Raw genomic sequence first — 72,089 nt, 5'->3', positions numbered from 1 at the left:
AAGGAGAACTTTCTAACTCTGGGTTCATCCCCAGATGAAAGAACTCGTCAGAGACTATGATGAAGAAGACTGGTTCATGGAAACTGGAGATAAGAGGCTGAATCAAGGCATGTCAGCATAAATAAGTTAATACTGCTTAACTATAGTGGACAAAATACATCAAAGCCTGAGAAAACGAGTGAATAGAAACAGAAACTTTTAAAAAGTCAAGAATTACAAACAGTGACTGTGGAGACCACTATCGATTTTGAAGGGATCAGACTTTGTACCAGAGAACGTGTGAGCCGCTGTGAGCGCCATCTACACTTGCAGATAGTTGGGAACTGGGTGACATTTCCAGGTTCCGTGCTCTGCTCTGTCATCTGCTAATTTCATGACTTAGATAAGTGATATGACCTTGCTATTTCCTTAACTTCAAAATGCAGAAATTGAGATGATCTTTCTGTGACTTCACATCTTATGATAAATAGTGGGACCAATACCTCAGCATTTCCCCCAGTACAACCAGAGCTGTGCTGGTGTTAGAGACAATGATGGGAAGAAGACTGAGAAAAGGGGAAGATAATGAAGAGGGATAAATGCTTGTGACAATCCCAGACATTATGGGATCATTGAGAAATGGTTCATTTTATTGGCTGTTTGAAGGTACAAACTGCACACTGTAGTAACACTTTCTCAGCATTTATTGAGATATGTTATTTATTTTTTTAGTAAAACTAATAAGACAAAGTGTGATTTTTCAGAACAGGCATTTCCATTGATTGGAACCTGTAGCTTCGATGTTGGTCACTGTTGATCAGTCAAAGTAAGGGGTTAGAAGTTATCAACAACTCGTGAAAATGCATACCAACAGCTTTCAGAGTTATGTAAATTTCCATATTTCTAAATAATAGGTTCACCTCCATTTGCCAATGCATTTATTTCCTTATCTATTTTTAATTGTAGTGAGACCACTTAACATGAGTTCTAGCCTCTCAACAAATTCTAAGTGCACAGTAGAGCGTGGGTTAATTATAGGCACAGTGTGGTACACTACTCTCTAGAACTTGTTCATCTTGTCTGAGGACACTTTACACCCAGGTAACAGCAAGCCTTCTTTCTGCCTTCCTCTAGCCCCTGGCAACCACCATTCCGGTTTCTGCTTCTATGGGTTTGACTTTTTTAGATACTTCCTACATGTGGAACGATGCAGTGTTTGTCCTTCTGTGACTGGCTTCTTTCACTTAGCAAAGCGTCCTCTAGGTTTACCCTTATTGCCATAAATGGCAAGATTACCTTTTTATAAGAAGAAAACTATTCCATTGTAAAAAATTCCATTGTCTCCATATCTCACATTCTATTTATTCATTTATCCTTTGATGGACATTTAGATTTTTTTGTGTATTTCATACTTTGGCTAGTATAAACTATGTTCCCATAAACATGGGAGCCCAGAAACTTCTTTGGGAACCTGATTTCAATTATTTTGAATATATACCCAGAAGTGGGATTACTGGGAAACTGGACATTCACATTCAAAAATAATAAAAGTGGACCCTTGGCTAACTTACACAAAAATCAACTCCAAATGGGCTGAGGAAGAACATGTAAGACCTGAAACTGAAAAACTATTAGAAGAAAATGGGAAAAGCTTCATGACTCTGGTGTAGGCAATTATTTCTTGGATGTGATACCGAATGTAGAAGCAACAAAGCAAAAACCGACAAGTAAATTACATCAAATTGAAAAGTTTCTGTCCAGGAAGGAAAATAATCAACAGTGAAAAGACAACCAATGGAATGTAAGAAAATATTTGTAAAACATTTATCTGATAAAGGAAAATTTCCAAAATATAGGAGGAACTCCTACAACTCAACTTAAAAAAAGAAAAAAAGAAACCCACAAACAATCTGATTAAAACTTGGACAAAGAGTCTGTACAGTCATTTCTGAAAAGGAGACAAGCAAATAGCCAACAAGTTACAAAAAGATGGTCAATGTCACTCTTCATCAAGGAAATGCAAATCAAAACCACAATGAAATACCACCTCATTCTTGTTAGGATGATAATTGTAAAAGAAACAAAAGAAGTATTGGAGGATTGAGAACACTTGTACACACTACTGGCTGGAATGTACATTGGTGCAACCATTATGGAAAACGGTAGGGATGTTCCTCAAAAAATTAAAAACAGAACTACTTTATGAGTGTCAGTGCATTTTAGATCATGCAAAGAGAGTGACATTTCTTCCCATATATCAGAAATCGTCAGCAGTGTGTGTGTGTGTGTGTTGATTTACCAATACAGAACATATCACTGACAAGTGAGCATCGTGCGGAAGACACTATTTCTCTCTCTCACACACACGTGTGTATATGTGCATGTACACGTATACGTGGTTTCCATTATAGATGGAAGGAAAACAAAACCACTAAACTAAGAATTAAGTGACCTGGTTCTCACAACATCATTATTAGTTGTATCAAGTATGTGTATTCAGACCACTCATACAGAATAGACTTTATTAAATTCTCTTTTGGTGGGGCAACTGGGTGGCTCAGTGTGTTAGACCTCTGCCTTTGGCTCAGGCCGTGATCTCAGCGTCCTGGGATCGAGCCCTACATCGGGCTCTTTATTCAGCAGGGAACCTGCTTCCCCCTCTCTCTCTGCCTGCATTCTGCTTACTTGTGATCTCTCTCTCTCTCTCTGTGTCAAATAAATAAAATCTTAAAAAAATTCTCCTTTGGTATTACATGATTGGTTTCTATTAAGAAATTTAAAAATATAACCCTGTGAATCTCACTATTATGTTTATTATAAGGATGTTCCTGAAGCTAATTTTCATCATATTATATACAACTTATCCTACGAAGACCCAGGGGACATACTAGTTTCCTATAATTATTTTTTAAAGATTTTATTCATTTATTTGACAGATATCACAAGTAGGCAGAGAGGCAGGGTTTTGGGATCGAACCCCATGTCAGGCTCCCAAGCTCAGTGGGAAGTCTGCTTGAGATTCTTTCTCTCTCTGTCCCTACACTCCTGCCCCACAATAAATAAATAAACAAGTCTTTAAAAAATAAATATAGACTCCTAAGCAGGAAGTTGGAAGACTTTAAAATATGTCAATACTGGGCTGCCTGGGTGGCTCAGTGGGTTAAAGCCTCTGCCTTCGGCTCAGGTCATGATCTCAGGGTCCTGGGATCATGCCCCACATCAGGCTCTCTGCTCAGTAGGGAGCCTGCTTCCTCCTCTCTCTCTACCTGCCTCTCTGCCTACTTGTGATCTCTGTCTGTCAAATAAATAAATAAAATCTTTTAAAAAATAAATAAAATATGTCAATACTGTTTTCTATTTATGACATCTTTGAGATTGGTGGGAAGGGGTGAGGGTCAGAGTTTTCAGGAGAACGGAGAGTTTTTATTTGCCGCTATATAGAATAAAGGGAGAGGTGATTAAGGAACCATAGGATGACCTGGTAACTTTTCAGTCCTCAGTGGAGGTTGACAACTTTAAAGTTTTAGTGGTAGAGTATGCAAGAAAAAGTCTCTCTTGAAAAGCTCTTATGTAGGTGGGAGGAGATTTGGAGTTAGATTCCACTGAGACTGGTGTTTCTCCATGACATCTTTGGTAGAAGAAGACATCTTTGGTAGAAGAAGACAAGACAGGGAGGGAGGGAGGGAGGGAGGGAGCCGAAGATGCTGCAGCAGCATCACCCAGTCTGACGGCTCAATCTGGAGGAGAACGCTGACGGATATGAACAGAGGATGATGTGGACAGGCTTAAGGCATGAAGGAAAAATAAAAAGACATTAAAAAAGGAAAAATAAATGGTTCTGAGCACATAACCAGCTCTAAACCCATTATTTCACAAAGGGAGTAAGTCTAGTGTATGAGAGTTGGAATCAGAGCAGTGAAAGCAGGCAGCTGAAACCTTTGGTCCTTTGGGTTCCAGGACACAATTACAGTGTGTGTGTGGAGGCTACCCCACACCAACAAGCAGTTCAGGTGTCTGAGAATTCACCTCAATTCTGACACTATGTGGAGACAGAATCAGATTCCACAGGTCAAGGGCTCATTCCCACAAGCCTGCCTCCACTTCAGGTGCCAGTACACTCTCACGTGATCACCTGTACTCTGACTGATGGGCTATAAACCAGAAATTCCCACAACCCTTCCTTAGGTTCAACTAATTTGCTAGAGTGGCTTGCACAGATTACTAGTTCATCACAAAGGATATTAAAAGATGGGAATCAACAGCCACACGCAGAAGAAGGAAGGATGAGGCCCCAACAAAGGAGCTTCTCTCCCCGTGGAGTTTTCGACCTGGTACAGTAGCACATGGAAGGGTCCTGGCTTCTCGACCTGGAAGCTTTCTGAACCCCATTCTATTTGGACATTTATGGACACTTCATTACATAGGCATGATAGATGAAACCACCGGCCATTGCTAACCGATTCTGCTGCACTCACTCTCCCTTTCCCAGGAATCGGTTCCACCCTTCTCTCTTCTACCCACCTGTTTGTTGACCTGACCAACCGTCCATCCTTGGTATTTTCCAGTATCACCTCATTGATACAGGCGTCCTCCCTCCCCCTTCCCCCCCACTGTCGTGGGAGGGGGCTTGTTATGATTACTGAGACAATCACCTTTAGGGCCCTGAAGGATTTCAGGAACTGGGGACAAAGAGACAAATATTAGAACAAGAGGAGCTCCCATTGCTCTTACCTCTCAGAGAATTCCCAAGTTCTGGGGAGCTGTGAGCCAGGAACCCTGGGAGAAAACCAAATACATGTAGAGATATATTCTGGTCATCTGAGTAAGTAAACTGAGAAAAAATAGACTCTAAATAATGTCCTCAAAGCTAGGATGGATCACAGGCTGAGATTGAAGTCCGAAAGTATCAGATCGAACCTGAACTTTTTCTTATTTCACAATCCTTAGACTGTTCACTCTACAAAAGCTACAGAAAATACCTGAATAGCCTTATACTTCACAAGACAGCTGTTCCTAAGAGTACATTCCCAGTTTAATTAGCAATATATATCTATATACATGCATATATATGTATGTGTGTATATATATAGCAAAGTGAAGCAGTGCTGGTTTTGCAATATTCTCCGTTTAGGCGATGATACATTCGGTATAATTTCCACCCAGGCTCAGTCACAGAGATTAATGTTGTTACTAAGGACACTGGGGAAAAGACCCCATATGATGAACAATTTTACTAACTGAAAATGATTTACATTATAATTTACTTTTTACATTTGAACAAATGAATCAAATTGCCAGTTTGACACTTATTAGCCTAGTATCAGTTTCTTGAGTTTTTAAAATTTTTTAAAAATTTTTAAAAGTTTTTTAAAGATTTTTATTTATCTATTGGACAGAGAGAGAGACAGCAAGAGAGGGAACACAAGCAGGGCAAGTGGGAGAAGGGGACGCAGGCTCCCCACTGAGCAGGGAGAGTGATGCTGGGCTGGATCCCAGGACCATGGGATCATGACCGAAGGCAGATGCTTGAGCCACCCAGGCACCCAGAGTTTGGTTTATTTTACTTATTTATACTATTTTTTTTTCATTTTCTTTTATCTTACTCTTTTTTAGTGCTTTTTAATTCATTTTTATTTAAACTCAATGAATTTAACATATAGTATTATTAGTTTCAGAGGTGAAGTTCAGGGATTCATCAGTTGTTTTATTCTATTTTGTTTCATTGTGGTAAGAACCTGTAGCAGGTTTTAAGTGTACAGTAGATAACTGTGAACTGTGAGCAGGATGCTGCATGCCAGGGACCTGGAATTTATTCTTCTGACATAACTGAGACTCTGCCCATTGGAGAGCAACTCCTCTTTCCTCTTCTCAGCCCCTGGCAACCAATTCTACCCTTAGTTTCTATGCGCTTGGCTGTTGTTGATACCTCATATAAGTGGAATCGTGCGGTGTTTGTCTTTTGGTCACTGACTTATTTCACTGAACCCTGCGGGTTCACCCATACTGATACAGACGGCAGGACTTCCTTTGACAGGTATCCAGGTGTCTGCACTCTGCTGGCTTCTGTTAGTGCCTAGAACTAGATCCTCTGGAGCCCCCTTATAGCTGGATTGTTGGGACCCCTGTCTAAGGAATTCCCCTCTAGGACTAAGCACAGGTGTGGGATTTTTCACCTGTTTACTCTTCGCTGAACCAGGAGGAGGCGCTGTGGAGACCAGCTGTGTGCTCAGTGTGACAGCTGCCCTTGCCACTGACCTGGGGGCAGCTGGAGTATGCTGGGGCTCAGTCCTGTTAGCACTCAGACAGATGGGAGAAGCTAGCCTTTTGGGCAACCCCAGAAAAGCTGGGACACTGGGCATGTGGTACAATCTTTCCCTCCTCAAGAAGATGCTGGGGGCTGGGGTTCATCTCCTTCTCACCGTGCGCTGAGATGGGGACCAGAGTGTGAGAACTGTCTGCAAAGGGGGAGGGGGACAATGTGCCACCCCAAAATATGCCACTTTGTATACGATTGTTTGGAGTTTTTTGTTTGTTTTTTTAAAGATTTAATTAATTAATTGAGTAATTTGTTTATTAATTTATTTGACAGAGAGACAGAGAGAGCACAAGCCAGCAGAATGGCAGGCAGAGGTAGAGGGAGAAGCAGACTCCCCCGCGGAGCAGGCAGCCTGACTTGGGGCTCCATCCCAGGACCCTAAGATCATGACCTGAGCTGAAAGCAGAATTTAACTGACTGAGCCACCCAGGCGCTCCTTATTTTGATGATTTTGAACTAAAGTGGTTAAGTGCAAGAAGAACACTCTGGCTTCTTTTGTCCTTCTGAAAGCAGAAAACAAATTCCCTACGGGAACGGTACCCTCTTGTACCAGGAGGAAGAGAGACATCCTTATCACCAGAGATAGGGAATTTAGGGCTGAGAAGGCTGTGCAAACAAATCTTGTTCCTTCTTCATTAATTTACTACCCCAAGCCTAAACCCCTTTGTCTTGTCAATTCTCTACAAATTTATTGTCTCCTTGTCTAAAACACATGAAAGCTGCCTCTTTTGGTTACTTCCTTGAGTCTCATATTTCTATGAACTCTTGTCCGCATGAAATTAAATGTGATTTTTTCCTGTTAATCCGTTATGCTAATTTAATTATTATGCCAGCCAAGGAAACATAGAGGAGAAGAAGGGAAAAGCTTTCCTCCCCTACACTTGCATGCTAGTTCAAACCATCACCTGGCTCTGGACAGTCCCTTGCGGGAATGAGGGTATGGCAGCCCGCACAGCTCTCCAGGCAGGCAAGACAGAAGCTTCTCTTGGGAAAAAGCTAGAAAATCTGCAGCACTAAGTCAGTGCTCCTCTGTGACTCCTCAGGGCTTAGCTGGGCACTGAAGTTCCTTTCTCAGTTCCCTATAGCATGGTCGGTGGTGGTGATGGGTGCTCACACTTGCCCAGGAATCGGGGTGTTTCAACTAGATCCTGGATTTCTCACAAAGAGAACTGGTTTGTGTGTGTTGCTGCTAAACCCCAGTGTGTGGGGGGAAGGGAGGTAAGGAGAATCAGTTGAAGGCTTCCTATTCCAGTGTCCTGCTGAAGTCACTGTCACATAATTTGGACAAAATCAAGAAAATAGTATTTTCTTGAAATAGTTTGAGAAACCTACTGAGGATGTTATATTTATGTAGAGAATATGTACGAAGCACCTTCGTTCTTACTTAATCCCCTGGGAATAAATATACCTGTGTGAGAATTGTGACCATTGCTTAAAAGAAATAGAAAATAAGGAGTGGAAGGAAGTAGAATGGGAAAAGAGAAATCACAAAGGACTGAGGTCTTCACTCATGGAACTGAATCAATTTTGTAAATCCTGATCCACGATCTGTCCCTGCATGATCCTAAATTAATAAATTTATAATCATTATGATTATATATGATTATAAAATTATAATCATAATGGTGGTCTTTAACATTTTAAGTATTTTTTTCTTCTTGAACATTGTGCCTACCACCAGCACCAATCTACAGTCAACCAACTCTACCTCAAAGAGGAAAGAGGAAGAGTTCTGTGAGCTGCTAAAGGCTGTCCTGAACCTCACTTCTAGTCATTAAAAACTCAACACAATCTCTTCTTTGGGTTATTACTTGAATGGCATTTTTAAAGGTATGATTCACTTTGTGTCACTGCTTTTTATTTTCGAGGAAACCCTGATGACTGACAATTAAAAAAATGAGACTTGGTGTTCCGTGTCATGTATTTTTGTAATGATAGGATAAATTGTAAGTACATCATAAATAAATAAATAATCTTTGTATTTTCCAGAGGGGCAGTGAATTCATGCTTCCTCATAATGTCCTCTGAAAGTTACATGACTGAACAGACCCATGGTTCCAAAAGGCGAGGGGGTGGGGGAAATAAGGATGGGGATGAAGGAGTGCGCCCAGCCGGATGAGCCCTGGTTGATTACGGAAGTACTGAATCACTGTATTATACACCTGAAACTGATGTAATACTGTCTTTCAGTTATATGGGAATTAAAATTTAAAAATAAAAGAAAAACAAAAGTAAGACTTACAGACTCTTGGATGCTTTAGCCTGGTTTTCATCCCAGTAGGTTCCAGGCCAGCAGGTGCCTCAATCTCTTCCCTGGTAGAGTGAGGTCATGCCCATCTAGGCAAAAGAGGAAAATCAGATCAGCCACCACGGCTAAGAGAGAACTGCGACACTACCTTCACAGTGGCCCGTGGGGTACCCAGGGAGAGAACCCACTGCATGAGACTTAGTCCATTATTTATGTGGGTTTTGTAGGTCCATCTCAGGTCTGCCGTTTGAACTAGTTTCACATTTTGACACTGAACATTTAAAGGCAGCTGCTAATCCCCCTTTAAGGCATTCATTTCTTAAAACAAACATTTCTAGTTCATTTTACCATCGGATCATACATCATCATCACCTCGGTGTGTCCAGACCACAATTTCATTGGTGGTTCTCTAAGTGTTGATTTTGGCACCTAGATGCAACAACAGTTACTGAACTCTAAGTTTGGTGGCATTTAGGTCAAGTGGTTGACTTACACCGGCAGTGAGCTAAAAACCCAGAGGTGTCTTACTTAAACTCCCTGCCATGAAGCCAGATTTACCCTTTACTGCCTGCTTCTACTCATGCCCAGTTGGACAGGATGATGTGCAAACCATCTGAAACCAGCAGTGTGCCTCCTTAAAAGTGTTACCCAAACAGAAGAAGGGTTTAATGAATCAGATTTTAAAGGACTTACAACCAAGTGAAAGGAACAAAAGAAACCATTAGTCTACGCATGGGAGAGAAGTACAGTTCTTCTGTAAAGAAGTCATGTATATTTTCATGAGTTCCAGGAAGCCATTCTACCTCTCTCATATCCCAAATAAACCGATCTTCATCAATGTAATTCTAAACATGAAAACTATTAGAAGGTTTTTATATGATAAGATACAACGCAAAACGTATTCTATCTTTTAAAATTAATGTTTGCAATGAATTGACTTTTGGGAATCCATGAAAGTATTTAATTTCTTAGACCAAATAACATGTATGCAAGCTAGGAATTCAAGGTAGAAATTTTATTACAAGTTTCTATTGTCATGTTTAAAATAAAAATTGCATAGATTTTGCTTATCTCACATATGTAAATAAATATAACACTAAATATTAATAATATAAACAGTATAATAATTATATAAAAATAATATATGAAGTATAATAATACAAATATATTAAATATTTAGATATAATTTATTTTTATTTTCTTTTTAATTTTTAAGAAGTTTTATTTATTTATTTGACAGAGAGAGAGAGTGCACAAGCAGACTGAGTAGCAGGCAAAGGGAGAGGGAGAATCAGGTTCCCCACTGAGCTAGAAGCCTGACTCAGCGTTCAATCCCAGGACCCTGGGATCATGACCTGAGCTGAAGGCAGACACCTAACCATACAAGCCACTCAGATGCCAAAAAATATTCAGGTAAAATTTAAATCAGAGAGCATTACTAATGAAATGGCATGGGATATGATTTTTCTTCATTTCAGTTTAATATTAATAAAAACTCTGCCAGAAATTTTATATGCAAACAAACCTCCAAATCATACACATTAATTTACTTATTGCTTGAAAACCCTTCAGCATAAATAATCTAAGGTTTCTGCTGATGAACTCTTGATGACTATAAAGATGGTTCTAATTGGATAATAAAAGAGAGATACAATGGTACCAAGTAGCATAACTGAAAAGTAGAGGTTTTCTCTTTTTTAAAAGTGCAGTTCAAAAAGGAACCTCCAAAGCCTTGCATTTCTCGGCTTTATAAAATAACTATCCTTGAAAATCAACAACTGTAAACTTTCTCATAAGCTTCTTCTTATAAACAAAGTTTTGATTTCATGGTTTAAAAATAGTGCATTCTTCATTATGGCTAATTTGAAGGACATGGGATGGGGGGAAAAGGAAGGAAGGAAGGAGGGAAAGAAGAGGGAGGGAAGAGAAGGTGGGAGGGAGAAAGGAAGGAAGGAAGGAAGGAAAAGAGAGAGAGAGAGAGAAAGAACCAGGAAGAACGAAAGGAGAAACAAAGAGGGGGCAGAAGGTAGGAAGGAAGGAAGGGAGGGGAAAGAAAGAGAAAGAGAGAGAGGAAGGAAGGAAGGAAGGAAGGAAGGAAGGAAGGAAGAGAGAGAGAGAGAAAGAACCAGAAAGGAAGGAAGGAGATGCAAAGGGGAGGAGGAAGGTAGGAAGGAAGGAAGGAAAAGAGAGAGAGAGAGAGAGAGAAAGGAAGGAAGGAAGGGGGAGGAAAGGAAAGGAGGAAAGAAGGAAGGAAAGAAAGAAGGAAGGAAAAAGAAAACAAGTTCCCATAATTCCCATCCAACAATTCTTAGTAGCATTTGGGTGTTCCTGATTCCATGGATGCGTTGTCCACCAGTACATAGTGGCACTTGTGCGGACATGCAGGCGAGTATGGGAACTTGGCAGCGTTTCTCCTCACCCACTGCTCAGTGCCTGGGGACCAGGGAGGGTGCTCTGCCTTAGGGAAGATCAGTGCCTCTGCCATAACGGTAACATATTCTAGCTGAAAACAAGAAAAGTAAAATTGCTCCAGAAAAAGGTGCTAACTTGGAAAAAAGTTAGAAAGGCGATATACAGATAAGAGAAGATTTTATGTCCTGGGACCGGCTGTCACTTTTAAAGGAGGAAGTAGTATCTTATTAGGGCATCCTGACCATTTCTTAATTAGAAAATCATGCTCTGGAGTTCGTGAGCTTCTGACTAGTTAACCTTTGTTAAATCCTCAGGGCACCATGTACTTGAAGATAATGTTTTGTTTTGTTTACATACGAAAGGCAGATATATCTGAAATAAATATCTGTACTTGCGGATGCCAAACCTAGTTATACAGTGTATGTAAGTGATTTGCAGAGACCTGCTGGAACAAATAAGAAAGTTGAGTAAGGTCACAAGGGTGAAATAAATGAGTATTCGACCCATAAACAATCAGAAAACAAGATATAATTTCATTTATATTAGCATCACACAATGTTACACATTTTAGACTAAATGTAATGGACTAAGTACAAGACCTCTCCCGAAATCAACAGAATATTTTTACACAGAGATCATAGGCGGGTCGGCAAGCCTCAGTACGGATTGGTTGTCACTTGTCTACAAATTAATAGGCAGATTCAAGGCAATCACAGTGAAAAACAGCAACAGGTTTGTACAGAAATTGGCAAGTTTATTCCTAAATTTATACAGAAATTCAAATGACCTAAAATAGTGAAAGCAATTAAAAAAAAAAACAAATGTAGAGAATTTAAATATCCTGATTTGAAGACTTGTGAAGATTCCAGAAATCAGAAAGTGGTGCCCCGACTTACAGAAAGACGCAGATCAATGAAACAGATTACTGATTGAATAAATAAATTCACAGCATAGGGTAATTTTCATCAAGGAAAGAAAAGTCTTTTCAAAAAAATGGTGGGAGTTCAAATCAAGGCAAAATTGTTTCTAGACTAAAATATAAATGGTAGCTCTATTTTCAACTTTCTGAGGAACCTCCATATGGTTTTCCAGAGCGGCTGCTCCAGCTTGCACTCCAGCCGACAGTGGAGGAGGACTCCCCTTTCTCCCCATCCTCTCCGACATCTGTCCTTTCCTGACTGGCTCACTGTAGCCCTTCTTACTGGTGTGAGGTGGTCATCTCATTGTGGTTTTGATTTGTATTTCCCTGATCCTGAGTGATGTGTAGTATTTTTCTTTTCATACATCTGTTGGCCATCTGGATGTCATATTGGGCAAAATGTTTGTTCCTGTCTTCTGCCCATTTTTTGATTGGATTATTTGTTCTTTGGGTGTTGAGTTTGACATGTTCTTTATAAATTTTGGATACTAGCCCTTTATCTGATTTTTCATTTGCACATACCTTCTCCCATTCTGTCCCAGTGGTTTCCTTTGTTGTGCAAAAGCTTTTTTATCTGGATGAAGTCCCAGTGGTTCAGGTTTGCCTTTCCTTCCCTGCCTTTGGAGACGTGTCTAGAAAGAAGTTGCTGCAGTCGAGGTCACCGAGGTTGCTGCCTGTGTTCTGCTCCAGGATTGGGATGGATTCCTGTCTCCCATTTAGGGCTTTCATCCATTTTGAGTCATTTTTGTGTCTGCTGAAAGGAAATGGTCCAGTTTCATTCTTCTGCATGTGGCTGTCCAATTTTTCCAATACCATTTGTCAGAGAGACTATCTTTCTTTCCATTGGATAATCTTTCCTGCTTTGTTGAAGATTAGTTGACCTATTAATTATTATTATAATTATTATTTAATATTTTATTTATGTATTAGAGAGAGAGAACATGAGTGGTGGGAAGGAGAAGCAGACTTCCCGCTGAGCAGGGAGCCCAACTCGGAACTCAGTCCCAGGACCCTGGGATCATGACCTGAGTAGGAGGCTGATGCTCAACAGACCGGGCCACCCAGGTGCCCCACTGTTACATTTTTTGAATAGTTTCTCTATCCACAAAGGGTGTCCAATGGACTGAGAACCACAAAGGAAGGATGGGTTTTTGTCCACGGATATTTCTGAATCGTACTCATGAGACCGGCAGCGCTCACACTGGCTGAGAAGAGTCCAGGCAGCGTGCCCCTGGTGAAATTTTCAGCTCCACTCTGGTGCCCAGAACCAGCCCAGTGTGGGCCGGGAGGTGCCTGGGAGAGCCCATCCTTCACCTGACGGATATCCCTGGCCTAGAGTCCCGTAGACAAATTTTCCAAGGCTCTGTCTGTGGCTGAGGTTGTATCTTTATGGCTGGTGCAGGCTGGCGAGCTCATCAAGACACATGAGCAGTTAATGGATGAATATACAGATGATTCTGGCTTTGTTATCTTGTGAAATCCATGTCAGTTTGCATTTAGCGTTATAAACTATACTTCTTTGGCTGGTTTTAAAATTTTGTATCTATTACCTGAAAATTGCTTTCTTTTTTTCAAACACTTAAGACTTTTAGGAGAATATAACTATGTTATGGTGTATCTTGATTTTACACAGTAATCTTCCATTAAAAATATTTGAAATGATAGAATAGTAATTAGTGATGCCTGCACTGTGCCTAAATTTCATCTAATTCCTCTCCAAAACTAAAACAATGTCTTTGCTCCTAAGAGTGGAATGAGGCTTCAGATGTCATCAAAGAAACATACGTGTTGTTTTTAAATTTTTAGGTTAATTTTACTATGGCAGGTTACTCCTTTCTGTTAAAGAGAGTATCTGAAGTTTTGGGTACTTATTTTTTCCCCAACATATAAGGCCAGTATACAACAAACAAACAAACAAACTCCACACACACACACACACACACACACACACACACACACACAAATAAAATCCCCAGATCTTGGAACTGATAAAGATCTTGGAGAAAGTACCTGTGACCCAACACTCTGCACACAGACCCAGGCTGAGTTCTTCACAAGGGATTGAGTTCCCTGAGCTATGAATTCCATCCACGTTCACACAGAATATAGGAGACAGAACAGGAGGAGGAGGCAGGCTTTGAGGATGAACAGACAATCCAATGGTAAATAGAGAATCCATTCTCTCTCAGTTGTGTGTGTGTGATATGAATGCCAATGATCGTTCTCCCGAGTTACAGAATATTCACTTGTCTGGAAAGGAGAGTCTGAGATAACTCGAGGAATACTGGAGCTATTATAGTCTTGATGCCAAAATAAAATAGCAAAGAGAAAAGAACACGATAGGTTCAAGGCCTTTGGGAAATGATTGTGTTCATCAGATTTCATCTTCTCACAGCCTGGCACCTGTCTTTTCCTTCTAACGAATTCATCAGCTGAGAGAAGCTGTCTTGCAGGACATGCAAGTCATCCAGCAAGAAAGGATGAGGATCTAGCGTTTTCCACATGCAAGTGTTTCAGATTCAAAGTAGCTTTTGGTCTCTTGTACTGAGTGAGCAGATGGCTTGTCTTGATGACGTGCAAAAGTAAAAAGGATACAGTGGGTGCTGAAGAGCTGAGCTGCAGTCCTTTTCTAGCATTTCCAGATCCCTTGAGATCCTTGGGAGTATTTCCAGATATTATCAGCCTCTTCAAGCTCTTTTACGTTCAAGATGGCATGTTTTTAAGTAATCTCTATGCCCAATGTGGGGCTTGAACTCATGACTCCCAGATCAAGAGGCACATGCTATACCCACTGAGCCAGCCAGGCACCCCTCAAGATGGCATTCTAGAATAACAGTGCTTTTAAATACTAAAATCTGTTTTGTCCTTCATGCCTCTGTGCATTTATTTTTCATCACACAATTTTCCAAGTTGAGATCAAATTCTCAGGGCTTTCACTGAAGACCTTTGACAGCAGAAGGGCCTTGCCAGAGTTTGTGGGGCCCACACAAAGCAGATCATAGTCTGGTCATGCAGGTGGTGGTCCCTTGCTCAAAGTGCTCTAAAACACTGATAATCCCTGTACAGAAACACTCAGTTATCTGGAGATCAGACACCTGGCAGTCTAAAGCATTGGGAGCAGCTCACAGTAAGGAAAAGGAGCATCTCTGGCTCCCAGTGAGTCAATCGTTTTTATCATAAAATTTTTATTATTTAATACTTTGTTAATGTATTACTTTATTATGTTTTAATGTAGTTTATCACTTATGTTATCATAATTCTTATAAATATGTATAATTACATACATACTATAAGCATGATATATCGATTATATAATTTCATACATATTAATGTTTATACATTGAATGATATGTAGGTGATTATAATTATTATTGATCATTATTGTAATTATTATGTATAGTACTAATCATAGTTGTTATGGAATATAGTTTCTCTATCCATAGAAGGTGTTCAGTTGTCTGAAGACAGCTTAGGAGAGGGATTCCAGTCTACAGAACATTCTAAATCTGCCAAGAAACCAGGCAGGGCTGGACCCACAAGCTCTGCAGAGGCCCTCCTGGAAAGCCAAGCCACATCTCTGCAGCGATCGGCCCCAGATAGCTTTTCTTGTTCTTGCTCCCAACTTAGCACACACACCCCCGGACTTGAGACCACGAGGGAAACAGATATGATCCTCGAATATGGTCTATGACATAGAACAGTCCTGTTCTGTCAGCTCCCGTCCTGCTCCCCCACCCCAACAACCTGTCATCGGACCTTCCCCTTTCACCACCCAGAAGCTTTCCTGCTCCTCTGCCTGCCTTTGACTTGATTCTCTGCCAAATGCAGGGGATGGAGATGCCCCCCGACTCACTGTCCTGCTGTCAGTAAGTAGTTCCCGTTCTGTCGTGGGTGATGTTTCTTTACCTCAGGATTCTCTCTCCCTCTCCCTTACCCTCTGTACCTTCCTCTATTCAAGAGCTCACACACGCAGTCTCTCTCAAATAAATAAATCCAGGACCCCTGGGTGGCTCAGTCAGGTAAGCATGTGCCTTCGGCTCAGGTCATGATCGTGGGGTCCCAGGATCAGACAGAGTTCCACATCGGGTCCCCTGCTTAGCAGGAGAGTCTGCTTCTCCCTCTCCCTCTGCCTGCTGCTCCCGCTGCATATGCTCTCTCTCCCTCTCTTAAATAAATACATAAATAAAATCTTTAAGAAAAATAAAAATTCACATGAAACTTCCAAGTTGTATTGTGGTTCTAAATCAGGACCCTAGGTCAGAAAGTAGCCAACTGAAAACAGTCATTGGCACTTATTGTGACTTAGGAGAGAACAGTTCTCCCTGTGGAGGCCAACCCAGACAGAGCCACGCATGCCTCCTGGAGCCCCTGCTTCAAACAGCCATGAAAACAGAGTAGTGGGCCCTGCAAGCAGCCCGTCAGAGAATCAACCGAGTGCCCTCGGGAAGATGCAGCGCAGGTATAGACACGACACAACAGGTGGACAACTATCTGCAAAACAGCAAGATGTCACAGCTGCATTAGAATTGTATTATCCCAAAGAACTGTTTAGAAGCCAGTGTTATCCAATAATACAGCCTGTAAGTGCGCAAAGGCAGAGACCGTGAATGTGGCTAAGAATCCGGAGTCTGTTAGTGGTTCCGATGAAAGAAAGACATTTGTGGATTCAGGAACTTCTGCCCTCCAGCAAAAAAAAGGGAAAAGTTTGATTTGTCATGGCATTATGAGGAGGCTGTGTCTGAAAAATCCTAACAACAACAACAATAATGCTGCCTCCTTCTGCAAGGGTCTGGTAAGTGTGGGATGGAGCACTGTCTTTCCGTGAAGGAGACAGGAAGCAAGTGTGAGAAAAGGTACATGGGTCTCACCCAGGCATCGTGGCAAAGCTATCTCTTGAGGTGCCATCCACTTCATGTTGGGAAATCTGAACTTCTAGGTCACCGCATGGTGTGCAGGTCCCACAGAATCTGGAGATTTCCTCAAATGTGCCACGTGAATCCAAGAGCCTCTTCCCTGGAGTTTGGCAGCACAGGGTTGTTTAGCAAGACCTGATATGGGCCTTTCCAAAGAGCTTGAAGAGATTTTTTTCTGGAGCTCTTTTCCAGTAGACAAGATCTCCAGGTTGCAAGATGGGATGCTTAAGGTCATCCCCTTAAATGCACTGGGAAACCACTCCTCTCCCAAAACATGGTTATTTTTAACATGAACACTTAAGCCTTTAAATATTGATTTCCATTCATTTTATTTACAAATTCCCTTTATTAATTTTCATAGCCTGAAATTCACATTGCCTGTGTGGACTGAGAAATCTAAGCCAAAATGTGAGTTTACTACATCTACTCCCATTGGAGGTACCGAGAGGAATACGTATACTCTACAGGAATATGCTTTAAAGCCAGGCATTAATATATTCCTATTGAAAAACTTTTGAGGAAATAATCAGAACCCATACAACAGTGCAGAATGTGAACCAAAGAAGAAAGTGGGGGAGGAGGAGGGGACTGGGGGCAGGGAGGGGAGGGACAACAGTGCAGAATGTGAACCAAAGAAGAAGGTGGGGGAGGAGGAGGGGACTGGGGGCAGGGAGTGGAGGGGAGGGGAGGGGTGGGAGAAGGAGAAGAAAAGCTTGCAAAGACCACATACTGCAAATTACAGGCTCTGTATATTTTCAAAAGAATGTATTGACATCAAGATGAAAGATTACCAAAAATGTCCAGACATTTGAAAGGAACCCAGGCGAAACTTCCAGAATTGACTAATGAAATAACTAAAATTACAAACTCAGCTAGAGGGCTAAGCAGATACAGAGGAATTAATTAACTAGGAGCCAGATTTGAAGGTACTCTCAACAATGCCACAAGGATTAGAACATGGAAAATGTGGAGAAAACTCTCCATGAAATTTCAAAGCGCTTAAAAGGTCCTCAAATGCACTTGCACAGCCTCCTAGATGGGAATCTCTCTTTTCTTCCTCTGTGACCTCATTTGGTATCATTTCCCCGTGACCCAGAAGCTTCATTCACTCTTGTGGAATATGCTGTGATGGTTCATTTTTTGTGTTGGCTTCGCTGGGCCACAAGGTACCCAATTGGATGAAACTTTGCTCTGGTCCTATGAGAGTGTTTCTGGATGAGACTAACACTTGAATCGGTTACTCAGTAAAACAGATTGCCACCCCAATGCTGCTGGGCCTCATCCAACTGGTTGAGCCAGAACAAAAAGGCTGAGTAAGGGAGACGCCCCTCTTTCTAACCCTCTGACTTTGAGCTGGGACATTGGTCTTCTCCTGCCTGGGCCATAACCGTGTGAGCCAGTTTCTAATAAATCCCTCTCTAGAGAGAGATTACATGGAGATGTAGGTATAAACAGTCAGTTGTTTCTCTGGAGAATGCCAACTAATACACATTCAATTCCTCCTCCTGACTTAGTTCCATTGATTTAACTCCTTCCTTTCTTTAGGAAATGAGGATCCCGGTTAGATGCCCTTTCTGACCTAAACAAATTTAGACCACACAGATCCGCAGGTCCCGCCCCAGTGAATGGAAACACCACTCTGTTGTCCAGATCGTGGATCTACATTGTCACAGCTCTGTCCTAGGGAGGCTTCGGGTAGTTTGCTATGTTCCCCCAGGGCCACGAGAAGCCCTTATTATTGCCAAGTGGGCTGCTAAGAGGCACATCCTGGGATAAATAGAGCAGAACAACAAGTGGATGAACAAAAGAGCAGACCACTTGCAAATGAAAAATGAAATGAAATGAAAAACTGAAAGAAAAATGAAATGAAAAAATGCTTTTCAACCAATTCTCATGTAAATTAGGAAATCTGAGTTGCAATTCACATAAAATCAACAATTTAATATGGCAGATGGGTGTTTTGAAATTTTTCTTAGGAAGACAGGAGACCTGCACCAGGGAGTGTTAAAATCCCTTTTAACTGATGATTAAACAAAAAATTCAAATGATTTATTTGACCAAGAAACAGTGGATCTCAATCTAAACAAATCTCAAGGGAAAAAAAAAAAAGGACTGATAGAATGAGAGTGCAGATTTAGACATTAACTAAAATTGAGTAGAGAATATATGATGGATACAGAAATATCACTGAAACCCAGTGACTTGCCACATTCCTCATGTCTAAATGTCCAGTCAAGTACTTCTACTTATGCTCAAGTCCCAGGCCATGCTGTGCTATGTGATACATCCCAGACCCATATTACCAGTCATCATGGCGGTAATTTCACTGTGGATATTAAACAGCTTCAAGATACTATTCAGGGCATTCCTCAGTATTCTTACAATCAGTTCCAAGAGTGAGTTCCACGTAAAGGATTAATGATATTCTGTCTGAGGTAAACTCCTTTGCTTGGATCAAAACACTGGTCTTGGCATTATAGGTGGAATGATGACACTTTTTATTGCTATAATCATTTTATGCTTAGTCCTCAGATGCTCACAGAAATCTTTCTGATGACTAACGGTACGACAACTTGCAAACGGATTTTGCTGCTTCTGCATTAACAAAAAGGAGGAAATGTAACCGTCCCTCAGAATGATAGACTGCTTAAAATATCACCAAGTGGTGATATTTTAATAAATAATATTTTAATAATAACAATTAAATTTATTAAAATAATATTTTAATAAATAAACGAGAAATGGTACTGGTCACGCAGCATGCTTGAGGATGACCTTGAGAAAACCTGTACTAGCAGCAGGCCTCCGGTGGAGAGGAGGATACACGTCCTTGGAGCCCAGCAGCTGGGGATGCCCTGGTCGCTCAGGGTGGAACATTGCCTGTTTCCCTTTTCCATTATCTCCCCGGCCTCATTAAAGCCTTCTGTTAGAATAATCCCTTTCTGTGCTCTTGCTCAACTATAAATTCCATGCTGCTGGGCCAGGCACACCCTACTCTGTTTACCTACAAGACTATGATCGATGTAGGACTCCCATTCCTTCTGGTTGGCCTACAAGACCCATGACTAATGTATAACCTCCTCCTTTGTTGGTTGTTATCTTGTATCTAATAAATACGGGACTGAGGAGTTTTTTGGGGTGACAGTCCTTTCAGCTGTTGTCCTGCTCCCTCTTCAGGTGACTTGTTTGCACCTCATTCTTCTCCTGAGTGCCATCAGGAAGCAGCTCCCCAAATCCCGGCAGAGGGAAGAGATGCACTGAGGGAGGCCTGGTGCTTGTGTGAAGTGGGATGTCACTCAGCGCTCAGGGAGCTGTCACACCCTCACGGCAAAGCTGTCCTCCTTTGCCCTGAGCCTCAATCTTCGATGCCAGACCCATACTCTAGGCCAGGAGTGTCTTTACATTGCCCTAGGGCTGTGAAGCAAAAAGATTCCATGGGGTCCCCAGTGGGAGAGAAGTGGCGTTTCCAATAGGGAAGGGTGAGTCTCCCCCACTTGCCCTCCCCAGGCCAGTGTTCTCCCAGGCCCATCCCCGAAACTGAAAACCTACTCCCACTCTTCAAGGGTCCGTCCTTCTAGCCCTACCCGCTCTGCTGGGCCACGGGAACCTGGAAACGATGGCGTCTGGCTTCCCATGCCAGCACCCACTCGACTCCCAACTTTTGCACACTTGACCCACAGAAGAGACTCAGGAGAGCTATGCAGAGAAACTAGAACAAGGCTTTAATGAATGAATGAACACTACCTAAAAGTTCTGGGAAGAACATGGGGAGAAGGGAGGGGAAACCTGTGGCAGCAGCAACAGTCCCGGGAGCTGTGCGGGTCTTGAGGCCAAAGGGACACGGATCTCCGTGTACTGTCCCAAGGCCGGTGGCTCCTGGGATCACACATGAGGCCTCAAGCCCTCATGTTCTTTCAAAATGGTGGGTCAGGGATTGGGAAGTTTCCCCAATGCTGGCTGGCTGGCTGGGAGCCTGGTTTTGCTCCAGGACCCGCTGGATTTGTCTCCCGTGCCACCCTATTCTTTACCGGTGTCACCTGGAAGGAAGCAACACCGGCTACTTCTCCAGGAAGCTACGGGCTCAGCCGAGCCTCCGCCTCTTGGGCCCCAAGGGAGTGGGCTGTGATGTGGAGGAAGATGGCTTGTTGCATGGTGCAGCTCGTTTGCGTCTCAAGCGCTGGGCAGGGGATGAGCTTGTCTTGGTGGCAAGGCTGCTCTGGGCCGTGCTGACCAGCGAGGTGGGTCCACTAGGAAGAGAGACCGGGACGCCCCCGCTCCCGCAGGCGGCCTTGCTGGCAGTGCTGTGGCCATCTGAGCTGGATGTCTGCTTGGTCAGGTGCCTGGGGATGTGACTGGAGGGAGGGGCACTCGGGGCTCCCGACACAGGGTGGTTCATCGTGCTGGCTCCCGCGGTCCCTGACAGGGTGTTCAGGCCCAGGCTTGCCCTGGAGCTCTGCGGGCCGCTTGGGGCGCTGCTCATTCCTGCTGTGATGCTGAGAGCCCCAAAGCTGGAGCACAGATCCGCAATATCAGCACCTCTCCCCAAACCTGGGGGCGCTGCCGAAAGCCCCACCCTGATGGGTACCGCCATTCTGCTGCCAGCTGTGGGGCGGGGCTGCTGGTTGTTGGGCCCAGCATGGGACACAACGCGGGGCACCTGGGGGGCAGCTGCCAAGCCAGGGGCAGCGGCCGCTCCAGGGGCGAGTACAGCAGGGGTGGTAGTTGAAACTGGCTGGGCACAGGCACGGGTGCCCTGGGAGGCAGATGCAGGTAAGGGAACCACATAACCCACCTGGGTGCCGCTGCCCAAGGATAGCTGGGCTAGTGCTGTGCTCAGGGCCTGGACTGGGTCTGGAACCTGAGCTGCCGGCCGTCCATGCTGGGGAGAGCTGTGAAGGGTGCTGGCTCCGGGCCACTGCCCACCCACAGCCCCGAATGCGGTCTGGGCAGTGGATCCCGGGTTGCCACTACCCCCGGGCAGTGCAGGCAGCCCTATGGGGACTGTGACTGAGGCCATGCTGTCCCTGGATGGCATCAAGGGGGCCTGGGTAGATGCACAGTTGCTCCCACTGCAGCCAGGGTGAGACCGCAAGAGGACAGGCTGCGAAGGTGGGGAGCTGTCCACGGGGGTGACCTGGGTGTCAGAGGCTGGCAGGGGAGCAGCCACTGCAGCAGACAGGGACAAGGCACTGGATGTCCAAGTTGGGCCAGAGCTGCAGGTGTCCTCTGTGTCCCCTCGAAGAGCATCTTGGATGCGCTGGAGAGCAGCTCTCTTTTCCCGGTCCAGGTCCTCAGCAGTCACTTGAAACCCCAGCTCAGGGGGTGACGGCAGCCTCAGAGGCTCCCCTCGCCTGTGTGGCAGCAGACGAACCTTGCGTTTTCGGGCTCTGGAACAGTCAGCTGGGGATGAGCAGTTCATCTGCGTGGCCTTCTGCCTGGTGGTGGTATCGGCATACTTTTCCAGCTGGTTCTTCTTCTGGCAAAGTGCAGGCACTCCGGCAGGACACACGGGGCCCTCTTGGCTGACTTTTCTGGGGGACCTCGGGGGCTGCGAGGCCTGACTTGTGGCCAGACCCCTCCTCCTCTGCCCCAGTTGGAAGCCCCTGGTGGAACTGTAGGAACTCGTGATGGCATTTCGAGTGGGGCAGGAGCTCCTATGGGAGCTGGGGGACTTCTTTTTGCATGGGTCTTCTGAGCTCTCTTCCCGGGGGAGGGCTCTCAGCAGAGGCCCAGGCCTGGGCACAAAGGATGAGAGGCCTCCGTGGACCCCTAGGGGCCTAAATGCCCCCTGTGGGGCCCCAGTTACTTCAGGGTCCCTTCTGTGAGTCTCTCGGTGGACCATCCCTTTGCCGCTATCTTTGGGGTCTCTACACACGCTCTCCCCTGTGGAGACATTGTGGACATTCCTGGGTGCTGAGGGCAACAGCCCGGTGACGACCTGCTTCTGCACCACACAGGGGGTGACCGTGTCCACGATGGACTTGCAGCAGCGGCGGCAGGACACCTGTGATCCAGCAGCTGACAGCCTCGCCATCAGCCGGCAGCCCCATCTGCAGAAGGAGGCGGGGAGCCCCAGAAGAAAGCGCAGGATCTCCAGGATCATGGAGTACTTTAGGCAAGCTGCAAGCACTGAGCATAGTTGCCAACTCGCGGGGTACTTGGAGGACCGCCTGCAAGTGGACGCCGGGGCGTGGACCGCCGGGCGAGCCCTGGGCGCCAAGAGTAGTCTGCGGCCACAGTGAGCGGGATTGGGGTGGACCAGCCCTCCTGGCAGGTGCAGACCCCACAGAGACCGGGGCTGTGGAGAGGGGCACGGCCTGCTCAAGGAGGTGCCCATAGAGCAGTCAGGTAAGGCCAGATGCTGAGGATACCAAACTAGGCTCGCAGCACTCTCCTTCAGCTGCCAAGTCGCGGCAGAAGGCCTAGAGCACAATGCAGGGCCTGTTGCCAGGACACAGCTTTGGAACCTGGAACCTGAGGAATGAGCGCACGTGCAGGAACCCCTGTGCACGCGCACAGCTTCTGTTGGGCCGCCGCCCAGTGCATGAATCAGGCCTGCAGAGGTGCCTTGTAGGGGTCGACTCCCTTGTTCCCAACCCTCAGGGGGTTCACAGATCTCTCAGGCTTGAAGGCTGAACTGAGGAAGAGGAATGGGAATGCAGTGGGTGCCAGCCATGTCAACTGGCTGGGCCCCAAGCCGTCAGGGACAGGAGCTGGTCCCACAGCCGTGCCCCTGTGGACCCGTCAGGCGGGCATTGCAGGGCTACATGCATCCTCTCTTCCCTCGGCAAGTGATCGCATTTTCTTCTTCTCTGGGTGTCAGGCCCTTTGGTTCTGGGTGACATCCCGGACAGTGGACTCACAGTGTTGTGCGACTCTGGCCTCTAGGAGACGCTCTGAAGACCTTTAGGGTTCTTTCCCCATTTTGATTAATCAAGCAACAGAGTGAATGTCCAAGTGGGCTTTCCATCTTGCCTTTTGTCCACCATTCCTGTTCCAGTGCCCATGGCCTGCCCTTGCCATGCTCTTCATATACACTTTACACACCCACGTCTGCGGTTACAGCTACAGCTCAGTCTCTCCTCTACTCTCCCTAAGATCCCATGGACTGTTTTCCATTCACAGAACTTTCCTTACTTTCTGACAGCACCAGCACCCACTGTGGAGTCTCCTTGGACAATCCCCACAAGCACAAACTGAAACCCAAAGGGCAATTGTTTCTGGTAACACCCTCTCACAGAGACCCCAGGGTCGGTCCCCTGGCGCATGTGGGTCCACACGGCAACCAGTGGTAAGCCCCCCGGTCAGCTACAGCTTCGATACTGGTGGTCTCTGCGCTTTTCTCTCTTGCTGCTGCTGCCACTCAGAACCGAATTCTCACCACTGCCTGTGGCAACTGCAAGAACTGCCAAGTTCTTGATGTCTGTCCATCCCTATCCCACTCAGAGGCACATTAAGAAGGAGGGAGTCTTCCCTGTTCCGTAGTTGGGGACACTGAGACACACAGAGGATTCACCGCCTGTCCCGGGTCACCCAGCTGATAGGCTGCTGCCACCCTGAGTCCATGCTGAGAACTGGGTCCTAGAGGCTTGCAGGCCTAGTTAGAACTCAGGCCCTGACCTTCCCTCATCCGTATAGGTCTGAGAGCTTGCTGGAGAAGGGTGGTAAGGGGGAGAAGGTGCTGAGCAGTCCCCACACTGGGACTGGGGCCTGAGCGGGGCCCGTTCCCTGTACCCTGGCCCTGACCCCAACAGCTACATTTTCAGTGTGGCCCATAGGCCAGGTGGACCCCCGTCCCCCACAGGGCCGCCTTTTGCCACTCTCCCAGGAAGTACAGCTTGAGCTTTAAGGATGCTGGCCTGAGCATGCAAGAAAGGTGGCCTGGGGGCTGAGAGACGACGCTGACTGTCCTGGACGCAGTGGCAGGTGGTTGGGAAAGATGGGGCAGCAAGCAGACAGAGAAGCAGAGAAGGGACAGCACTGCAGGAGGAGGTGGGAGGGGAGAGGAACAGAGGGGACTGACAACACACACACACACGCACACACACATACACTCACATGCACATGCACACACAGAGACACAGGGCAGGTAGGAAAGAGGGGAGGAGCAGTGACCCAGGGATACAGTAAGGCCATCTAGATCTTGCCCTTCCTCCTGGCTGCACGTCAGGACCCTAGTGGGCAGCTCACCCCCGCTGTGTCCTAATCAGTCTCTTCCTCATCTGCATAGCACTTTGGTGGGACCCTGTTCCTGCTTGCACGAGTGGGTAGCATCTACTGTCCCCTGTGTCCAGGGCTGGCCTAGTACCAGAGCTTTCATCTGCTCAGGGCCCAACCCACACCACGGGCACACAGAGAAACTTTAAGCAATGACTGCTCCCAAGGCCACAGACATGCTGCTGGGGGCTCAGGAGGCTGAAAACTTGGCCTGGGAAGAGAATTTCTTTCCCTGGGGGTTTTCTGCTGAAAACGATTCCCCCCAGGCCAGGAGCCAGCTGTTTTCTTGGATAGTCTGTGGCCATGGAGCAGCAAGAAGACCCCCTACCCCATGTGGGAAGCCTGGGAGGTGGGTTTCTGAAATCCTGAACTGTAATCCCATCGGTAATAGTCCAACAGTTTGCTTTGACCAAAGATCCTTTGTATTTGAACATGCTTTCCAATTTTTCATTAATGGGAGTCCCAACATAACACAGCTCACATATTTTTATATGTGGGTATAGATTTTTATCTATCCATAGAGAAAAATTATGAAATCCTTTGTTTTTGGAGGTACTCTCTCATACCTGAATTCATCTCTACACCCAGGGTGGGACTCAAACTCACAACCCTGAGACCAAGCATCACACACTCCACCTAATGAGCCATCTGGGCAGCTCATCATTTTGAAAGTCATTTCTAAAATTCTGCCTTAAAATTTTTTAAAGATTTTATTTACTTATTTGTCAGAGAGAGATGGAGAGCACAAGCAGGGTGGAGGGACCGAGGCAGAGGGAGGAGCAGACTCCCCTTTAAGCAGCGAGCCCAATGCAGGACTCCATTCCAGGATGCCGGCCTCATGACCTGAGAAGGCAGATGCTTAACACACTGAACCAGTCGGGTGTCCTGAAAATTCTGCTTTGAAATGTAACCTGGGCAATTATCAATTTATTTATTTTATTAGTAGTTTTATTATGAAGATGATTATTAATTTTTAATATTTTATTTGTAAATTACTTTTTTATTTTATTAATTTTATTTTTAAATTTATTTTATCATTTATTTTTATTTATTTATTTAAAATTTTTGCAATTTATTTGACACAGAGAGAGAGAGGTCACAAGTAGGCAAAGAGGCAGGCAGAGAGCAATGGCAGAGGATTAACCCCCTGAGCCACCCAGGAGCCCTGGATTCATTAACAAGTTACCTTATAATAAAAGGTCACCTTTTAGAGTACAGTCTGGAGGACAGTTTGATTTTTCGGTGGGGGAGCTGTTGGGGTCTTGGAAAATGACAGTGTCCTTAAGGAGCTCAGTCTGAAGTTGCTGTACCAGTTAACAATGGACAGGGTCCGATCGTAGAACTTAATGTTACCTCTATTATCACCTGTGACAATATAGCTGAAATGGAGAAAAACGGTTTGGGAACTAACCGTAGTAAGTACCATCTCCTGAACAGCTCATTTTGGGTCCAGCTCTGGACTCCAGGTGTTGTACAAATTTCACTTTAATACCGTCCTACGAGGCTGATTTTACATTTGTTCCACTTTACATCTGGGAAACTAAGGCTCAGAGAAGTTGAGAAATTTGACAAAGCCTGGGGTTGCCAGATTTAGCAAATAAAAAATGCAGGATGCCCAATGAAATTTGAATTTCAGTGAAACAAGCAGTAATCTTTCAGTAGAAGTATGTCCCAAATACCGCTGGGGACCGACTTACACACGGCAGCTCCATCAGGCCCGGTGGCTAGACTGTGCAGGGACCCAGGAGTACCTAATGCAAAGCACACGCTCTGTCTCGCTCTCCTCTCCCCGGCCTCTCCCATTAGCCACGTGCAGTGACGGTGGGCATTGATTGACACTCTCTGCCACGAGACCACAGAGGACACAAGAGTCTGTCCACCAGCCCTCTGAAATCACACTTGGCAAAACCACACAATCCACTGCCCTCAGAGCCATATAAAACCTTGTTTAATGGTCACAGCCAAAGGCAGTGTCCTGTGACAAAATGGCTTTTATTTCCAGTTCTCAGATCCATCCCAAATGTTTTTTTTTTTTTATAAGCTTCTGGCATAAGTCTAATCACGGGGGGGGGGCAGAATGGGGGATGAATTTCCTCTTATAGATGCAAAGTGATTAAATGCAGTTTCTGATTGATCAGCAAGGCAGGTGGGCAGAGTAATTGATGAGAACATCTTTCACTGCCCTCTGCTGGAAATAAATGGGAAAACAGGCCAAGTGTTTTCAAGATCCTTGGTGGGCTCCCTGGTCCTGGCTGGGTTTTATTTACCATGGAGAGTGGGGAGCACAGGACTGGTCTTTACTGGGCCCTAGCCCCCAACTAATTAAAGGCTGATTCACCATCAGTTGCAATTCTTCTACTGTATTTTCCACACCCCTGAGTGAGGACAATTTGCATTTCTCTTTATAAAGACATGCCAGGACCTCACCGCTCTCTGTATTAAAAGAAATGAAAAAAAAAAAAAAAAAAAGCAGGGCTTTTGGAAAGCAGTTGGCACAGGGACTCCAAACACATGTGCATGGTCCCTGTCATGAGGCAGAGTCCTCCGTCCCTTTCGGGAACTTCTCAAGCATACAGATAACAACAATTTCGTCTAGAGCTCCCCTGTGCCAGACAAGGTGCTAGAGTTTTACGTGGCTTGTCTCACAAAAATTCTCATAAAATCACTCTGAGGGAGAGTGTCGTCATGCCCATTTTGCACGTGGAAAAATGGAGGCTCAGCCAAGTTATGTCCCTTGCCCTGAGTCCTTCAGCAAGGAAGGGATATGTCTGGAATGTGAACCCCTTTCTGTCGGAGACTAAAGCCTTTAATGACACTGTATGAGCCCCCACAGCCTCTTCAGTCAGCAAACTTTATAAAGTTCTGTTGTATTTCATCTTTTCCTACTGGGTAAGTGTTGTTTTGTAATCAGAAGAAACAATATAGTTATTTATGCCATTTCCTTAAAATTAAAGTACATACTATTTAGGGTGAAAATGACTCTAATTAGTGTGGAAGGAAAAAACCAAGTTTTTGTTTCACCAACACAAAGGGGTTCTTTAAAAGTAATACATGGTCATGATTTAAAAGAAAAAAAAAAAGGCAAACCAGGGAGGAGTCAGGATGGCGGAGAAAAGTAGCCCACTGAGACAACATCAGATAGTAGAAGATCAGCAAGATAGCTTATCAAACCATCCCGAACACCTACAAGTCCAACAGGAGACTGAATAGAAGAAGAGCAACAATTCTAGAAACAGAAAATCAACCACTTTCTGAAAGGTAGGACCAGCGGAGAAGTGAAATCAAAGTGATGGGAAGATAGACCATGGCGGGGGCGGGGGGGGGGGGGGCGCTCCCAGCAAGAAGCAGGGCAATGGAGCACAAAATCAAAACTTTTAAAAGTCTGCTCCACTGAGGGACATCCCTCCAGAGGCTAAACCGGGATGAAGCCCATGCGAGGAGAGCGTGGCCTCAGGTCGCTCAGGCTCACAGAAGGATCGGGGCTGTCTGAGTGTTGCAGAGCTCATAGGTATTAGAGTGGGGAAGCCAGCTACAGAGACGGAGTCGGGGAGCGAACTCTCAACTTGGGATTACCTTATCGTGATCCGTGGCACAGGCCATTTCTCTGTGAGCAGGGACCCCATAAGATCCGGGGAGACCCCCCTGGAAGAACTCAGGGATCGGAGGGGTTCAGAGACTCCAGGCAGGGTTGTGTGCCAGAGACAGAGAAGCTTGGTCACAGTTTGGAGGCCAGGGAGATGGGAGTGACTGAGCGCTTTTCTCCGAGGGCGCACAGAGGAGTGGGGCCCCAAGCACTCTGTTCCTCTGGGCCAGAGATTGGGAGGCCGCCATTTTCATTCCTGAGCTCTGGAACTCTACAGAAAGCATTCAGGGATAGTGAACCCCAGCGGATTACGTAGCCTGGCCCCTGGTAAGGGCGATGCATTTCCGCCTTGGGCAAAGACACTTGAGAATCACTATAATATGCCCCTCCCCCAGAAGGTCAATAAGAAATCCAGCCAAGACCAAGTTCACGTACCAAGAGAACAGCGGAATTCAGAGGAGGAGAAAGCAAAGCATGGAATTCATGGCTTTCTCCCCATGATTCTTTAGTCTTGCACAGTTAATAAATTTGTTAAATTTTATTTTTTTTCCGCTAAATTTTTTTTAATTTTACCCTTTCCTCTTTTAACATTTTTAACTAGTTTCTCTTAACAATACCTTTCGTAAAAAAAAAACAAAAAACAAAAAACAAAAAACAAAAAACATTTTTTTGGAGGCTTCATTATTAAAGTCATATTTTATCCTTCATTGCATCTAACTTAATTTTTTGTTTACACATAGGGTTTTTTCTTCTAAAAAAAATTTTGGGTTACAACTTCTTCTAATAGATCAAAATACACCCTATAACTAGCACAGGGCTTTGTTATAATCTCCAGCTTCAGCAAATTGTCTCCAATTTCTTATTCTTTATTCTCCCAACCAATTTATCCTTATCAATTCCTTTTATAGAAATTAAAAAATTTTCATCTTTATAATCATATTCCATCACTTCATTGTGTTTACCATTATATATTTTTTTCATTCTTTAAAATTTTGGGAGATACTTTCTTTAGTTTCTTCTAAGAGACCAAAATACTCCCAAAATTAAGTGGGAGACCCTATTCTATTCAACAGTCTAATATATATATATATTTTTTTTCTTTATTTGTTTACTTAAAAAAATTTTTTCTGAACTTCTTTTTACCCACTTTCTTCCCCCCATGATTTGGAGTCCCTTCTGATTTGGTTAAAGCACATTTTCCTGGGGTCTTGGCCACCCTTTGAGTATTTTATTCACTCCTTCATATATTCTTATCTGGATACAATGACAAGGCAGAAAAACTCACCACAAAAAAAAAGAACAAGAGGCAGTACCGAAGTCTAGGGACCTAATCAATACGGACATTGGTAATATGTCAGATCTAGAGTTCAGAATGATGATTCTCAAGGTGCTAGCCAGGCTTGAAAAAGGCATGGAAGATATTAGAGAAGCCCGGTCTGGAGAAATAAAAGCCCTTTCTGGAGAAATAAAAAAGAACTAAAATCTAACCAAGTTGAAATTTAAAAAAGCTGTTAATGATGTACAATAAAAAAATGGAGGCTCTCACTGTTAGGATAAATGAGGCCGAAGAGAGAATGAGTGATATAGAAGACCAAATGACAGAGAAGCTGAGCAAAAGAGAGAGAAACAACTACTGGACCACAAGGGGAGAAACTGAGAGATAAGAGATACCATAAGATGAAACAACGTCAGAATAATTGGGATTCCAGAAGAAGAAAGAGAGAGGGGAGCAGAAGGTATATTGCAGAGAATTATTGCAGAGAATTTCCCTAATATGGCAAAGGGAAAAAGCATCAAAATCCAGGAGGTGCAGAGAACCCCCTCAAAATCAGTAAGAATAGGTCCACACCCTGTCATCTAATAGTAAAATTTACAAGTCTTAGCAACAAAGAGAAAATCCTTAAAGCATCACAGGACACGAAGTCTGTAACATACAATGGTAAAAATATTAGATTGGCAGCATACTTATCCACAAAGACGTGGCAGGCCAGAAAGAGCTGGCATGATATATTCAGAGTACTAAACGACAAAAACATGCAGCCAAGAATCCTATATCCAGCTAGGCTATCATTGAAAATAAAAGGAGAGATAAAAACTTTCCAGGACAAACAAAGAATTTGTAAACACCAAACCAGCTCTACAGAAAATATTGAAAGGGGTCCTCTAAGCAACGAGAGAGCCTAAAAATAGTAGACCAGAAAGGAACAGAGACAATATATAGTAATATTCACTGCAGAGGCAATACAATGGCACTAAATTCATATCTCTCAATAGTTACCCGGAATATAACGGGCTAAATGCCCAATCAAAAGACACAGGGCAGGGTATCAGAATGGATTAAAAAAAAACACCAAAACCATCAATAGGTTGTCTATGAGAAAATCATTTTAGACCCAAAGTCACCTCCAGATTGAAAGTGAGGGGTGGAAAACAATTTACCATGCTAATGTTCAAAAAAGAAAGCTGGGGTGGCAATCCTTATATCATATCAATTAGATTTTAAGCCAAAGACTATAGTAAGAGATGAGGAAGGAGATTATATCATCCTCAAAGTGTCTGTCCAGGAAGGAGATCTAACAATTTCAAATATCTATGCCCCTATCATGGGAGCAGCCAACTATATAAACCAATTAAGAACAAAATCAAAGAAACACATCAATAATAATACAATAATAGTAGGGGACTTTAACACTCCATCATTGAAATGGGCAGATGATCCAAGAAAAAGATCAACAAGGAAATAAAGGCCTTAATGACACACTGGACCAGATAGACATCACAGATATCCTTAGAACATTCCATCCCAAAGCAACAGAATACACATTCTTCTCTAGTGCACATGGAACATTCTCCAGAATAGATCACATACTGGGTCATAAATCAGGTCTCAACTGGCATCAAAAGATTGGGATCACTCCCTGCATATTTTCAGACCACAATCCTCTGATGCTAGAACTCATTCATAAGAGGAAATTTGGGAAGAACCCGAATACATGGAGACTAAAGAGCATCCTTCTAAAGAATGACTGAGTCAACCAGGAAATTAAAAAAGAATTGAAAAAAATTATGGAAACAAATGATAATGAAAACACAATGATTCAAAATCTGTGGGACACAGCAAAGGCAGTCCTGAGAGGAAAATATATAGCAATACAAGCCCTTCTCAAGAAACAAGAAAGATCTCCAATGAACAACCTAACCCTACACCTTAAGGAGCTGGAGAAAGAACAGCAAAGGAAGCCTAAACCCATCCGGAGAAGAAAAATCACAAAGACAGAGCAGAAATCAATGAAATAGAAACCAGAAAAACAATGGAACAAGTCAAAGAAACTAGGAGCTGGTTCTTTGAAAGAATAATAAGATTGATAAAACCCTGGCCAGACTTATGAAAAAGAAAAGAGAAAGGACCCAAATTAAGTGAAATCATGAATGAAAGAGGAGAGATCACAACTAACACCATAGATATACAAAAAATAATAAGAACGTATTATGAGCAACTCTAAGCCAGCAGATTTGACAATCTGGAAGAAATGGATGCATTCCTAGAGACATATAAACTACCACAACTGAACCAGGAAGAAGTAATAAACTTGAACAAACCCATAACCAGTAAGGAGATTGAAACAGTCAAAAAAATCTCCAAAGAAACAAGAGGCCAGGGCCAGACACCTTCCCAGGGGAATTCTACCAAACATTTAAAGAAGAATTAATTCCTATTCTCCTGAAACTCTTCCAATAATAATAATAATAATAATAATAATAATAATAATAAAGGAAGGAAAACTTCCAAACTCAGTTTAGGAGGCCAGCATCACCTTGATCCCAAAACCAGACAAGGATTCCATCAAAAAAGAGAGTTACAGACCAATATCCTTGATAAACACAGATGCAAAAATTCTCACCAAAATACTAGCCAATAGGATCCAACAGTACATTAAAAGAATTGTTCACCACGGCCAGGTGGGATTTATTCTGGGGCTGCAAGGTCGGTTCAACATCTGCAAATCAACCAATGTGATACAATACATTAATAAAAGAAAGAACAAGAACCACATGATACTCTCCATAGATGCTGAAAAAGCATTTGACAAAGTACAGCATCCCTTCCTGATCAAAACTTTTCAACGTGTAGGGATAGAGGGCACATACCTCAATATCATCAAAGCCATCTATGAAAAACCCACTGCCAATATCATTCTCAATGGAGAAAAACTGAAAGCTTTTCCTCTAAGGTCAGGACAACAGCAAGGATGTCTATTATCACCACTGCTATTCAACATAGTACTAGAAGACCTAGCCTCAGCCATCAGACAACAAAAAGAAATTAAAGGAATTCAAATGAGCAAAGAAGAAGTCAAACTATCACTCTTTGTAGATGATATGATACGATATGTGGAAAACCCAAAAGACTCCACTCCAAATCTGCTAGAACTTATACAGGAATTCAGTAAAGTGTCAGGATATAAAATCAATGCACAGAAATTAGGTACATTTCTGTACACCAACAAGAAGACAGAAGAAAGAGAAATGAAGGAGTCAATCCCATTTACAATTGCACCCAAAACCATAGGATACCTAGGAATAAATCGGACCAAAGAGGCAAGAATCTATACTAAGAAAACGATAAAGAACTCTGGAAAGAAATTGAGGAAGACACAAGGAGATGGAAAAATGTTCCATGCTCATGGATTGGAGGAACAAATATTGTGAAAATGTCTATGCTACCTAAAGCAATCTACACATTTAATGCAATCCCTATAAAAATCCCATTCTTTTTTTTTTTTCAAAGAAATGGAACAAATAATCCTCAAATTTATATGGAACCAGAAAAGACCTCAAATAGCCTGAGGAATATTGAAAGAGAAAGCCAACGTTGGGGGCATCACAATTCCAGACTTCAAGCTCTGTTACAAACTGTCATCATCAAGACAGTATGGTACTGGCACAGAAACAGACACATAGATTAATGGAACAGAATAGAGAGCCCGGAAATAGATCCTCAACTCTATGGTCAACTAATCTTTGACAAAGCAGGAAAGAATGTCCAATGGAAGAAAGATATCCTCTTCAATAAATTGTGCTGGAAAAATTGGACAGCCACGTGCAGAAAAATGAAACTGGACCATTTCCTTACACCACACATGAAAATAGATGAAAAATGAATGAAGGACCTCAATGTGAGAAAGGGATCCATCAAAATCCTTGAGGAGAACACAGGCAGCAACCTCTCCGACCTCAGCTGCAGCAACTTCTTCCTAGGAACATTGCCAAAGGCAAGGGAAGCAAGGGCAAAAATGAACTATTGGGATTTCATCAAGATCAAAAGTTTTTCCACAGCAAAGGAAACAGTTAACAAAACCAAAAGACAACTGACAGAATGGGAGAAGATATTTGCAAGCGACATATCAGATAAAGGGCTAGTCTCCAAAATCTATAAAGAGCTTAGCAAACTCAACACCCAAAGAACAAATAATCCAATCAAGAAATGGGCAGAGGACATGAACAGACATTTTCGCAAAGAAGACATCCAGGTGGCCAACAGACACATGAAAAAAGTGATCCACATCATTCGGCATCAGGGAAATGCAAATCAAAACCACAATGAGATGGTACCTCACACCAGTCAGGATGGCTAAAATTAACAAGTCAGGAAATGACAGATGCTGGCGAGGATGCGGAGAAAGGGGAACCCTCCTCCACTGTTGGTGGGAATGCATGCTGGTGCAACCACTCTGGAAAACAGCATGGAGTTCCTCAAAAAGTTGAAAATAGAGCTACCCCATGATCCAGCAATTGCACTACTGGGTATTTACCCTAAAGATAGATATGTAGTGATCTGAAGGGGCACGTGCACCCAAATGTTTATAGCGACAATGTCCACAATAGCCAAACTATGGAAAGAACCTAGATGTCCATCAACAGCTGAATGGATAAAGAAGAGGTGGTATATATATATACAATGGGATACTATGCAGCCATCAAAAGAAATGAATTCTTGCAATTTGCAACGACATGGATGGAACTAGAGGGTATTATGCTTAGCGAAATAAATCCACTGGAGAAAGACAACTCTCATATGATCTCCCTGATATGAGGAAGTGGAGATGCAACGTTGGGGATTTGGGGGGTAGGAAAGGAATAAATGAAACAAGATGGGATCGGGAGGCAGACAAACCATAAGAGACTCTTAATCTCACAAAACAAACTGAGAGTTGCTGGGGGGAGGGGGGTAGGGAGAGGGTGGTGGGGTTTTGGACATTGGGGAGGGGATGTGCTACGGTGAGTCCTGTGAAGTGTGTAAACCTGGCGATTCACAGACCTGTACCCCTGGGGCTAATAATGCATTATATGTTTATAAAAATAAAAATTATTTAAAAAAGCAAACCAATTAGTACAAATGAGATCATAAGAAGAGGTGAAGCCACCCCCACCCTTGATCCCGCTTCTCTGTTCTTTTCCTCAGAGGCACCAAACATTCCCAGTTAATAAGGAATTTCTCCAGAAATATTCACTGCATATACAAAATATGTGTATACATCCAAAAGGGTTGTAATATACTTTGATAATCACTGATAGCTGCCTTTTTATTAAGTTAATTACAGATCAACTGTAATGAACACAGTGATCCCCTCTTTCTGAAAATGAACCAATTTACAAGGTTTGATTTGAGGAAAGCCCACAGAGGCGGAGGTAGGCTATGGTGGGCGGTGGATGTCCCAGACAACCAGCTTCCCTTCCATTGTCGTGGAAAGTATTTGTGTTAAATTCAAATGAAAGACTGACTGGCTAAATTTTCCCACGAGCTTGTTGAAGGTCTGCATTTCAGAAGACAGATTACACATTACGTTGGTGATAAATATAAAACAAGCATTTGTCAGTATGGCATATTTTATAATATTACATTGATTTACAGTAGGAAAAAAGACAAAATCAAAAAACCAATCACTAAGAAATCTCGTCCCCGTGAATTGCCATAGTGCAGGCTGTTCTGAACCTCTGAAGGTTTGCTAGGAGCAAGTGAAGGACTGTGTACGGGGTTCATGAAACTGTTTGCTTTAAGCAAATGAAAAAGTGTTTAACCACTTGTTTATACCTATTCAACTTCTCTTACCGAGGTTTCATAGATTGATAAAAGAAACTAATGTCTGTCTTGTGCAAAAGCATGCTCCAGTTGTAAGATATCACAAAATAATTATCCCAGTCTTATAACTATAAACTTTTCCCATAAACTATTTTCCCATCAGAAGAAATTAAGTACTATACACAGACATGCCCCTGACACCTCATGAAATCTATGCTACATAAAAAAAAGCACGAGAGCCATCTTTTTTTTTCTTTTTTGAATTTTTAAAGATTTTTTTTTATTTATTTATTTGACAGAGAGAGATCCACAAGTAGATAGAGAGGCAGCCAGAGAGAGAGAGAGAGGGAAGCAGGCTCCCTGCTGAGCAGAGAGCCTGATGCGGGACTCAATTCCAGGACCCCAAGATCATGACCTGAGCTGAAGGCAGCGGCTTAACCCACTGAGCCACCCAGGCGCCCGAGAGCCATCTTTCTTAGGCAGTGTCTTGGAGACGAATTGTAGAAAGAACCCAGAGTGGTGAGTGGAGCCCCACGATGAATGTACAGCGAATGAATCAAACAAAGAAATGCCTTCATTTGTCACGTGATACAGCAAGTTTGCTGCCCCCTTCTCTAAAGACACAGAGAAGACCCTAGGCTCACCTCTTCTGCCCTGAGCACAGGAGGGTCAGAAAAACAATAACTGGTCAAAGGAGGGCATCAAGTTCTCCCCAAGAGCTGCTCTACTTCCATACAAGACATTGTCATGGCTTGTGGGTTGTGTATTTGCAAACTCACCTACTTGCTACAATTTATAACCCCAACATCAACCCTTGTGGCCCTTTCATGATGGTCTGCAGACATGTGCAAATACGGAGTGGCAAAAATCTGATTCTCCCTGTGCACACATTCCTAGCTGAGTCCAGTGAGGACATGCTCTGCCTTCTTATTCCAGCTTTCAAACTGTAAACAAGTGTCTTTCCAGGGTCTGCTTAGTGCCACGTGGGTCACGTTTTTGAGGTGCTTTTGTTGGTGAGGGCAGTATTTAAGCTAATGCAAACACGGTACTGAAAGGCAGTCTAGTGATGTACCTTCCAGAGAATATACCTGAGTTAGATAAATGTCATTCAGGCACGTGTTTCAGAGCTGCTGGCTGTGAGGCAGCGCTGATGCATCAACATTATGTATTAAATGCGATGTCTTCAAAAGAAAACACACAGAAGACAAGGTTATGTATCTATCTGTTGGGGAAACTTATGACCCAAGGCTGGCAGGAACGTAATCCTGTACTTCTCCTAGGAGCAATGATTTTGTACTCGCTGAGGTCTGCAGAGATTTTGTGAAACTTAACTGCCACACATAATGAGAATTGACTTTATTGTTTGATAACTTTGATTTATGAAAAAGAGGTTTGGACAGAATCATCTTTGTATTCATCCATCTCAATTTTTTTTTTTTTTGCATGTCCTCTTAAAAATAAATTTCTATAAATCCTACCAAGAGTGAAGAAAGGAAGCAGAAGAAACACCATAAGGTGCTCACTGAGGGCAGATTACATGGGTGTCAAATGCAGAAATTGTGGCAGGAGACGAGACCCGAGGTCCACCTCAGATGCGACAATGGCTCCAGGTGAGCAGGCAGGAAAGATAACCTGTTTCCTCCAACACCTGACGCACCACCTTTGTACTGGCTCTGAAACATCTCAATATCTAAGATCATGTTTTATTATTCTGAAAACCGGCTAGCCTAAAAATGAGCCACTCATGTTCAACTCTTTATTATATCACTCCGAAATAACTTTTCACTCCTTGTCGTATGCACACACATATTAGTAAAGCCATCACTTTTGGGGGGGTATTTTCTCAGGGTAGTCAAATTTCTCTTCCATAATATTTTATTTTGAACAATGGTTCCATTACTGTATTGACAATTCAATATAGTAAAGGACCCAAGTAAAAATGTCCAATGATTTGACCATGGTGTACTATCAAGACAAACAAAGAGTAGCCCGAAGTGACTAAGCTTACACATATTTACTCTCCACAGCATCTGGCATATAAAAATGCAGGAAGCATACTCACTTTTTCTGTTCAACGTGGGGCACTGTGAGCAAGTATACCTCCCTCTTCATACTGAGGGGTACAGAAAAAATAATCACCACTACAAAAAGACCTGGTTTCTAAAAGAAAGAACTACTATAACCACAAAATCAAAAGGAATGCATCTAAACAGGGGCAGAGCTTTGCAACCTCCTCAGATAAGAGAACCTGCCTCAAGGAACATCTGAAAGCATTCTGAAAGAAAAGCAAATGTGTAAAAAAAAAAAAATGCCACAAATGATTGTGAGTTTAAATGATAGTAAATGAAAATCTGAATGCTACATTTCTAAGGCATTAAAGCTACAACATGTACCAGAAGTAACAACTAGCACTGAAAATTGGTGATTGAATCTTGGGTTTTGTTTTGCATTGAAAATTTCCATTTTCAATTGAGGTAAGGTTCACCTACCATAAAATTAACCATTAATCATTTTATTATTTTTTAAAGATTTTATGCTTAAATATTTTTAAAATTTAAATTCCATTAATGATAACGATTTCATTTTGAGAGGTACCTGGGAAGCTCAGTGGGTTAAGCCTCTGCCTTTGGCTCAGGTATTGATCCCAGTGTCCTGGGTTCGAGCCCCACATCGGGCTCCGTGCTCAGCAAGGAGCCTGCTTCTCCCTCTGCCTCTTGTGATTACTTGTGATCTATGTCAAATAAATAAATAAATAAATAAACAAATAGCGATTTTATTTTGAAGCAATCTCTACCCCAGACAACTCCAAGATCAAGAGCCACGTGCTCCACTGACTGAGCCAGCCAGGCATTCCAACCATTAGTCATTTTAAAGTGTACAATTCGGGGACACTTAGTGCACTAACAATGCTGGGCACCATCCCCTCTGTCTAGTTCAGGACATTTTCATCACCCCAAAAGGAAGACCCCCTCCATTAAGTTATCATACATGCCCTTCCCCAGGCCCAGCAACCACCATTCTGTACTTTGTCTCAATGGGTTCTCCTCTTCCAGACATTTCACATCGATGGACTCATACAGCACATGGTTTGTTGTGTACGGCTTCTTTCCTTTACCATGATGTGTACGAGGTTCATCCATGTCGCAGTGGGCGTCAGTGCCTCATTCCTCTGTATGGCCGAATCATAGTCCATTGCACGATGGGCCACATTTTGTTTCTGCATTTAGTAGCTGAGGGACATGAGGTTTGCTTCTACCTTTGGTTACTGACGATCATTCTGCTGCTACAAACGTTTGTATGTCTGTGTTTGTCTGAATGTCTGTTTTAAATTTTTAAATTCTTTTGGATTTAGGAATTGCTGAGGCATGTGGTAATTTTATGTTTAAGTTTGATGTTTTTTTAATCTCACAATTCTGCCCTGTGTCAGCACATACATGCTGATCTCTTTTCTATGTCCTTTCTAAAAGGGGGTAAAAACCAAGGTCTTGAAAAACCCTGTATTTTTTAAACATGTTAAATACATTCAAATAAATATTTGCCTCGTTACTTTAAAAAAATTAAATGAAATTTAAATTTCTGCCTCTGATTTAATACACTAGTTTCCAATGAGATTAAAGTAAATGCTATAATTAAATTGAAATATTTTAATACATATTTATTGCTTCCTAAGTAGATACTGTACTGTTACATTACCAAAACATCTCTACTCGGGGAATGAACATCTACTTGTCCCTACATTTAAGACAAATCAAAATATTTCTGGATTAAAAGTAAGATAGTTCTGATATATAAAGTATGGAAATATATTACATTATGACAAATTTTCTGTTTCTCCCTGGCTAAGCTAAGCATTAAAAATAAATAATATTTATATTATATTAAATAGCTGAGTAGGAATAAAAAACAGAAAAGACAACAGCATTTTGTAAGCAATAGGAATAGAATTGAAACCCTGAGTGTTAAAATTAATGGTCTCAAATGTGTCCCCATTTTTAGTCTTATTTATTATAATTCATCATCTGTAAATTGGAACAAGCAAAAGTAGCACAATATTCACTAATAACCTTTACCCTGTGTCCTTTTGGACAAAAACTGCTGCATACACATATCTAAATTTGACAAGGCCAAAAGGTAACTTGGAGTGAATGCCAGATACTGGAAAGAGTTTCTGATTCCTGCCAACACGGTGAATAGCCTGGACTGCCTGGCTCCCTTCCCATAAATCAACCCTGTGGTAACTACGCAAGTGAGGAAACCACAAAGTGCAGAAGCTGAACAACAGCCACACCACCATGGAGCTCCCTGGGGAGACTGAGGCACGTGTCCTGTGGGGGTATGTGTGTGGGAGGGGGTGGCTGTGGCCTGAGGTGAAGGGATGGAGGGAGCAGCCCTGGGAGACAGTTTCTAGAAACATGACTTAAGTTCCCTTCCTGCCACCTCCACACCATCACCTACTCCTTGCCTGCTCCAGGAAAGTGAAGGACCAGTGCCAATGTTTGAGAAGTAATTTCAGGACAACTCAACGGCCTCAGCAGGGGTAGGGGATGGGGTGGTGGGGGGAAGGGGTGGGCAGAACTGTTGGAAGCAAATGCATGGACAAGTCCTCACAAAGGCTGAAAATCAGCGACAAATCACTGTGATTTGTGATGCGATTAATCAGTTAATCTTGTTAACTCTGCCAGATGCCAGCAAGAAGCAAAAATGAGTTTTCCTTGGAGGAAGGTATCATCCTGAGACTCAAATTATTCCTAAACTTCTTAAAGCATGACACTGGGCACCCGATGAAACACAACCAGGCATAAGAAGGAGACATTTCCAAACGACTGACAACCAAGAGGGAAGCAATCATCAGCAAGGACCCCAGGAGACGCAGGCATAACATCGACACACGCAGACTTGACAAGAACTGTGGTCACGAGGTGCCAGAGAGTAGAGGGCCACATGGGCAATCTCCACAGTAACTCTATTTTTAAAAAGAATCAAACAGAAAATCTAGATCTGAAAAAAAAAAAACCTGATTTAAAAAACTTCAAAAGAGGATTAAACAGAAAATAAAATATAGCCAAAGAAATAATCAGTCAGTACAATGGGAAGATAAATTATAGGAGAAAATGTCCAGACTGAAGGACAAAGACACAAAACAACAGACAATATAGACAATAAGACACATATAGCACAGGACGGGTCTAATGTCTGTATAATTGGAGTACCAAAAGGAGAGGAAAGAAAAAAAGGTGGTAAAAGTGATTTTAAAAGAAGTAGTGGCAGAGAATTTTGCAAAACTGAAGAAAGATATGATGTTGCAATTTCAAAGTACTCCAGAAGATATGTTTTTTTATTTTTGTTTTTTAGATTTTATTTTTTATTTATTTATCCTTTTTTCGGGAGTAATCTCTTTGTCCAACATGGGGCTCGAACTCACAAGCCTAGATCAAGAGTCACATACTCCACTGACTGAGCCAGCCAGGCACCAGTTTTGGATTTTTTAAAAAATCAACAACATATCCATATGCATACAGACACATCCTTAAAAACTGCTAACAATTACCAGAAAACCTTAAAAGCAGCCAGAATGGGGCAGGAGGGGAAAGACATACGTAACTTTCAGAAGAGGGAAAAATAAGATTGATAGTTGACTTCTCAAGGGAAATGGTGTTAAGTCTGAAGACAATAATATCCTCAAAGTATGGAAATAACTACCCCCCTACAGTCCTATAGTTAGGGCAAATAGCCTTCAGAAACAAAGATAATTACCAAGAAAAACGAAAGCATATATCCTACAAAGACTTGTACATGAAAGTTCATGCACCTTTGTTTTCAACAGCCACAAACAGGAAACGGGGCAGATGTCTTTTAACAGGTGAATCAGCAAACTGTGACATATCCATTCGATGACTACTCAGCATTCACATTTTAAAGGACACATAGAGAGGAATAAAGAGGAATAAACCATTTTTGCATACATAGATGAATCTCAAAATTTAAATCAAATAAAAAAATTAAATTGAATAAAAGAAGTCAGTGCACTCCACAAAAAGAGTCCATTTCTGTAAAATTCCAGGGCATACAAAGGAACAGACATTAATAAACAGGAGGGTAGATGCTGGGAGATGGGTGAAGGGGAAGCTTAGGGTTATCCCCATCACAAAGGGAAGCCACTCAAAGACTTTAAGTAAGAGAGTGGTATGATCTGTCCGGCTCACTTAAGAACTATCACTCTGGCTGCTGCAGGAAGGCGGGAAGGACTGGGACAAGAATGAACACAGCTCAGCCTGAAGGATGTTGTAGTCATGCAGGGAGCTGTGGTGGCAGTGGAAATGGAGAGGGGAGGAAGGATTTTGGGTGCATCTTGGGAGTGCACAGGACTTAAAAGTCATGGGAATGGATGAGGACACCCAGGAAGAAGGTGTCGCCCTAAGAGGAGCTCCCACAACTCAACCCTGAGGACGGCCAGCATTTAGAAGGTGTGCAGTGAAAGGGGACAAGCCCACAGAGGAGCCCAGGGAAGGCTATGAGCCCAGGGAAGGTGTCTTCAGCACCCACTGGGAATGGTGCTCATGCCGATGTAATAGTGCTCGCTTCACTTGGAAATGCCAGTGACTGTGATAAGCATAGATTTGGTAGAGCTGTGGGTAGGTGGAAGACAGATCAGAAGAACCAAATGTTCATCATCAGTAGGATAGATAAATGAGCTACATTATACTCAAGACAAGAAGAGACTAGATAGGCGTGAAAATAGTGAATTATAACTCAGTAATCAAAATGAATGAATCTCAGAAACAAGGCAGACAAAATGAAGCAATTATGATTCCCCATATGCACCAAAAAAACCCAGGTAAAACAAAATAGGATAGTACTGGGGGAGGGGCGCCAGCTGGCTCAGCCAGTAGAGCCCACAGCTCCTGATCTCAGGGTCCTGAGTTCCAGCATGGGAATTTAAAAAAATGTGGTGGTGGGGAGGGGACCCGGGGGTCTCAGTTGGTCAAGCATCCGACTCTTGATTTTGACTCAGGTCAGAAGCTCAGAATCCTGAGTTCAAGCTCCACATCAGGCTCTGCACTAAGCATGGAGTCTGCTTGAGAGTCTCTCCCTCTCCCTCTATGTCTGCCCCTCCCGGCTCACATTCTCTCTCTCTCTCTCTCTCTCGCTCAGAAAAAAAAAAAAAAAAGGAAAGTACCAAGAGATACTTGCTAGACAAAAGTATACAGGAAGGCATGGGAATGTGTCACACAAAATCGGGGACACTAGTTAACTAGTTAACCCTAGTTAACTTGGAGATGGGATTGTGGAAGGAGGTCAAAGGGATTTCTAGGGTTTGGGTGGTGTTCTTTCTTGATCAGGCAGTAAACACACCTGTACCTTTTGTTTCATGCCTTAAAATGTACACATTTTGGATGTATGCCTCCTTTAGCAATGAAAATATAAAGAGATCAAATATTTTGTGCACAAAAGAGTAAATGAGATATGATGAAGTCAGAAAGCAGGCACAGACAGCACCTCAGAGACATGTAACTGTGAAGAGGCGCAGAGGGCCAGAGTCGGAAGGAGACGCATCATCAGTGGTGTCCCAGAGACGGGGGAGAGGAACGCATGTGTGTCTGCTCGGGGTATAATCACCCAGCAGAGGGGGTGCGGATCGCTGCAGGAGACGGCCTCGAGCGCCCGAGAGGAGTGGCATCTCAGGCAGTGGCTGCTCTTACACGCAGAAGGGCAGGAGACGGTGGTGAGGATGAAGCAGGTTGTAGGCTGGGAGTGAGAACAGGCCGGGGTTTGTATCCGATGGCCCCCATTCTCTCAATGCAAAATGAGAGAGGTCATCAGCCTAGAGGAAGAGGAAGGGCTGGGAGAGATGAAGAAGAGAAGGTGTGAGACCGTTCGCTCTAGAAATGAAACAGCCAGCCTACTAGAAAGCTGGGCTGTGCTGAGAGCTCGCTCACCCTTTGTGACTCAAGCCCAGATTGAAGGGTTCGGTCCAGCTGGGCAGCAGGAATGCAGAGCAGGAAGAATGCTTCCAGACTTGGGGCCTTGCAGCGCTGCCCACAGCACATTCCTCTGTGACCGAGACATTGGCTCATCTGTTGTCAAACATGGCAGCTACTGGCCACAGGTGGCTGGGGAGTACTTGAAATGTGGTGACCCCAAGGAAATGAATCAGCAGTTTTGTTTGTCTGTTTTGTTTTAAAGATTTTATTTAATTGACAGAGATCACATAGTAGGCAGAGAGGCAGGCAGAGAGAGCGGGGAAGCAGGCTCCCCGCTGAGCAGAGAGCCTGATGTGGGGCCAGATCCCAGGACCCTGTCATCATGACCTGAGCCAAAGGCAGTAGCTTACCCCACAGAGACACCTGAATCTGTAGTTGCATCTCACTCTAATCGACTTAAATCCAAGCAGCCACATGCATTCAGCAAAGTTTCGTGACACACAATCCTACAAATAGCAGTTGTGTTTCTAAAGACTAGCAATGAAAACCCACGAAGGGGATGAAGAACACCAATCCACTTATGATAGTATAAAAAGACCTAGGAATAAACCTTCGGTGGAGGGTTTGTTTGCTGCAAAGGACACTGCTGAAGGAAACTCAAGAAGATGTAAGAGAATGGAAAGACAGCCTGTGCCCGTGGATTGTTTTGCTTTTTGTTTGTTTGTTTTAAAGATTTTCTTTATTTATTTGACAGAGATCACAAGTAGGCAGAGAGGCAGGCAGAAAGAGGGGGGGAAGCAGGCTCCCCACTGAGCAGAGAGCCCGATGCAGAGCTCGATCCCAGGACCCCGGGATCATGACCTGAGCAGAAGCTCAGAGGCTTTAACCCACTGAGCCACACAGGCGCCGCTGTGCTCATGGATTGTTAAGAGGACAACTGCCCAAAGCAATCCCCAGATTCAATGCAAGCTCTAAAATGTCCCAGAGCGGTTTCTGGCAGCAACAGAAAAACTCGCTATGGCTGGTGGCTACCGTATCAGCTCAGCTTATAAAAGCTGTGAGGAAATTTTTTGCGGAGACCTAGAGGGACGGTGGGGGCCAGAAGGAGAGACACGGACATGAAGCTGCAGCGTGACATGTGCCCGGCTGAGCCCAGTCACCTGGGCCCTCTGACTGGGTTCTGGATCCTGCATCCAGGTGAGCACTTTGCACAGTGTCTGGTGCATCGTAGGGACCGAGCAGCCGTGTGGTGAGCGAAGGGTGCAAGGATGAGTACGACGACACAGAATGGAAGAGTAGACTTGGTGGGTGCCCTTGACACGTCGCTTCAAGCAAACTGAGACTAATAATTTCTGAGTCTCAGGAGCAGTTAAGAGCATGTCTAGAACAGGAAAGGCCGCTGGCCCGTGACTTCAGACAAATTATCTAGTACTTAACAGTAGCAGTCCATTGTATTTCTAAAGAACTCCTTCCCAGCACGTTTGCATGGACTGTGGGAGATACTTGCTGTAACAAACTTAGCAGAACCTGGCACATAATACATGCTCAGAACAATATTACTCACTATCAGGAAGATTAAAGTGAGATCAAGGACACGGCAGTGTTTTTTTACAAGCACTAGTGTACCATAACTGAACGCCAGTAAAACCGAAAGTAGGTTTGGACCTGGACTCGGTGTGACTGTAGACATAGCTTTACACACTCAAACTGAGCTCACCTGAACACCATACTCTTTGAGGAGGTCGAGGGTACATGCTGGGGTTTCCACGGCTGAGGTCCACCTCCAGATGCAAACTTCCTGCGAGTGACAGCAGATGGAGGAGAATGAGAAGGTTCCTGAAGGCTGTTGACAAACCCGACACCTCTCGTGGTAGCCATGTAACTGTGGCTCGGGAACATGGCACCGAGAGCTATACCCCAGGAAGAGAACCCTCAACGGGGGGCCATGGGGTCCGGTCCTTCCCTGAGAGCATCACATCACCACGTGGCCCAAGCCGAGCCAGCCCACTGAGGCCGCCTCCACGTGCCCCATACCTGGATTTCAGCATCGGAGATGGTTGCCAGATATTTGGAATCCCGGGTGATGGCTGTGGCCCCGATGCCATTGCCTTCTGGGCAGCTGTCAAATATTGTGTGCACAGGAATGCTGCAAAACAGGACCAGGGAACCCGATTTGAGGTCTGCCTTGCTCCCCGGAGGGACTCGTTTCAAAAGCTATGGAGGAAACAAATGTGCTCCATCCATACAACAGACTGCAATGCAGCCATACAGAGGAAGGAAGCACGGACCCCTGCTGTATCAGGGGTGGACCCTCATACATCACGTGAAGTAGAGAAGCCTGACACAAAGACCACACGTTGTTCGAGCTCATTGCTATGAAGCGTCCAGAATTAGAAAATCCACAGGGACGGACCGGCATGTCAGTGGGGTCAGAGGGAATGGTAGGGATGACTGATGGCTTTGGGGTTTTCTTTTGGGGTTTTGGAACTAGGGGCATCCAGCAGGCTCAGCTGGTGGACCATGTGACTCCTGACCTCGGGTTTGTAGGTTCCAGCCCCACGTTGGGCAGAGAGATGACTTTAAAACAGCAGTTGGAACTAGAATCAAGCCACGATGGCACAGCATTGTAAACACACTCAATGCCACTGACTCGCAGGCTTCACAGTGGCGAATTTTACCTTATGTGAATTTTATCTCATTTTAATAAATAATAGAACTAACTCAGCATTATGCAAGCATGCTGTTCATTCTCTTCATGAAGTCGACTGTCACCCACTATTGAGCGCTGATTCCGTGTCAGGCACGAAGGACAGGAAAAAAAAAAAAAGATGCCTAGGACAATACCCCAGCTCTCAGGAAAACGAGCGCCCTCCCACCTAAGCTGGATCCCAAGACTCTGAGGTCATGACCTGAGCTGAAGGCAGAGGCTTAACCTGCTCAGTCACTCAGGCGCCCCAGCATATGGTAATTTCTTAGAGCAGCCCAAGGAAACTAAAACAGTGGGTATGATCAGCCTCTTTTTTTGTAGATGGGGAAAATCACTTCACTTCCTTGGGCCTCCAAGCTGCGTTAGTGTTAACCTCCCTCATCTACTCTGGGACATCGCCAAACCAAGTTTCTCAGCCTGAAGAGCCAAGAATTGTAAATGGGGAAATTCACGAAGGTAATATCACTCGACCGGGCCTCAAGGCAACAGGACGACCAGCCTCCCCAGGCCGCTTCACCCTCTCCCGGCATCCCACCGCTGGCTTCTGCATGCCCAGACCGGTATTTCTCATTTGTTGCGGATATGCTACACTGAGTAGGGAAAAGGGAGCTTGCGCCACGCCTACCCTTGAAGGAGTCCCATATGATTATCAGGCACTAGGGCCCTTTGTCGGCCGTGGCAATCCACCGCCTGTCTTCACTGATGCAGAGGCAGGAGATCGCGTTAGTGTGGCCCTGCAGAAATGCAGAGAAAGTGCTCTGAAAGATTCAGGATGGCCAGAGAGGCTGGAGCCCCACAGAGAAAACTAAGCTCCTCTTCCAGGTTCATCGGGCTGAAAGTTCCACTCCGATGGCCTTCCCCTGGCATTTCTTCATAGCCAGTGGTTTTCTGATTTTCTCTCCCTCAAACCCCTAAAGTGTAAGCCACACTCCCCACAAGGACAGTGCTCCCTACAGATGTAGGCATGTGCCCAACTCTGAACCCAGGTGGGGAATAAATGTTGGGGTTCTGCCCCACCTCCAGCCCCCTTGAAGCCCTGCTGGCCTCATCTCCCTTAAACAGTGTCCACTCAGGCCACTGAGCAGATCTGGAGCAAAAGCCTCTTCGCTGGTCTCCCTGCTTTCATTCCCATCCCCCCACAATCCTTTCTCAGTAACTCAGGAACCTTCTGGAAACAAATAAGATGCTAGTGCTCCCTGCCAGGAAATAGTTCATTTCTTCCCTCCTTCCTCTCCCCTTGCTCACTCCATGTCAGTCATACCAGCCTTCTTTCTCGGCCCCATGGGCAGGCCTGCAAACCTGGAGCTCCCTGGGTCTGGACTGCTTCTCCCCAAACTGCCCCTGGTTCATCCTCCTCAGTGAGTCAGATCTCGGCACAAAGGGCATGTTTGCCAGCGCAACCCACTGAAGGGCCATCTCTCACTCCTGATCTCTCTCCTGCAGCAGCCCACATTTCCTTTGGAGTGCTTGTTGTAATTCATAATTGTGTATTTATGAGACTATAAGCTCCATGGGGGGCGGCGGGGGGGGAGCTAGATCTGTTTTGTTCATGACTACATGCCCAGAATCTGAAACAAAGAGTTTCTGGTAAATACCTATGGAATAAATGAATGGAGGAACGAATGGGTGGATGGATGGATCGTCAAAGCCACTCCCAGCCACCTGACTCTGCAGGAGGCTGGACAGCTGCCTGGCATGGTCCTTATTTCTCAGCCTGTCTGCCTGCTGCTCCTTCCTCACTCTGCAGATACAAACTACCCCCTCTCCCTCCCATCAGCACTGTGCTCAGTGCTGCACATTCAACTAAGCTCCAAGAAGGGCTGCTTGCTGGGCCTGTGTGTGTTTCTGGACATCTAGAGAGCAAATTCTGCACCTACGTGGCATGGATCCCTGAATATGACTAGGCTTTTGGGAAACCCTCTGTGATGTTTTTGACCTACGCATTGACTTAAGGAAGGTCCTTATTAAAATATATGTCAAATGCCCAAATAAATGCCCATATATTGGGCAGCTCAGTCGGTTAAGCGTCGGCCTTCAGCTAAGGCTTTGATCTCAGGGTCCTGGGATCCAGACCCACGTCAGGCTCCCCGCTGAGCAGGGGAGTCTGCTTCTCCCTACTGCTCTCTCTTGCTTGCTCTCTCCAAATAAATAAATAAATAAAATCTTAAAAAGCAACAACGAGAACTTGCATACCTGAAGGTGCTGCTGAGTATTCTTGAAGACATCGTCGATGACCACAGTGTGAGCACAGACGTACAGAAGGACTCGCTAGTGTTCACCTCGAATGTAGTAAACGGTAAGAGAACTGGTCCATCTGAAAGACCAAGTCATGGTCTGGAAGACAAAGGCAAGACCAGCAAGACACTGAGTGTGCCGAACCCAGAACTGTGAAGCCACGCACCCCTGGTGCAGTCTCTGGAGGGGAAGGATTTCACATCATCAGTCCAAAGTGAGGGAAATCACTTCAAGAACATCCTCAAGCACATGCTAGGGCCTGGAGGGCTCTCGAATCCATGATGCTGAGTGAAAGGGGCCACACACAGTGCAGGGTCAGTCCAATCCATAGAGATGGAAAGGAGCCCAGTGGCTGCTGGGGGCCTGGGGAAGGTGGTCGGGGAGTGACGGCGAGAGGATATGGATTTCTTCTGTGGGGGATGAAAATGTTCTGGAATCAGACAGTGGTGACAGCCGCACAACCTTGTGAACATGCTAAAAAGCAATGGATGGTGCGCTTTAAAGGGGTCACTTTTATGAGGATGTGGAGAAATTGGAACCACTGGCACTCTTGGTGGGAATGTGAAATCGTGCAGCTGCTGTGGAAAACCCCAGGGAGAGCTCTCCAAACACTGAAAGCAGAATTAGCGTATCATGCAGCAATGACACTTCTGGGTACCTAGCTCAAAGAACTGGAAGCAGGGTCTCAAAGAGACAGTCACACGCCCATGTTTAGAGCAGCATACTTCACAGAAACCAGAAGGTAAAAGGACGCCAAGTGTCCCATGACGGATGAAGGGATGAACAACATGTGAGTGCTGTTCAGGCTTCCACAGGAAGGCAACCAACGCTCTACAACGTGGATGGACCTTGGGGACATCATGTAAGCGAAATCCACCAGTCACAAAATGACAAATACGGTAGGATTCCACGGACATGGTCCCAAGAGGAGTCAGATCCATAGAGACAGAAAGTGGAATGGTGGTTGCCAGGGGCAGGGCTGGGGAACGGGGAGTTGTTCAATGGGTAGGGAGTTTCCATCTCACGAGATGAGTTCCAGGTGTTGGTTGCACCACAGTGTGACTGTACCTACTACGACGCTGTACACTTCAAAATGGTGAAGATGGTAAATTTTAGGGATGCCTGGTGGCACAGTTGGATCAGCAACTGACTCTTGGCTTTGGCTCAGGTCGTGATCTCAGGGTTGTGGCATCCAGCCCGACATTGGCCTCCAGGAATAGTCTGCTTAAGACTCTCCTCTGCCCTTCCCTACCCTCCCTTTCAAATAAATAAATAAAGATTTAAAAGAAATATGAGGGGCACCTGGGTGGCTCAGTCATTGAGTGTCTGCCTTCAGCTCAGGTCATGATCCCAGGATCCTGGGATCGAGCCCCTGTCAGGCTCCCTGCTCCTCAGGAAGCCTGCTTCTCCCTCTCCTACTCCCCTTGCTGGTGTTCCTTCTCTCGCTGAGTCTTTCTCTGTCAAATAAATAAATAAAGTCTTTTTTTTTTTAAAGATGGTAAATTTTACTTTATGTGTATTTTACCACAATTTTAAATTTTAAGAAGGTAAATTTAATGGTATGTGAATTATACCTTACTTAAAAAAGAAAAGAAAGTCAACAGTAAACAGAAAGAACGTCCTATCCTCCTAATCCCCAGAACCTAGACTGCTCAGTACCTGACACACAGTGAGCACTTAATATTGTGAAATTCAATTTACTTTATGAAAATATATGGAAGGGGGAAGTTACAGTATAGTTACTAAGGAACTTCATAAGAAAGACAATTATTCAGCTGGGAATATTTGTATTTGTTCTTCATATACCAATTCCTCTGGAAGAATGAAGCACAAAGGGACAAAATTACCTAAGCATGATTAAAAATTCCATATTCAGGGGCACCTGGGTGGCTCAGTGGGTTAAAGCCTCTGCCTTTCGCTCGGGTCATGATGCCAGGATTCTGGGATCGAGCCCCGCATCGTGCTCTCTGCTTGGCAGGGAGCCTGCTTCCTCCTCTCTCTCTCTCTGCCTGCCTCTCTCCCTACTTGAGATCTCTATCTGTCAAATAAATAAATAAAATCTTTGAAAAAAAAATTCCATATTCAGGGTGCATGGGTGGCTCAGTGGGTTAAAGCCTCTGCCTTGGTTCAAGCCATGATCTCAGGGTCCTGGGATCGAGCCCCACATCGGGATCTCTGCTCAGCCTGCTTCCCTTCCTCTCTGCCTGCCTCTCTGCCTATTGGTGATCTCCATCTGTCAAATAAATAAATAAAATCTTTTTAAAAATCCATATTCCCAGGAATAAATCCAAGATAAAAATTTTCTGAAATGAAAAATTAGAGGTATTATAAATCTATTACTTTTAATTCAATAGTAGCTTACTTCTGCATATTTTTTGTGTGCAAAGTCTTTTATAAAAAATCATGGATGTGATGAAAACACTTTATAAAAACTGTGGATACATACAAAAAGAGTACTACTCAGAAATAGAAAGTAATGAACTAGCAAGCCAGGAAGAGACATGGAGAAATCTTAAATGCATTTTGCTAAGTGAAAGGAGCCAACCTAAGGAGACTTCACAGTGGGGACACCTGTGTGGCTCAGTTGGTTAAGTGTCTCCCTTTGGCTCAGGTCATGATCCCAGAGTCCTAGGATTGAGCCTTGCATTGGGCCCCCTGCTCAGCCAGGAGTCTGCTTCTCTTTCCCTCTCTCTCTCTACCCCTCCCCCAACAGGTGTTTTTTTTCTCTCTCTCTCTCTCTCTGACAAATAAATAAATAAATCTTAAAAAAAAAGGACTTCACATTGTATGATTCCAACTACATGATATTCTGGAAAAGCAAAACTATGAAGACAGGGGGGAAAAGTGGTGGCCGGGGAGCGAGGGGGTGAAGGCAGGGATGGAGAGTGGGGCACGAGGGATTTGAAGGCAGTGACACAAGTCTGTAGGACACTGCAATGGTGGATATACCTCATCATACCTTAGTCAAAGCCCAGAGAATGTCACACCACCAGGCGTGAACCCTCAAGTAAAATATGGATGTTAGTTAATAACAGTCAACATGGGCTCATCACCTCTAACAAATGTCCCCCACTAATGAAGATGTTAACAAAAGGGGAACCTGGTGGGGCGCACAAGGGAGTATATGGGAACTCTGTACTTTTCATTTCGTTGGCTATCAATCTAAACTGCTCCAATAAATAGTCCTTAGGGGCGTGTGGCTGGCTCAGTCAGTAAAGCCTATGCCTCTTGATCTGGGAGTGTTCCAGCCCCATGTTGGGTGTAGAGATTACTTAAAATAAAAACATTCCATTTAAAAAATTAACCGAGGGGGCGCCTGGGTGGCTCAGCGGGTTAAACCCTCTGCCTTCAGCTCAGGTCATGATCCCAGGGTCCTGGGATCGAGCCCCGCATCAGGCTCTCTGCTTAGCGCAGAACCTGCTTCCTCCTCTCTCTCTCTCTGCCTGCCTCTCTGCCTACTTGTAATCTCTATCTGTCAAATAAATAAAAAAATCTTAAAAAAAAAATTAACCGAGGCCAATTAATCGAATGTGGTAGCATCTAAAGTGATGGCTAAGTGATCAGAGACTTTTAGCAACTGACTCACTCAGGATTGACAGGACCTCCTTGCTCCAGCAGCGCTCACACTCATTGAAAGCACACGGTATCCGCTGACGCTGGGCCCTAGTGTTACCGTTCGTGGTGAATGGTCATGGAGCTAGCCGGCTCTTACAGCAACCTTCCAAACGCGAACACAAAACGCTATGTTCCAAAGCAGATTTCACTGCGTTCGACAATCATCAAAGATTCCTTCTCATAAATGCATGACACCTTGTTTTCTTGGTGGAAGTCGGTATCCAGGGTCATGCCTACTTACCAGGAGCACTCTGAATTATTCCAGGACTCTGGGGTAAGGCAGGGACCCCAAAGGAAAAGGAGGAGGCTGCAGGCAGAGAGAGAGGCAGGAACACACTTGTTGAAGCCCCTTTGGTGAGAACAAATCAGAAGTAACAAAAAGCGCCATCCATAACAGGGCACCGGTTGAATTTAAAATGAGGAAGTGGTTCTACACGCCCTGATACAGAAAACCCTCTGAGACATACTAAGTGGTCATGCAGAAGATCTGACCGGTAAAGAAAACAAAACCTAGCATGTGTGGTGTGTGGGTGCACACACACAGACGTGTCCACAGATGCCCAGGAAAAGGTCTGGAAAGATATACAGTTATACCAAAATGAAACGGTAGTCACTTCCAGGAAATGGATTTGGCATGGTCTGTGCGAGAAGAGGAATCTGCCTGAAAGTTTTTTTTTTTTTGTTTTAACTTATTTATAGAGGGGGGAGGGCCCAAAGGAGAGAGGCAGAGAGAATCCCAAGAAGGCTTCATGCCCAGGCTTGAGCCCATGAGGGGCTCAAGCTCACAGCCCTGAGATCACAATCACAACCCCAGCTGAAATCAAGACTCAGACACTTAACCCACTGAGCCACCCAGGTGCCGCTGCTTTCTTTTTTTTTAAAGAGCACCTATTATTTTTTTTTTCCATTTTATTTTTTCAGCGTAACAGTATTCATTCTTTTTGCACAACACCCAGCGCTCCATGCAAAACGTGCCCTCCCCATTACCCACCACCTGTTCCCCCAACCTCCCACCCCTGACCCTTCAAAACCCTCAGGTTGCTTTTCAGAGTCCATAGTCTCTTACGGTTTGCCTACCCTTCCAAATTTTTTTTTTAATAAACATATAATGTATTTTTATCCCCAGGGGTACAGGTCTGTGAATCGCCAGGTTTACACACTTCACAGCACTCACCATAGCACATACCCTCCCCAATGTCCATAGCCCCCTCCCCCTCTCCCAATCCCACCTCCCCCCAGCAACCCCCAGTTTGTTTTGTGAGATTAAGAGTCATTTATGGTTTGTCTCCCTCCCAATCCCATCTTGTTTCATTTATTCTTCTCCTATCCCCCTACCCCCCCATGTTGCTTCTCCATGTCCTCATATCAGGGAGATCATATGATAGTTGTCTTTCTCCGATTGACTTATTTCACTAAGCATGATATGCTCTAGTTCCATCCACGTGGTCGCAAATGGCAAGATTTCATTTCTTTTGATGGCTGCATAGTATTCCATTGTGTATATATACCACATCTTCTTGATCCATTCATCTGTTGATGGACATCTAGGTTCTTTACATAGTTTGGCTATTGTAGACATTGCTGCTATAAACATTCGGGTACACGTGCCCCTTCGGATCACTATGTTTGTATCTTTAGGGTAAATACCCAGTAGTGCAATTGCTGGGTCATAGGGTAGTTCTATTTTCAACATTTTGAGGAACCTCCATGCTGTTTTCCAGAGTGGTTGCACCAGCTTGCATTCCCACCAACAGTGGAGGAGGGTTCCCCTTTCTCCACATCCTCGCCAGCATCTGTCATTTCCTGACTTGTTCATTTTAGCCATTCTGACTGGTGTGAGGTGCCATCTCATTGTGGTTTTGATTTGTATTTCCCTGATGCCGAGTGATAGTTTGACTTCTTCTTTACCAATTTGGATGCCTTTAATTTCTTTTTGTTGTCTGATTGCTGAGGCTAGGACTTCTAGTACTATGTTGAATAGCAGTGGTGATAATGGACATCCCTGCCGTCTTCCTGACCTTAACGGAAAAGCTTTCAGTTTTTCTCCATTGAGAATGAGATTTGCGGTGGGTTTTTCATAGATGGCTTTGATAATATTGAGGTATGTGCCCTCTATCCCCACACTTTGAAGAGTTTTGATCAGGAAGGGATGCTGTACTTTGTCAAATGCTTTTTCAGCATCTGTTGAGAGTATCATATGGTTCTTGTTCTTTCTTTTATTAATGTGTTCTACCACATTGATTGATTTGCGGATGTTGAACCAACCCTGCAGCCCCGGAATAAATCCCACTTGATCGTGGTGAATAATCCTTTTAATGTACTGTTGAATCCTATTGGCTAGTATTTTGGCGAGAATTTTTGCGTCTGTGTTCATCAAGGATATTGGTCTGTAGTTCTAAAGAGCACCTATTATTTTTAACAGGAAGAAAAAAAGGGGGGGACCTGGGTGGCTCAGTGGGTTAAGCCTCTGCCTTTGACTCACGTCATGATGTCAGGGTCCTAGGATTGAGCCCCACATCGGGCTCTCCACTCAGCAGGGAGCCTGCTTCCCCCTCTCTCCCTGCCTGCCTCTTTGCTTACTGGTGATCTCTCTCTCTGTGTCAAATAAATAAAATTTTTAAAAATAAAAGAGAGAGAAAACCAATACAGGAACGGGAAGAGAAAGGAACAGAAAGGAGGTGTCGTAAAGGTGCTAAACAAATTTGTGGAGGGAGGTGATCTAGAAGAGTTGAGTTCTACAGTGAGCCCAAAGCTAACAGGGGCCCAAACCCCTGGCACGCAGGACACTTGCTCTCATTAGCGATATCCCCGGGTGTCATGCTAACTGGCTAAACAAGCCAAAAGTCTTCACAGGCTCTAAAACTTGTTCTATCTTTCATCCTGGGCAAGCCCAAGTTTTGACCTTGAAATCCACTGCTCAAAGTAAACCCCATTTACAGAAACGAGGCTGGCAGTTGTCTGCATCTCCCACTAGGAGTTTACCATCATCCTCCTCATCACTACCATCCTTGCCACCACCACCGTCATCGTCTAGATGTGAACACCCGTCCAGTGCTCGCTATGTGTCAGGAACTACATTAAACACTTTACGTGCATCCGATCACTTACAAATCTTCCAAAGGCAGAGTCTACAGGAAAAAAGGGAGGTGAATCCTAGGAAGCAATTTTCAGTGCCACGTGGAGGAGGAAGGGAAAAACTCTCCTCCTCTTCCTTCTCTTGGTAAATGGTAATATTTGTGCGGCAAAGGCAGATGCCAGTCAAGCCCCTGGTGCCTTTCTCAGTGCCTTTCCCTTTTTCATACCTTTTGCTTTCTGGTCCATCTCCGAATGCACATTTTGAGAAGCCCATAAGAGTTTTAGGAACTTGTGAAGAGGTATCAAGCCATCTAAGGCAGAAGAGGTGAGGAGAGGAGGGAAAGGGGAAAGGCATGGAGGAGCGGAGGAGGAAGTGAGAAAGAAGGGGAATGGGGAGGAGAGGGAGAGATTGACCTTGAGTCTCCCACAAGAAAGGGCACCCTAGGTAACAGACAAAGCACGTCCGGAATTTCCTGCCTGGGAAGCAACCCTGTCGGACCCAGATGTCAGGCCCAGACGCAGCACTCCTCTGACCCATGTCCCGCCAGAGCACTGAACTTCAAAACATACAAGTCTATTATTAGTTCAAAAGGATATTTCTGGTGGTATTTTTTTCTTCCATATGCATAAAATCCCCTTATTTCACAATGCTTTTAAAGCACTAGAGGACATGAAAAACCATGTTACACTCCCTTACCAAAGGATACACGTTGGCGCGGTCATCCTTTCAAACAACATGTCCTCGCTGGTAGACACCAGTGATTTCTTGGGGATCTCTTCTATGGACTGGAATTCTTCCTCTCGTCGCTCACTTAAGTCTGATCATCTTTTTACCTCTCTTCTTTCCCGTCCCAGTTCATCCTGGGGCATCTGGTCGATTTTCTCCCCAAGCTTGCTTGAGGGCTGTGTTTCAGGGAAACTAATCTCTGCTTCCTCAGAACCGCTTTGATCCAAATCAAGAAATTTTCCTTTTGAGCTCAAGTCTCTTAAAAGCTCATTTGTTTCCAAATGTTCTGATTCTAACGCATCCTTTGACTCGCCAAGGGTTCTCTTAAAAAAGAAATAAAAGAAGATTGTGATTCCAAAGACAGTACAGAGCTGCTTCATTCCCTCCTTTACTTTTCTTTCTGTTCCTACTCAGCCAGCCTTAGTGCTCGCCTCACACTGGAACTCTGATCTGTTTCAAAAAGGTACCTGGGGGGTGCCTGGGGGGCTCAGTTGGTTAAGTGTTTGCCTTTGGCTCAGGTCATGATCCTGGGGTCTAGGATGGAGCCCCACATTGGGCTGCCTCCTCAGTGGGGCGTCTGCTTCTCCCTTTCCTGCTCTCCCCCTGCTTGTGCTCTCTCTCACTCTCTCTGTCAAATAAAAAAGTAAAATCTTAAAAATAGTAATAATTTAAAAAAATTAAAAGGAGCGTGGGACACTTCGTACTTAAATAACATGAATCATGCATGTGCCAAGTTTATTCTTGGCCTCCGAGCAGAACCACACAGCAAAACCCTTCTTCTAAGTGGCACTGGTCATCTCCAAGGATGGGCGAGTCACAGTCACTTCTCCTTGGACCACAACTGAGTTCTCCTTCAGGGGGAGAGCCTACATTACTATGATCACGCTGACTCTGTTCTAAGACAAGTGCATTCCAACTAACCCCTAGGAACTCTTTCTGTCAGCTCCTCTGCACACCTCCCCCAGGAGGCCTTCCCTGACCATCCTCCTAGCTGGACTAAGTGTCCTTGATTTTTGTTTTGTAAATATCTCCCATGCATCACTCAATCACTGCACTTAGGATATTGTTTTATGGTGTTCATGTATCAGTCTACCTCCCTACACACCCTAGAGCTCCTTAAGAAATGGACTGTATCTTATTTGTATTATCCCCATAGCATGGCAAATGGTGAGCATTCCATGATTCTGAATGAATGAAAGAACAAATGAACGAATGAATGAATAGATGAATGACTTAAAATTACTACTTACTAGGGATGTTCCTGACATGACTGACTGGGAATCAGTCGGGGTAAGTATCTCCCCTGCACCTGACATTCTTCTTTGCGGAGTTTCCTTTAGAGAAATATTGACCATAACCATTAGCAGTTCACTCTGTTTCCCATTTTAATTTCCTAGTGCATGAACCTATCAATGAACAGTGCAATACCTGCTCTGGTTCCTTTCCACAGGAATAAAAAGAATTTCATACTTCTGGGAACGCCTGTACCAAATCGGAAGCATAGTGATGCCAGGGCCTCTCACCTTTCCAGGAATAATTTAGAGCCCTCTAACTCACTTTGTATATATCTATATTCCCACAGACAAGCAAAATGATAACCCAGGCATTAACAACAATTCTCATAATGTAAATAAGGACAGAAGCAGCGGTTTAGTGGTTAAACGCGTGGGCTTTGTAGTCGGTCTCTCCTAGCACCCAATCCTGGTTCCACCACTCACTTGCTCTGAGAACTTGGACAAGTCGCTGTACCCTCAGAGTGCATATTTCCACACAGGCAGGATAAAAGCAAGAACCCTAAATTCCGGGGTTGAGTTGACCTATGTAAAATGTTCAGTGCAGCTGCCGCAGAGGGCTTGAGAAAGGCAGCGATCGTTTACAAAGTTTAACAGCCTTCTAACATAGTCTCTCATTCATTTTTTTCAGCAACCTGGGGTTTGAGGCTCTGGGAGTTGAAATGACATAATGGGCTCACACCACTGGAAAGAGGCAGACCTCTCCAATGCTGGGTTCCTCCAGGTGGAAAAAGCATTGCTAAGATTTCAAGCCCAGGGCCTTGATTGTAGGGTCTGCTCTGACTGCAAACTTTGCCAGTGCATTTCGAACAGGGGCCCAAGGGAGGGGAGGAAAGTGTGGGGGGTCTGTGCGGGAGGGGAGGGGGACACAAAGGCGGAGGTGCTGCTCCTTCCTCCAGCTTAGGTCTCTCTGTGGCCGCCCTGGGCCCCTTCCCGGGTGGGGCGAGCGCCCCCAAACCCCGCGGGGCACCAGGCCCTCCCACACCAGGACCCCCAACCCTGACTCACAGAGTGCGCCCTCCAATGGCCTCAAAGGCCCTGCCCTCCCATAGCCTGGACTCCTCTGGCAACCAAGGTTTTCTCCTCCAGAGCTCCCTACCTGCGGTTGTCACCCCCAAGCCCCGCCCCAAGATAACTGCCACCAGGGCAGCAGCCTTAAACTGGACGGCCCGAGAGTGGTCACGTGTCCAAGGCTCTGCCTCGATCCAGCCGGCACGCCCCCTGGCGGTCAGCAGGGGAGAGGCGCCGCCTGGGCCCTCCTACTGAAATTAGCCTTCCTTGTCCCAACCACTGTCTTCAGCTGCTCCCCCAACTTTTTCCAGAGGTGGCAAGGTCTGAGAAGCTGCATTGGTGGCTACCTGCAATTCTGACTTTCTGAAGACTAGGTATGAGCTCTTTGGTAAAATCCTCTTTGTCAAAAGCAAACTAAATATCCTGGCCTCCTGGACACAGCACAGATCAACCCTCCCCACTATCTCATGGGCATTACATGTTGTGTACAGTATTTCAGCTAGCTGGGAGGACACAGTATGTAGGCTACCATTATCTTGCTGCCCCTATCACAACAGGTGTCTTTGTTTCCAGAGGTTATTTCTCCTACCTGAAGTCATCTCTACACCCAGGGTGGGACTCAAACTCACAACCCTGAGACCAAGCATCACACACGCCACCAACTGAGCCATCCGGGCAGCTCATCTTTTTAGAGGTTATTTCTAAAATTTGGCCTCAAAATTTTTTAAAGATTTTATTTACTTATTTGTCAGAGAGAGATGGAGAGCACGAGCAGGGGGGAGGGGTTGCAGCAGAGGGAGAAGCAGACTCCCCTTTGAGCAGGGAAGCCTATGCGGGCCTCCATTTCAGGACCCCCGCATCATGACCTGAGGAAAGGCAGATGCTTAACACACATAGACATTCAGGGGTCCCAAAAATTCTGCCTTGAATTGTAAACCTGGCAATTATCAATTTATTTATTATTAATTTTATTTATTATTCTTGTTAATTTTAATTTTATTTTATTAATTTTTTCATTTATTAATTTTTTATAATTTATTTTATTATTTATTATTATTAATTAGTATTTATTTTATTTTCTTATTTATTTACTATTTAAGGACAAGTTTAGGGAGTCTGTGACACTCACCCAGGCCCGCCGTGAGCCTGCTGTCTGGGACTGTAAATAGGAACATTTGCTGATAGAACTGTAGGCCAAGGTGGAAATGGCCCTCTGGACATGTATCTGGGGACCTAAAGAATCAGAAATGAAGAACAGTCACTGACTAACTAAACCTACATTCCCAGAGCTAAAAGCAGGTCCCTCTGAAAATAGAGAATTCCAAAAATAAAGTGAAAACGAACAATAAGAAAGCCAAATGACTCAAACATCAATATCAAAAAGCAAAGGCATGACATGACTGAAACAAAGCAGAAGGCACTCGAAAGTAGCCACTCTAAGATGGAAGGACTGATGTGATCAAAATAATTCGGAGAGAAAATAGGGTTTAAATACTGAATAAAAATAGGTCTCAATGATTGGGAAGACCCACGTCCATTTTAAAAACTGCAGCCCCCCCCCCCCTTCCCAGCTGTCCAACCAGAACCTGGAAGGCACACACAGGTGCTGCAATGATGGGGGAGGCACAGAGACGGATGGAGGAGGCCCCCTGGTTGGGTGTCTGGCACCCAGGCGGCCCCATAGATTCTAGAAGGGGACCTTGGCCCTGACATCCCCAGGGCACAGAGCCACAGGGCACCAGGGCCCTCGCTGGTCTCAGCTCACTGTGCTTCCTGGAGCTGAGAGTGTCTACGAATGTTCCCCAGGAAAGACTTCACCTAGGCATTTGGTTGGGCAGACTTCAAGGGACTGGTCCCCTGGACAGTGATGTGATGTGCAGGAAAGGGGAGCCTCTAGGCTTCAGGATGAACAAGCTCGTCGTACCCCTAAGCCCCAAGAGCAGCAGTGGCCCAGATGACACAGTGTGGGAAACGGTCAACCTGCGCCTGCCTCCCTCCCTCCCCCCCACACAAAGACCCATCATGAGACCAACACAGTCAAAGTGCACAGTTCTTGCAGCTCCCCTTTCCTTCTGTGAATCCTTTCCTTTCTAATACCCCAGCCAAATCTGAAGGTGCTTAAAATAAAAGGTATTATGCTATGGTAATGAAAACATGTCATTTCTCTCTAGTGCTTTCCAACATGAAAGCTTGCCAAAACATGAGCTTTTATTTATTTACTTTTTTGAATGATTTATTTATTTATCTGTTTATTTATCTAATTTTTTATCTATTTATTTATTTGGAGAGGGAGCCTCTGTGCAAGAGAGGAGGGGCACGGAAGAGGGAGAGATGCAGACTTCCTGGTGAGCAGAGAGCCCAAACTGGGGCTCCATCCCAGGACCCTGAGTTCATGACAGGCAGTCAAGGCAGATGCTAGTGGACCTGGCCACCCAGGCTCCCTGAAACAGGAGCCGGTAACACGCGACCAAACCAGTTACGATTATATTATTGAACAGTGGACTTGGAGAACAAATAGAAGGAATATAAGTCATTTGAATGCTGCTTCTTTAACTATTTCCAGGGAAATAGGGCATGAACACCGGCCTCAGGTGTCCCTTTCGTTCAACTCCAGAAGCTACTGGAGCACACACCTCAGGTTGAGAAACGGTGCCATCATGTGACCCCATGTCCCCTGCATCAGGCAGGGAGCCTCCAGTGTCCCCTCGATACCAGCACCACCCCGTATGCACAGGGAAGCAGGGTCCTGGGGAGCTGTCTGTTTGCATGAGCACTGCCCTGCCTGTGTCTTCACACTTTTCCCAACAGCTCTGAGTTGGGGCAGTCAGAGCTATCCCCAAAGTCTCTTTATGTAAAGATTTTACTTAGTATTTGAGAGAGAGAGATCTTGAGTGCAAGAGCAGAGGGAGTGGGAGAAACAGACTCCCGCAGTGCAGGGGGCCAGATGAGGGGCTTGATCCCAGGACCCTGGCTGGGATCAGGACCCAAGCCAAAGGCAGAGGCTTTACCCCACTGAGCCACCCAGGCGCCCCTGTGAATAGGTTTATTACCAGTGCCTTGAACGCCCTGGCGTCCGCAGCAGCATCTTCCTCCTCCTCCTCCGGGTTTTCAGAGTCAGTGTGCTTGGACTCCTCCACCAAGTTGACCCCCTTACTGGGGGTGCCGCCCCCAGCGGCGGTGCCGGCGTCCCCCCAGGTCCCACCCTCATGGCCAAAGTCCCCGCGTCTTTGCCCCCGTTCTCCTGCTGCAGGCGCATGAGGTGCAGCAGCGGGAACTCCAGCAGGTTCGCAGGCTGGTGCCTCGCCACCTGCCACCTGCACCGCGCAAAGCCCTGCAGCAGCTCAGTCAGTCCCCGGGGTCTCCATGCCTCCTGTCTGCCCCCAGGCTGCCCTGGCTGCCTGCTTGGACGGGCCTGCGGCCCTGTGGCCGCCAACCAAGCGCGCTAGGCCAGCGCTGGAGGCGCTCCTCGCTCCTAGCCGGGCGCGGCCGGCTGGCAATCGTCCTGGCTCACGGCGCTCCTTGGCTCCCTTCGGTGGCGGTGGTGGCCGCTGAGCCAGCGCGGCCCTGGGGCAGCTTCCTCCAGTCCCCGCCCCCTTCTCTCCCCACCCCTCCCACTCTCAACCATTGTTCATTTTTGTTAATGATTTTTGTTTGTTTGTTTGTTTGAGAGAAAGAGCACACGTGAGTGGGGGAGGGGGGGAAGGGCGGGGCAAAGAGAGCACAGAGCTTGCCTCAGGGCTCAATTGCAAGACCCTGAGATCAGGACCTGAGCCAGAGCCAAGAGTTGGGCACTTCACTGAGGGTGCCGCCCAGGTGCACCTACCCTGTTTTGTTTTGTTTTTTTTTTTTAATTTCTGGAGAGGGGCGCCTGCGTGGCTCAGTTGGTTGAGCAACTGCCTTCAGCTCAGGTCATGATCCCCGACTTCCAGGATCTCATCCTGCATCTGGCTCCAAGCTCCTTGGGGAGTCCACTTCTCCCTCTGACCTTCTCCTCTCTCATGCTCTCTCTCACTCATTCTCTCTCAAATAAATAAAATCTTTTTAAAAAATTTCTTGAGACTTGTTTTTTGGGCTTGAATGTGGTTGATCTCAATGACTATTTCCTGCGTCCTTGGGTATTCTGCATTTGTTGGGCGTTGTGTTCGAGTGCCAAACAGGTCAAGTAGCTTGAATGGATTTTTACATACATACATATATATATCTCCACTTTTTTTTTTTAAACTTCTGTTACTTGTAAATTAAGGTTTTTATTTTTCTCTTTATGCTATCCTGTCTCAGAAGTGCTGCTTTTTGCTGCCTGGTAGTGTCTTTAACATTACCTCCCATGGAGAGATAATATCCAAACTAATAAAATTAGAAATGACTCTAAATACTAAGAACTGTATTGGAGTAAGAACAGAATAACTATCCATCAAAAAGTAGACTTATATGATCTCTTTGAAAATCCCAATGCATTTTTTTTACAGAAATAAAAACGGCTATCGTAAAATTCATATGGAATCACAAGAGAACAAGGATAGCCAAGACAATCTTGAAAAAGAATGAAGTTGGAGTTCTCACAGTTCCTGGTTTCGAAACTTATCATAAAACAACAATACTAAAAGCAACGGAGTACTCGAATAAAGACAGACCTATAGGGCGCCTGGGTGGCTCAGTAGACTAGGCTGCTGCCTTCGGCTCAGGTCATGATCTCAGGGTCCTGGGATCGAGTCCCACATCAGGCTTTCTGCTCAGCAGGGAGCCTGCTTCCTTTTCTCTCTCTCTGCCTGCCTCTCTGCCTGCTTGTGATCTCTCTGTCCAATAAATAAATAAAATCTTAAAAAAAAAAAAAAGACAGACCTATAGGTCAATGGAAAGAACAGGGAATCCAGTAATAAGCTCTCATCTAAATGGTCCAATGATCTTTGGCAAAGGTGCCAAGATCATTCAATGGGGAAAGGAGAGCCTTTTTAACAAATGCTTTTAGGGAAATTACAAATTCACAAGCAACACAATGAAGTGTACACTTACTTTACACCATATACAAAACTTAACTCAAAATGAGTCAAAAACTTAAATGTAAGAGCTACAACTATACAACTTTTAGAAGAAAACAGGGGAAAGTCTTTATGATATAGGACGTGGAAATGAATTCCTTGATATGACAGGAAAAGCTCAGGCAGCAAAAACACAGAAAAAGTGAATACATCAAAATTGAAAACTTTTGTGCATAAAGGACATAATCAATAGAGTGAAAGGCAGCCTACAGAATGATAGAAAATATTTGCATATCATATATTTGATAAAGGTTTAATATCCAGAATACATAAAAACTCCTTCGATTCAACAGCAAAACAATCCAATTAAAACAATGATCACGGAAGCCTGGGTTGCTCAGTGGGTTAAGGGTCTGCCTTCAGCTCAGGTCATGATCCCAGAGTCCTGAGATCAAGTCCCATATCAGGCTCCTTGCTCAGCAGGGAGTCTGCTTCTCCCTCTGCCTGTTGCTCCTCCTGGTTGTGCTCATTTTCTCACAAATAAATAAATAAAATCTCTAAAAAATAAATCAGTAAAATAAAACCAAAAAATGGGCAAAGGACTCGAATAGACATTTTTGCAGTAAGATGCAGAAATATCCTATAAGTTCATGAAAAGTTGTTCAACATTAGGAAAATGCAAGTCAAAAGCAAAATGAGATAGCACCTCACACCCACTGTGATAGCTACTATCAAAAAAAGAAATAACAAGTGTTGTGAAGGATGTGGAGAAAAGAGAATCCTTATGCACTATTGTTATATTAAAAAAGGTGTAGTTACTGTGAAAACCAGTATGGAGTTTCCTCAAAAAATAAAAACAAAATTTCCACAGGATCTAGGAATTTCACTTTTGGTTTTATACCTATCACAAACAGAATTATGTCCCTCCAAATTCCTAAATCCTAGTAGCTCAGAAAGTGATTGTATATGGATACAGTCTTTAAAGAGATAATTAAATTTCTTTTAAAGATTTATTTATTGGGGCACCTGGGTGGCTCAGTGGGTTAAAGCCTCTGCCTTCAGCTCGGGTCATGATCCCAGGGTCCTGGGATCGAGCTGCACATCGGGCTCTCTGCTCAGCGGGGAGCCTGCTTCCTCCTCTATCTCTGCCTGCCTCTCTGCCTACTTGTGATCTCTGTCTGTCAAATAGATAAATAAAATCTTTAAAAAAAAAAGATTTATTTATTTGACAGATAGAGATTATAAGTAGGCAGAGAGGCAGGCAGAGAGAGAGAGGAGGAGGAAGGGGGCTCCCTGCTAAGCAGAGAGCCCGATGTGGGGCTCGATCCCAGGACCCTGGGATCATGACCTGAGCTGAAGGCAGAGGCTTTAACCCGCTGAGCCACCCAGGCGCCCCATAAAGAGATAATTAAATTTAAATGAGTTTGGCCCTAACATAGTATGACTGGTGTTTTAATAAGAAAAGGAAGTTAGGATATAGATTTACCTAGTAGACAGACAATACAAGGAGAAAATGGCCATTGATAGGATAAGAAGAAGAGCCTGAGGAGAAATCAAACCTATGATCTAAATTATTATGATCCCGGGGCGCCTGGGTGGCTCAGTGGGTTAAAGCCTCTGCCTTTGGCTCAGGTCATGATCCCGGGGTCCTGGGATGGAGCCCCGCGTCAGGCTCTCTGCTCCGCGGGGAGCCTGCTTCCTCCTCTCTCTCTGCCTGCCTCTCTGCCTAGTGGTGATTTCTTTCTGTCAAATAAATAAAAAATAATAAAAAAAGAAATATAACTTTAAATTATTATGATCCCCCAATATTTAAATGTTAGAATTGTAATACCCAATGTGATGGTGTTAGGAGTTGAGGCCTTTGGCAGGTAAATAGGTTGAGGGTAGAATATTCATGAACAGGATTAGGGCTTTTATAAGAAAGATCCCACAGAGCTGCCCAGCCCCTTCTACCATGGAAAGACACAGTGAGAAGTCTGCATCTTGTAAGAGAGCCCTCACCCAAACACGCCTCCAAAACTGTGAGAAATGCATTTCTGCTATTTATAGGCTACCCAGTCAGTGGATTTTTGTTACTGTAGCCCGAAGGGACCAAGACACCAACTCTGAAGCATTGTTTGTAATAACCAAAAGAGGTAAAAGCAATCCAAATATCTATTTACAGCTGAATAGAGAACTAAAAGTAGAATACTATTCAGCCTTTAAAAAGGGTAGGAAATTCTGACACCTGCTACCCGTGTAAAGCTTAAAGACACTATGCTTAGTGAAATAAGACAGTCACTGGAAAACAAAAACAAAAACCCCAATACTTCATGATTCTACTTATAAGAGGTTCCTAGAGTAGTTAAATTCAAAAAGACAGAAAGTAGAATGGTGATTGATGGGCCGCAGTGAGGGGGAAATGACGGGTTCTTCCACGGGTATAGAACTTCTGTTTTGCAAGACGGAAAGCGCTCTGGAGATTGGTGGCACAATGCGAATGCACTTAACACTACTGAACTGCATACCTAAAAATGGTTAAGACAGCAAACTTTATGTTATATGGGTTCTATCGCAATATTAAAAAAAAAGGTTAATGCAATGTGATGATCCTATGTAGCTGTTAGCAGGTGTTGTTGTCTTGAACATCAATATGAACACTGATTTGAGTATAGTGTTAGATACATAAAAATAGTTGCCAGATAAAGTACATGATACCTAGTTCAATTTCAATTCAGATAAAAATGGATAATGTTAGTATACATGAATCCCAAGTATTGTATGGCACATGCTTATACTAAAAATAACATTTGTCCTTTATCTGAGAAGCATATATAACTGTGTCCTCTGTGTTTTTATTTGCTACATATGGAGATTCTAATACAAATGCACATGTTCATGATGCCTTGCCATAAAGAGTGCATGCTGTTCCATGTAAAAGAAATGTAGTATCTAATATTTGAGTATTTAGAATTGTAAAGTGTGGGTACATCTGAGATGTCCAGTGACATTCTGAGTACCGTAGGTGGCCCTGGTAAATAATAGATATTTATTATTCATTATATTCCTATAAATAATAATTTCAACTTCTAGTCTTTACTCTGGTTTCTTAATCACTCTCCTATGGCATGTGAAATATTTCCACATTTAAACCTATTTGCCTCATTTTGAAATATGATTTTTTTGGTAGAGGTAATAACTTAAAACTATGTCCTGAAGAAAAAAAAAAAACCTGAAATGGAAAGTAATTGCTTTACACATGTACATACACACACATACACAGACTCATTTCTGTGACCAAATAAATCAAAGTTAAATCAGTTAAACTTTGCCCCTTAAAGAACTGGAGCATCAACAACAAATGAAGCCAACCCCACATACAAGATGGGAAATAATCAAGATTAGAGCAGAGATCAATGAGATAGAAACTAGATACAGAAGAACACATCAACGAAACTAGAAGCTGGTTTTTTGAAAGACTCAATAAGATCGATAAACCACTGGCCGAACTAATCCAAAAGAAAAGAGAGAAGATCCAAATTCATAAAATTATACATGAAAAGGGAGAGATCACGACTAACACCAAGGAAATAGAAACATCATCAGAAATTATTATCAACAGTTACATGCCAATAAGTTAAGCAACCTAGATGAAATGGATGCATTCCTGGGAACCTATAAACTTCCAAAACTGAATCAGGAGGAAATTGACAACCTGAATAGACCAATATCTAGTAACGAGACTGAAGGAGTGATCAAAAACCTCCTAAAAAACAAGAGCCCTGGACCTGACGGGTTCCCTGGGGAATCCTAACAAACTTTCAAAGAAGAAATAATACCCATTCTCTTGAAGCTGTTTCAGAAAATTGAAGCAGAAGGAAAACTTCTGGACTTTCTTATGAAGCCAGTATTACACTGATCCCCAAACCAGGCAAAGACCCAACCAAAAAGGAGAATTTCAGACCAATATCCCTGATGAACATGGATGCCAAGACTCTGAACAAGACCTTCGCTAATAGGATCCGACAGTACATTAAAAAGATTATCCACTGTGACCAGGTGGGATTTATCCATGGGTTGCAAGGGTGGTTCAACATGTGCAAATCAACAAATGAGATAGAACAAATCAAGGAGAGAAGAACCACATGGTCCTCTCAATTGATGTAGAAAATTGACATGATAAACTTTGGAAAATTATCTACTGACTCTTAATCACTGTCACCCTAACTCAGATGAGTCAATCAAACAAAACAGTCATTTACAAATAAAGGACAGCAAAAAACACATGACATTTTTGATCAGAATGTCTGTGTTTGAATATAAGCTTTGCCACTTCTTGGCATTTTTTGGTTCTTGGACAGGTCGTATAACCTCTTCAGTAACATTGATAAGAATAATAATACCTACTTTGGGGGATCACTGTAAAAACTATAACGGAGTACAAAGTTATATATCAACCTATCTCATGATAGGAAAACATGTAGAAAGGCATTAGGACATGACTAATTTGAGAGGAATAAAGAAAGGTGAGCTCGACAGGAGGCTGGAGTGATACCAATGGAGGGTGGGAAGAAGTAGAAAGAAGGTTCTCAGGAAGCAAAGAGGAGAAATAGACATTAAAAGGCAGAAATGCATGGAAGGGATGAGGAAGACAAATCACAGATTTTCTACATATTTCTTGGTCTTTCTCACTTTTGACAAAACAAGTTAATAGAGAAAGAGAATCAGTTGTTATGAATAAAGGAATTGAGGGGCGCTTGGGTAGCTCAGTCCCATAAGCATCAGACTCTGAATACCTTGTCAAAATAGTAAAGTTAACACAACAACCGTGGTAGAGGCATTCAATGAGAAAAGACTAGCAAATTTCATATTCAGTCCTGAAACAGCAATGCATTGATCTATGAGGAATTAAAAAGGGATCCTGTCAGTCTTACACTATTTACAAACATTAACACCAGTTGAATTAAAACACTGATTGTTTTCTGGCAATAGTGCAGGAAAATCTAGATAGCTCATGTGCAATGCTAGACACCTAGACTACCTAGAAACTCAGCATTTATTAAATGAAATTTAAACCATCTGTATCCAAAAAAAAAGATATACCAAGCAAGATAGATGTGATATATCTGGAAAAAATGAAAATGCAAATAACGGGCCATGAGTTCATTTCAGTAAGCCACAAAAATTTCTTACAAATTAATCTGGAAAGACACAAAAAACAGAGTCTAAAAATGGGCAAAGATATGAATATACAGTGTACCAAGTGCAAATCCAAATGACTAACACCCTTGGGAGAAAGGAAACTGACTAATTACTAGGGAAATAGAAGTCAATATACTGATTTAACCCAAGAGAAAGTTTAAATGCTCCAGATTTCATGTTGATATGGACAGGAGGTGAAAGGGTAGGCTTAGATTGCTGGCTGAAATGTAATGTGAATTAACCGAGTTCAGCCTTCTGTTCTAAAAAGCCTCAGTATTATTAATCTGTAAAATGAGAATATGACAATACCTACTAAGAAAAAAAACCTATTCCTTTCCTAGAAAGCTATTCTGTAGAACCAAATGTACCAGTTTGTAAGAACTTACAAAGATAACTTTAAAAACTTATTTTTATTTATTTATTTGACACAGAGAGAGAGAGAGAGAGCACAAGTATGCAGAGCCGCAGGCAGAGGGAGAGGGAGAAGTGGGATCTCTGCTTAGCCGGGAGCCCAGTGTGGGGCTTGATCCCAGGACCCTGGGATCATGACCTGAGTCCAAGGCAGCTGCTTAACCAACTGAGCCACCCAGGTTTCTCTAAAGATAACTTTTACAGAGTTATTCAATGTAATGAAAAACAAAAATAAAAACAGGAACAACGAAACCCAACTCCGTATATGCGTGTATGAGGACGTACATTGGTACATATCTACATAGCTTTACACAGTCCCTGAAGCCCGGGAGAGGGTGAGGGGCCACGCACCTGCTCATGGAGACTGGGGCCCCTAGCAGGAAGGCGGGAGGTGCTCAGCGCGGCCTCCCAGGGCTGCCCTCAGCCCACTGGCACCGGGACTGCAGAGTGCTGGCCCACCTGACAGGCTCCCAGACTCCAGGCCTGGTCCTGCTCTACGGTTTTGCATGGAGATGCCACCCAGGGCACTGGCTGGTGACAGGGTCTCCATGCTATTGAGGTGGGCGGGCAAAGCGGGCACGTGACAGCAAGGCTCCCGCCTAAGCAGCCCTGACGAGTGTGGCCAGAGTACAACCTGTCAGAGCTGGAACATTCCAGAAGGCTCAGCAGCCAGGACCCTACTCGGGGCTGTACCACTCCACCTGGGCTAGAGGACAGCTTGTGGGCTTGGGGAGCCTTCCTGGGGCTGGTGGGAGTACGGGTCTGGACCCTGGAGCACAGCGAGGGGCCGCAGTGGCATTTCACATTTCTGGATCTACTTTTCTCCTCGTACCTGCATGGCAGGGACATAAAATTTTCCAGAATATCAGCAGCTTGGGTGGCCAAATGCAGATCTGTTGAAGGAAGGAGGGATGGGGCGAGGACGGACACCATCCCCCAGGAGCTGGTGGGAGAAGGAAGGAGGGACAGAGGGGGGACAGACACTATTCCCCAGGAGCTGGTGGGAGAAGGAAGGGGGTGACAGATACCATCTCAGGGAGCTAGCGGAAGGAAGGAGGAATGGAGGGGGGGCAGACATCATCCTGCGGAGCTGGTGGAAGAAGGAAGGAGGGTCAGAGAGGGGGCAAAAACCATCCCACGGAGCTGGCAGAAGTGGCCTGAGGTCAGCAGCTGCAGCCACGTGGCCCCTTGTCGGTGACTGTGGTGGAGAGGTTCGGGTGCCCAAGGTCTCAGGCGCCTGGCCCACCACACGCTGTCCAGAGTGGTCTGCTATCTGGCTTGAAACCCCCACTGACTCTATTTGCCACTTTCCAGACCTTGAACCCACCGTTTCCCCCCAACAGCCACCAACAGCCAGGGGCACCGTGTCTCACCAGAGACCCATTCCGTCCCCACAGGGAGGACTGTCAGGTACCGTGGGTGCTTCCAACTGCTGGAGAACGGTACCCACACCTTCCCAGACTCCCCGGAGCAGGCCAACATGATGGTGGATGCATGCTCAGGGTTTTGTTCCCAGAAGGTAAGGGCACTTGTGATGCGTGCACATGTGCGGTGCCCTGCACGGGGCAGGAGCCCGGGCCGGACACAGGTTTGGGATGGCCGTGTGGTCTGTGCTTGCGTGGGCACCCCAGGCTGGCCGGAGTGCTGTCCCCTGGGCCACGAGGCTGGAAGGATCATGCTTTCCCCGATGGCAGGTGTCAAACTGAGTGTTGGTTAGAGGGACGTGCTGGCTCGGGCTTGGGGAGAGTGGACGGCTTATCAGTTGTGCCGATGGACAGGGCTGGGCGCTGAACCCGGCGTAAGGGCCATGGTCTCACGTGTGCCTTTGTCTCAGCCGGGGCTCGGAGGTAATTCTGCAGAGGGCGGGCAGGGTGAAGAGGCCTCTGTCCAGGCCTTGTGAGAGAGCTCTAGTTGGGACACGGTGGTCAAGGCCAGGTGGGGCTGGTAAGCAACGGGACCCTCAGAGTGCTGAGGTCTGGTGTGCGGTCCAGTGGTCCACATGTGGGCCCCGGGGTATGGCAGTAGGCCGAGGTCAGGGCTGTTCCCATGTGCTGGGGACTGTGACCGGAGGCCACGTTAACAGTATGGGGCTAGGACGGGAGCGTCCTGGTGATAGTGGCACATATGTCCTTGTTCATCCGGTGGAAGCCACACCCCTCGCCATGTAGGAAGTCACTCTGCCCTCCTAACGGCCATGTCTGGCAGGTGCTGGGACATGCTGTGATTGTAGCTGAGGAAACAGAGGCGGAGAAGGTCACATATGCTGTCCAAGGTCACCTATCCCCTACGTGGGGGACCTGGGATTTGGACCCAGATAGGCCCCCTGGTTCTGACCCCGCTGCTGGCTCGGAGCTGTGGAAGTGGGCTTCTCGGGATGCCAGGGAGCCTGCCCTACCTGGTGCCTCTTGAGATGCGCCCATTAGGGCAGAGACGGAGCCTTTCCTGCACTTTCCAGCCCAAGCAGCAGCCTTTGGAGTGGTTCTCTGTGGCTCTAGCATTTCGGGGTATCTGGGTTGTCCTTGGGGGCTCACAGCATCCGGCTGAGGCCCGCGTTCCCATGCTCCCCACGTGGGAGCAGAGCTGTGGGTGGAAGGCCGTGTGCACCTGCTACACGGGCCCTCCCAGGGCTTCTGCACACCTGCCAGAAGTCCGCAGCCCTGGGAGTGCCCACTGCCATCGCCAGTCCAAGGAGCTCGGCTGTACCAGACCTGGCCGCTCCATCTGCAAACCTGGAGGTGCCCCATGTGGCGGGTGACCCACTCTACCCTCCCGGTGCTCTGAGGGGGACACACTGCCCCCCACATGCTGCCTGAGCCAGAGGGGGTCGTGGCCGTGGAAGCAGGCACCCGTCCCATCCAGACGGTGCCGCGGTTCCTGCCGAGCAGCGTCTTGGGAGGGAACGGGCAGCTCCTGTTCCTCGCCCGGTGGGTCGGGCTCAGGGACCGCTCCGTCCTGGCATGGGCAGAACTTTCCCCATCTTGGGCTCCCTCGCGCAGACATCCTGGTGCTTTCGCGACCCTTCCCCCACTGTGTAGCACGTCTGGGTTTTCAGTGTTCTGCTTTGGTGAGCGAGGCCACAGTGATTTCAGGGACCCCCACGGTGGAGCGAAGGCAGGGGTCCGGCTGGGCTTCTCGAGGACCGGTCTGGGTCACGCGCTGTCAGTGGCATTTGTAGCCCCAGAGGGGACATCTCCACCATGGTTTGTGGGTTGGTCGGGATGGTTCAGGAACATCACGATGTGGCCGGACAGAAGGACACGCAGGGCACC

The 72,089-nt window shown here is 44.8% G+C and overlaps 1 pseudogene; it reads right to left on the bottom strand.

The window, feature by feature from the left end:
- Positions 1–26,191: 26,191 nt before the first annotated feature.
- Positions 26,192–56,092, bottom strand: LOC123930000 (annotated as a pseudogene).
- Between the last annotated feature and the right edge of the window lie 15,997 nt (positions 56,093–72,089).

Source organism: Meles meles, chromosome 18, assembly GCF_922984935.1.
Source record: "Meles meles chromosome 18, mMelMel3.1 paternal haplotype, whole genome shotgun sequence".
Classification (NCBI taxonomy): Eukaryota; Metazoa; Chordata; class Mammalia; order Carnivora; family Mustelidae; genus Meles; species Meles meles.
The sequence above is the reverse complement of the archived record's forward strand: the minus strand, read 5'-3'. Positions and strand labels throughout refer to the sequence as shown.